Below are 72,089 nucleotides of genomic sequence, written 5' to 3'. Positions count from 1 at the left end.
TTCTCGACCTTTTATTCTTCCATATGAATTTTGTTGTTATTTTTTCTAGGTCATTAAAATAGTTTCTTGGGAGTCTGATTGGTATAGCACTAAATAAATAGATTAGTTTGGGGAGTATTGTCATCTTTATTATATTCGCTCAGCCTATCCAAGAGCACTGAATGTCTTTCCAATTATTTAAATCTGATTTTATTTTTGTGGCAAGTGTTTTGTAATTTTTCTCATATAATTCCTGACTTTTCTTTGGTAGATGGATTCCCAAATATTTTATACTCTCAACATTTGTTTGGAATGGAATTTCTCTTTGTATCTCTTGCTGTTGCATTTTGTTAGTGATATATAAAAATGCCGAGGATTTATGTGGATTTATTTTGTATCCTGCCACTTTGCTGAAATTTTGAATTATTTCTAATAGCTTTTTAGCAGAGTCTTTGGGGTTCTCTAAGTATACCATCATGTCATCTGCAAAAAGTGATAGTTTAATTTCCTCATTTCCTACTCTAATTCCTTGAATCTCTTTCTTGGCTCTTATTGCCGAGGCTAGCGTTTCTAGTACTATATTGAATAGTAATGGTGATAGTGGGCAACCTTGTTTCACTCCTGATCTTACTGGGAAAGGTTGCAGTTTATTTCTATTGCATATTATGCTTACTGAAGGTCTTAAATATATGCTCCTGATTATTCTAAGGAATAGTCCATTTATTCCTATACTCTCAAGAGTTTTTAGTAGGAATGGATGTTGGATTTTGTCAAATGCTTTTTCTGCATCTATTGAGATGATCTTATGGTTCTTATTAATTTGATTATTAATATGGTCAATTATATTAATAGTTTTCCTAATATTAAACCAGCCCTGCATTCCTGGAATAAATCCTACTTGATCATAGTGTATTATCTTGGAGATGATTTTCTGAAGTCTTTTTGCTAATATCTTATTTAAGATTTTAGCATCAATATTCATTAAGGAGATTGGTCTATAATTTTCTTTCTCAGTTTTCGATCTACCTGGTTTAGGTATCAGTACCATGTCTGTGTCATAAAAGGAGTTTGGTAGGACTCCTTCATTCCCTATTTTTTCAAATAGTTTATATAGCATTGGGGCTAATTGGTCTTTAAATGTGTGGTAGAATTCACATGTAAATCCATCTGGTCCAGGGGATTTTTTTCCTGGGGAGTTGATTAATAGCTTGTTCTATTTCTTTTTCTGAAATGGGACTATTTAAGCAATTTATTTCCTCCTCTGTTAATCTAGGAAGCATATATTTTTGGAGGAAGTCATCCATTTCACTTAAGTTATCAAATTTATTTGCATAAAGTTGGGCAAAGTTACTCATTTCTCTAATTTCCTCTTCATTGGTGGAAAGATCCCCCTTTTCATTTGTAAGACTATCAATTTGATTTTCCTCTTTTTTTTTTTCTGATCAGATTTACCAAAGGTTTATCTATTTTATTGGCTTTTTCATAAAACCAACTCTTGGTTTTATTTATTAATTCAATAGTTTTTGTTTTTTTTTTTTTTTACTTTCAATATTATTGATTTATCCTTTTAATTTTTGTATTTCAAGTTTAATTTTTGGTTGGGGGTTTATAATTTTTTCTTTTTCTAGCCTTTTAAGTTGTAAGCCCAATTTGTTAATCTTCTCTTTCTCTATTTTCTTCAAATAAGCCTCTAAAGATATAAAATTTCCCCTTATTACTGCTTTAGCTGCATCCCACAGATTTTCATATGATGTCTCATCATTGTCATTATCTTGGGTGAAATTATTAATTGTTTCTATAATTTGCTCTTTCACCCAGTCATTCTTTAAGATGAGATTATTCAGTTTCCAATTACTTTTTGGTCTATTTATCCCTAACTTTTTACTGAATGTAGCTTTTATTGCATTGTGGTCTGAGAAGAAGGCATTTATTATTTCTGCCTTCCTACATTTAATTTTGAGATCTTTATGTCCTAATATATGGTCAATTTTTGTATAGGATCCATGAACTGCTGAGAAGAAAGTATATTCCTTTCTATTGCCATTCAGTTTTCTCCAAAGGTCTATCATACCTAGTTTTTCTAATATTCTATTTACTTTTTTAATTTCTTTCTTGTTTGTTTTGTGGTTTGATTTGTCTAAATCTGAGAGTGCAAGGTTGAGATCTCCCACTATTATAGTTTTACTGTCTATTTCTTCTTGCAGTTCTCTTAACTTTTCCTTTAGAAAGTTAGAAGCTATACCACTTGGTGCATATATGTTTAGTATTGATATGGCTTCATTATTTATGCTACCTTTCAGCAGGATATAGTTGCCTTCCTTATCTTTTTTAACGAGATCTACTTCTGCTTTTGCTTGATCTGAGATAAGGATAGCTACCCCTGCTTTTTTGGCTTTACCTGAAGCATAATAGGCTCTGTTCCAACCTTTTACCTTTATTCTGTATGTATCTCCCTGCTTTAAGTGTGTTTCCTGTAGGCAACATATTGTAGGGTTCGGCTTTTTGATCCAATCTGCTATCCATCTCCGTTTGATGGGATCGTTCATCCCATTTACATTTACAGTTAAAATTACTAATTCTGTATTTCCTGCCATCATATTATCCCCAGATTATGCTTTTTTCCCTTGACCCCCCTGATCCCCCTCCCCGATATTTAATTTACAGACCCCCCTTGTGACGCGCAACCCTCCCTCTTTTTTTTTTTTTTTTTTTTAAGGATCCCTCCCCCCTCCCTCCAAGTCCCTTCACTTATTCTCCTTTTCCTTTTCCCTTTTCCTCTCCCCCCTTTTAATGAGGTGAGAGAAAATTCTCTGAAAAACAAATATGTTAATTATTTACTCTTTGAGCCTCTCCTGATGAGAGTAAGATTCACACAATAATTCTCCCCCTCACTAAGTTCCCTCAGATATGGTGTATTTTCTATGCCTCTTCCTGGGATGTAGTTTCCCTCTTTTTATCACTCCTTCCCCTTTTTCTGAACCGTCCTCCTTCCCTTTACTACACCCCCCTTTTTTCCTTTTATATCAGTAAAATCAAATTATCCTTGAGTATTTTTTATATACCCACAACAGAGTTACAGTTCTCAAAGGTTCTGTGTACCTTTTTCTGTTTCTCTTCAGTCTTGTGGATGTAGATCAAATTTTTTTTTAAGTCTGGTTTTTTTCTTAGAAACATATAGAATTCCTCTGTTTCATTGAATGACCATCTTCTTCCGTGGAAAAAGATGCTAAACTTAGCTGGGTAGTTCATTCTTGGTTGCAGTCCTTGATCTTTTGCCTTACGGAATATCAGGTTCCAGGCCCTTCTATCTTTTAATGTGGAGGCAGCCAGATCTTGGGTGACCCTTATTGTGGCACCTTGGTATTTAAATTGTTTTTTTCTAGCTGCTTGCAGGATTTTCTCCTTTGTGTGGTAATTCTGCAGCTTAGCCACTATATTCCGTAGTGTTCTTTTTTTAGGGTCTATTTCAGAAGGAGTTCGATGAATTCTTTCCACATCTTCTGTTTCTATTATCTCTGGACAGTTCTCTTTGATAATTTCCTGTAAAATAGAATCTAGGCTCTTTTTTTGGTCATAGTTTTCTGGAAGTCCAATAATCCGCAGATTATCTCTCCTAGATCTATTTTCCAGGTCTATAGATTTTCCCAGTAAGTATTTGACGTTGTTCTCCAGCTTCTCATTTTTTTTGTTTTGTTTGACTGATTCTTGGGTTCTCTGTGAATCATTCATTTCTATTTGTTCCATCCTGACTTTTAAGGAGTTATTTTCTTCTTTCACAGTTTTTAGTTCTTTTTGTAAATGCCCAATTTCGTTTTTAGATGAATTATTTTGCTCTATTGAATTTTTTTCCATTTCCCTAATTTTTTTTTTTGAGAATTATTTTCTTTTTCCAATTCAGAAATCCTACTTTCCTGTGTTTTTTTAACCTTTTCTAATTCACAAATTTTGTTTCCCTGTATCTCCTGTGAATTCTTTATTTTTTCCAACTCCAATTTCAGGATGTTGTTATTCTCTATCATAGCTTCCCTTTTCTTTCCCCATTTTTCTTCAATCTCCCTCAATTTTTTAAGAGTTTCTTCTAGGAGAGAGTTATGTGATGGGGGGCAGGGATCGTTCCCCTTTGGGTTGTTATTTGCTGACTCTCTGCTGTTAACTTCCTCGGGGTTGGATACCCGCTCTTTCTCTGTATAGAAGGAATCTATGGTTTTTCTAGCTTTTTTGCTCATATTTAAAAAAATCTTTTGGGGTCTGTCCCTGGGGTAGGAAATTATTTATTTACTTCTTTACCAGCTTCCTCCCAGACTGGATGGATGCAGTGGCTCCTGCGCCTGAACTAAGATAGAGCTCTGGGAGAGAGTTCCCCACCCCCTCCCTGGAGGTGCCTCAGAGGTGATTAGCACTACTGTGCTTAGAGGGCATAGAATAGTAAAGACAGCACAAAGCCCAGCCTATGCGTCTGGGTGGGGAGTGGATGTCTGCAGCAGGTGACGTGAAAAGCCCCTGTGCTCAAACTGGAAGTGTCTGCCAGAAACTGCGGTTCCTAGTTCAAAGGTTCCGCTTCTCTGGGACTTCCTGGAGCTGAGTTCCACTCCCTCCAGCTAAGCTAGGCAGTGTGTGTTGCCTTGGGCCGTATCCACCCACTTGTCACTCTCTTAACTATTCTCAGGTGGTAGCTGAGGCCACACCCCCTGGTGTCGAGATCTGCTGAGTCACCTCCAGGTTCCAGGGAAAATCTAATCTGAGTTTTAAAATATTTTGGCTTTCTCTTCTTAACTGCTAAATAATTAGCAGAGAAGAGCTAACAGCCTGTGCCAGATTCCTTTACCTCAGTGGCTTCTCTGATCCCAGAGCCCTTCCCAGCTCAATGGGCGCAGTGTGCCACTACCCCACCGTCTGTGCTGGTCTCTCTTATTCCTCCCCTGAGAACTGACCTTTCCTGTTGAAACTCCAGATTCTCTTCAGCTGGTAAGTCGTGCTTCCAGTCCTTGTGGTATCTATCAGTCCTTAGCTAATTCTGAGACTTAATTTATCTAATTGGTTGTGAGGGAGTGAGGACATTCACAGAGACTTGTGTTTCTTCTCCGCCATCTATTCACTGCCATTTTTAATGATACCTAAAAGATTATGGGGGAAAGATTATAGAGAACTAAAGAAGTAAAAAATAATTCTTGTTTATTTTTAAGAGAGATGAAAGACCCTGTAGACCATAGGCAAATGACCTTGACTTTTTTTTTTGAGAATATTATTGCATGGTTTAAAATATATAAAGAAAGTGGTTCTTCAACACATATAAAAGGAACCTGATTATTAAAAAAACAAAAAACAAAACAAACCAAAAAAAACCTAGAATGGCTTCATTAAAAGTGGGTCATAGTAGACTAACCATATTTTCTTTATGGTCAGGATTATTTGATTGACAGATAGGAAATATATTAAAGACCTAATTTACTTAAATTATGCCAAAACTTTAGAATAATATAAATAATTTTCTTCAAATATATTGACCTATAACTTACTTGGAATTTAAAGTAGCTTAATGACTGAAATCAAGAAGAGGTATTTAAATGATTTCATGTTAAAATTAATGCCTCCTTTCTCTGCAAAAGAATAATGTATGAATTTATGGGTTACTCTATGCAATTAATCTTTTGTATTAACATTTTGGAAGAAATCATAAATAGATTATTTTGCAAATTCTCAGATAACAAAATCCAAATTAAAAAAAATGACACCACTGGGTGAGAGTTCAGAAGTAAAAAAATGTTTTAGGAATCTAGACAATAGAGCAGTAGGTTGAATCTCATCAGATAACATTAAGTAAGAATAAATACAAAGGCTTTACTTAGTTCAAAATTTTTCAGCTATAACAACAGTGTTGCCTTTCAGGAAAATAGAGATGATAATTCTTTTATAAATTACATTACATCTAAAGTCTTAGAACACTACAGTTAAAAAGGACCTTTGAGAAAGTATCTTTAGAAGATGACCATCATGACAAGAAAAGATATAATCGCAAATATTGGGAAAACTGACTTAATTCATTGTTGGTAGAGCTGTAAAATGATCCAATCATTCTGGAAAGCAATTTGGAACTATTCTCAAAAGTCTATAAAACTATGCATATGTTTTGATATAGCAGTGTCTCTACTGGGTTTGTATCTAAAAAATTATAAAAAAAGGGGGGAAAAGGGGAAATATTCAAAAATGTTTGCAGCAGCTCTTTTTGAGGTGGCAAGAAATTGCAAATTGAGTTGATGGCCACTAATTGGGGAATGGTGAAATGTCATTATATATGAATGTAAAGAAATATTATTGTTCTGCAAAAAACAGAGCAGACTGATTTCAGAAAAGCCTGAAAAGATTTAAATCAACTGATACTGAGTAAGGTGAGCAGAATCATCAGAACACTATATACAGTAACAGCAAGATTATGTGATGATCAGTTATGATAGACTTAGCTCTCCTTAGCAATATGGTGATCCAGGATAATTTCAAAACACTTAGGATGAAAAAGTATATCCTCAATTCTACAATAGCTCAATACTCTTTAATTTTCTTTTCTTTGGTAATGACCAATGCCAAATATAAGTTAATTCTCTTTAAATAGATTTCACAAAATTATATACATATATTAACATTTTCAACATATTATATGTAAATATTATAATATATATGTATAAGTTGTATAAATGTTATTTATTAATGGGTTATTTTAGTTGGCAAAGTAAAACTTTTATAGATTCTACCAAAAATTGTCTAAATTCAATCTTTTTGCTTTAAATTTATATATCTTAGCAAGTATTAGAATGATATGTATATTGTCATAACATGTGCAGTGCTATAAAATGATAATAGAGGCAGGGTGAGGTGGTGGAAAAGGGCTGGATTTGGGATAAGAAGGGAGGGCTAGGTTAAATTATTCTTCTTCCAATTACAATTATGATTTTTAAAAATATCCTTAAACTCATAATCTCTTTTTCCTTATATATAGAATAAGACAACTAGATGAATGTTGTTTCTAATTCTTAACCTTAAAATCCTAAAAATCCCCCAAAGATCACAAAGATTAACAAAATATTGTAATGAGGTCACAAATGACAATATTCCATTCAAATCCAAAGTGGAAAAGCACAGAGAAGAAGTTTTATTTGTTAAATATATACAGTTTTTGAAGAGAAGGGAAATATATTCTAGTCTTACAAGAAATATTGGGAAGCAGAGGGATTAAATAAATTATTTACCTGTCATATTCTTAAGTTATAAATGAGTAACAAGTAGATGAAAATTCAAAAATGCAAAAACAAGAGAATTAATAAATTAACATTTTATCTACATCTTCCTTTCCTATTCCAATGCCCTAAAATCTTAACTAGTTTTTAGTCACTGGAGATTAGAAAATATATTGATAAGCCAGAAAGCTTTCAGAGGTCATGAACTACTTCTTGAATACATATAAGGGGATACTTGGTCTGAAGGATATGATAGATGTGTACAATTGTTTAACACATGAAAGAGAAGTTCAGTGTGTTACATTTGAACCAACAGGACAGAATAAAAAGACAATAGAATTTCAAGAGATGCAAACATTTTGTTGATATCAGAGGGAGAAGTAAAATAATTAGAGCTAATACAAAGTAAAATGGAATTTCTCTGAATATAGATTTTGACATCACTGGGTAGCTTTAAAGCAGCAGCTGGATGACCACTTGTCATATAAATTAGAGTGAGAATTCCTTTACAAATAAAATTTGGATTAGGTAACTCCTTTAGTTCCTTTCATTTGTATAATTTTGGGATTTCTGCTATTCTTCCAACAAGTTTCCAACAAAAACTATCAATTAAAGCAAAACTGAATTTAGTTCATCAATCACAGAGAGACCAAACAGAAACTAAAAGAGACGGTGAAAAATGGCTCAGTTCATCGCTCATCAAATACAAGACCTGAGTATGGTATCAAGTATTTTCCTATTATTAACTTATGTACAAATCAAAGATAAATCTCTGAGAAGAGAAATAAGTAATAAATTTAAAAGGAGTAATTATATGCTCCAGGCCATCTTTCCAAATGACTGCAAGAACTTCATTAAGTGACTTATGCTTCTTAGAAGCACCCTTTTGTCACCTTTCGGTGAAAAAGGGTCAATACTCAAATAGTCTTAATTTGCAATGGTGTCTGAGATAATAACTTTATGCACACACAGAGAGTATTTTGGAATGAAAATTAATATAAAAAAACTTTTTTCACCTCTTTCTCTTGAGAATTTGTTTTTCAGGATATTTTTCAATTGCTTTAGATAATTTTCAAGAATTGACATTCTATAAAAATAACCCTAATCTAAATATTAAAAAATATATATGCTATTCCAAGAAATATATGCAAGAAATAAAAAGGGTTTCTAAAATCATTTATGCCTGTATTAAGACTTTTTGGACATAATTGTATAATATAGATTCATATGTATAATATGTCCTATATTATAAATGTTATACACATATTATTGCAAATTTATTTTACACACATATAAATATGGATATATCATACATATACTTACCATGGATTCACATATACATATGCACATATCATTATATACAAATGTGTTTCTGTTTATCTTTATAGTATTACAAATTAATAAAATGTATCACTAAAGCAAGTTAGTTTAATAAAAATGTAAAAACTTGGAAACAAGTCTCTATCCTCTAAATATTGACTGAATGGCCCTGGGCACATCTTTTAATAAGTCAACAATTTTTTTTTTACTTTAACTTCATTTATTGATTTAAAATTTGATATAAAATAAATTTAAAAGTATTGCTTTGTGTACAGCACATGAGACAATTAAAATATTAAAAAGTCCATTAAAAAATCTATATAATAAATGGTACACATTGTGTCCCAAGCTGCCCAGTTTCTCTTTGCTCCCTTATAAGTTTTCTTTTGTTTTCTGCTATGTGGTTTTTAATAATTTTATTATTTTTTTCCATTTCCTGCCACTCTCCTACTTCCTCTAAAAAGGCTACAATTAAATATAGATAAAAATTATGTATATATATATATATACATGCACAGATACATACATATATATCTATAATCGCACACAGATGAATTAATAAACATCTTTGTAAGACCATTCTATGCTTGTTCATCCTGTTTTTTTTTTCTTTCTGAATGTAGATAACATCTTTCTTCTTTAATCCAAGTCTTTCCATATATTTTCCGAATCAAACAATTTTTCATTTCTTATGCCAGAGCAATATTCTAACCCTATACTATCTAGAGATTTTTGAATAGTCTAAAACAATATTAATAAGGATGACATATAATGTGATTTTCCTGTTTTTTCTTTTTTGATTGAATCTATCTTAACATTAACTTTTTTTCTGAGATCAATGATTACTATACTTGATTTTTTTTTCTAACAAATTTGACTCCTATCATTAATATTATGTTTGGGTGTATCTCTTATTTCTCATCCCCACTGACTCCTCTGTTTTACTTTTATCATTGACTTTTATTTGACAAAAGCAAAACGAAACAAAGCTCCCCATTAGGAAATGAATTGTGAAATAAAACATCAAATTTCTGCTAAAAAACATGACCTATATCCAAGTATGCCAACTTACTACCCCTAAGAAATTTCTATTATGTTCTACACAACCATACTTAATTTGTTCCTGAAAATGGAACTATAAATGCTCTTTGGGGAGAGATTGAATGGAGAAAAAAAGTTGGTTCTTTCAAAATAATCAAATTCTAAAGAATATATGAGCATACATAACATATTGTTTGCATGGACAAGGGAATAGAAGAATTAAGGAAGAAAAAAAACAGATTTGTTATTTGACCTTGAATTAAAAAAATAAGTGTTTTAAGTTTCAAATCCTATTCTATAGTGATGATTTTTGTTTTGGGAAATTTTTTCTTTACTTGTATATTTTCCCATCCTATATATATACATATATATATATATATATATATATGCATATATATATATATGCATATATATATATATATATAAAACAATAATTTTAGACATACCATATTGACCTATTTTTTACAAATGCTATGAAGATTAAGATTAAATTATTCCCACTTTTGATCAGAGAAATGCAAATTAAGGCAACTTTGAGATACCACTACACATCTGTCAGATTGTCTAATATGACAAGAAAAGAAAATGATGATTGTTGTAGGGAATGTAGGAAAGCTAGGATAGTAATACATTGTTAGTAGAGTTGTGAATAGATACAGCAATTCTGGAGAGCAATTTGGAACTATACTCAAAAAGTTATCAAACTGTTCACACTCTTTGATCCAGTAGTATTTCTATTGGGCTTATCTCCTAGAGAGATCTTAAGTAGGGAAAAGTTAGCCCCCTTTAATGTTTATTGTTTAATCTCCAACTTAACTTCCTTTGGGCTAGTTTTGGTGTTCAGCCCCCATTCTAATGATCTGAAATTCTTTTCTGGGGAGAGACTGAAGGAGATAACAAAAGAGAATGTTTGTCTTATTTACAATAATAAGAAAATTCCTGTCTTATTTACAACAACAGAGAATCCATATATTATTGACAAATATCTCCAGAACCTCTTGATAACATCTCTGTGCAAACATTGTTTTGATGACTCTAGTCATCATGTATGTATATAAGGAAGGCTGAAAAATGAAATCTTTGCATTTGGTATATACCAGCCAAATGCCCATCAACTGACGTCCCCCTTTTCAGGCAGTTTGGGTCTTCCTGAAGGCCAAATGTCTGTCTATCTCTTTACTATCAATAAAGACTTTGTTTCCATACAGCATTAAGTAGCAAATTCCTTTGCTGCTGACCCTGCCCTAGGTTACTTTGGGGAAGGAAGGAGAGAGAGAAAAGGAACTGACCCATCTAGGTGTACTCCTCATCAGACCCACATGTACAAAAATGTTTGCGGCAGCCCTTTTTGTTATGGCAAGAAAGTAGAAACTGAGAGGATGCCCAGCAATTGGAGAATTGATGAATAAGTTATGATATATGAATGTGATATAATATTATTTTTATATAAGAAATGATCAGCAGGATGATTTAAAGTGGCCTGGGGAGGCTTACATGAACTGATGCTAAGTGAAATGAGCAGAATTAGGAAATCATTCTATGATGAAAGATTATATGATGATCAATTCTAATGGATGTGGCTCTTTCCAATAATGAAATGATTCAAATCAGTTTCAATAATCTTGAGATGAGGAGAGCCATCTACACTCAGAGAGAGAATTGTGGAAACTAAGGATAGACCACAACATAGCATTTTCACTCTTTCTGTTGCATTTGCTTGCATTTTGTTTTCTTTCTCAGTTTTTTCTTTTCTTCTTGATCCGATTTTTCTTATGCAGCAAGATAACTGTATAAATATGTATACATATATTGGATTTACCATATATTTTAACATATTTAGCATGTATGGGATGATCTTCCATCTAGGAGATTGGGTGGGGGGAAGAAGGGGAAAATTTGGAACACAAAGTTTTGTAAGTGTCAATATTGAAAAATTATCATGCATATGTTTTTATAAATAAAAAGCTTTAACAAAAAATAAAGTGAAATGGGCAATATGCTAAAGGCAAAAAAGTCACATAGTATCATAGGCATCTATTGATATTAAACCTTATGCTAAACACTTTGCAAAATGACTTGCTCTTAGGTTAAAAAAAAAAAAAAAAAACAAGTTTGCATTTAAATTAAGGCATTGTTTCCCATTAGTAGACCTTTCACCACAGAAACTGTTTGAAAAACCATTTTTCTCCTCCCATAGGATGATCACTTCCTAGAGAAACCTTGAATAATAAATTTAATTTTGTATTTAAATATTACTACTTATATTGATTCAAACTTGCTACTCTAATGATTTTTGCTAATCTTAAAAGGCTTTCCAGTGTTTTTTTTTGTTTGTTTTAATTTAAATTTTTTTTAATTCAAAAATCCTAGTTCCTTTCAGTTCTTAAGGCCATCTCTCTACACCCATTGAACTCCTGCCCTAGACCTGCAACAACACATTGCTTTTCTGATTTGAGTCAGTGCATTTGAAGTTATACAAAATCTCCTGCTGAGATCCTGATACAAGTACTTGGGGAGGGGAAAAATGCCTCCTAAAAGAAATTAACAGCCCTCTTATTGCTAATTAAAAGCTCTTTGCTTTCTATCCACATGGCCAGTACAGCTGCTTCACATCCTCTTACCACTAAGGAAACACATAAATTCAAAGACAATATTGTGAGCAGCACCTGGTCCTTTCTGCACCTGCCATGATGAGAGTGTATTTCATACTATCAGTAAATTAACATTCTCTGGGGCCCAAAAGAATTATTTTTCCCCTCATTCAACTTCTTCCATTTTCCCCAATGGTAAAGAGACAGTAGTTTTGCTTCCATTTTCAATTCTAAATATATCATATTGATGTTTGCTTCACTGGTGCGGACACCTGCCTCCTGCTGTAAATGCTATATTCCAGTTCTGAAAGATTTCCCCAGGGTTCCACATTCAAGTATTGACTTGTAACTATGGCTTAATATCATGTCAAAATCTCTTAAGGAAGATACAGCTTGTCAAGTCATTTCAAGATTGGACCTTCATCTAGTGAAAATCTGAAAATGTCCTTTGAGTGTTTGAAGCATGAGCAAACAAATAAAAGGCTAACAAGTCATTTGTAAAGATAATAGCTAACAGCATGCACTTCCAGTTCTCCCCTTTCCATTAAATGTTGATAAGAGAAAGACAGAAGACTGTAGAATTCTAGGACTTGGTATTTATAAACAGGTCAGCAATCCCCCAAAGTTCAGTATTTCAGACATAAAAGGGATTTGGAGGTGCAGGGATGATACTGTTTTTTCAAATACCACTGGCCACCTAATATTAAAGCTTGCTGATGGAGATGATTGTATAAGTTCATGTACAAAGAACAGAAATGCTTTTACAAAAGTGTGTTTATGAATTTTTAAAAAAAAACAAAACTATATTAGGATCCACTGAATTTTTCTGTCCATTGATGGATTCCAGAGGGATTTTTCTATAAAGTACCTAAGATAATTTGTGGTTGTGAAAACAGAAGGAAGATTTAGAAGTTTCTTTTTTATTTTTTTTAATAATAATAGTTTTTATTTACCAGATATTTGCATGGATAATTTTACAACGTTGACAATTGCCAAAACTTTTTTTTTCAATTTTTTGCTCCTCTCCTCCCCCAGATGGCAGGTTAACCAATACATGTTAAATATGTTAGAGTATAAATTAAATACAATATATGTATACATGACCAAACAGTTGTTTTGCTGTACAAAAAGAATTGGATTTTGAAATTGTGTACATTTAGTCTGTGAAGAAAATCCAAAATGCAGGCGGACAAAATTAGAGGGATTGGAAATTCTATGTAGTGGTTCATAGTCATCTCCCATAGTTCTTTCGCTGGGTGTAGTTGGTTCAGTTCATTACTGCTCTATTGGAACTGATTTGGTTCATCTCATTGTTGGAGAGAAGTTTCTTTAAAAAAAAAAAAAATCTAGTGATAATGTATATAGAAAAAAAGGAAAATAATCCAGTCAGTTAATTCATTATATATATACATATTAGAAAAAATAATGTTTTGCATTGTTGGGTAATTGTTTTTTAAACACATACATATATATGTATATTTTAATTATTTGAAATAAAAAGAAACTGAGGACAAAGTTCTTCATAATATTCTTTAATATTTATTGTGTAAACTATTGTGCATATAACTAAAATAATTGAAAATTTTATTAACAGTAAAACTACTTCAGTATAAGATTATTCTCTTTTCTCTTAGAGAATACACCTCATAAAAACTAGAAGCAATTAAAAATAGATCATATTCTCTTCCCATATGACTTAAATTTTTCTAGTACATATGACTACTTGGTATGATGATATCTATTAAGTGACTTTCATTAATTTTATAAATTAATTCAGTATCTAGGCAATCATCATTGTCAGTTCTAAATTTTATAATAGTCCATTTCCAATATATTGTATTTATTGAATTCACAAAGATATATCAAAGATTATAGACATATAATAGGATTCATAATCTTATGTTTTAATGATAAGCACTGAGTTTTTGGTGTATAACTTTAGTCTACATGATCATGAATTACTAATTGCATAAGTAATTTCTAATTACACAAGTAACACTTATGAATACTATTACTTTATATTCAGTCAGTAATGATATGGTACAATTCTTATGATTTCATGAAAGATTTCCATTGTTCTGTAGGTCTGGATTATTGCAATATAAACTGTATAATTTCTGTTAGGTATGACCATTAAACCATTAGTCTATTAGTTATTATTTTGGGTTGTAACTACTGTCATTTTTATTGCTATTTGTTAGTTTTACTTTTGTGTCTGTTTGTGTATATGTTATACCCCTCTACTACATATTATTTTGTTTACATTAATTAAAAAATACCTTAATACTTTGTACAAAATATGCAGTTAAATATTGATTGAATGAGGAAAGAGTTATAATCAAGATATTATTTGTTATAACAAATTGAAAATATTATTTGAGTAGTTAGATTCCTTTTTTAAATTATAATTATTCAGAAAGTGGATAAATAAGTTTAATAAGAATGAGAATATAAGCTAAAATCATCAATAGGCAACTATTATCTAAATAATGATTTATGAGTTTTAAGTAACAGTGTCTCCTTTTTATATAGACTCTGTTTAAGTTTAAAATGCATGTCAACTAAAGCTGACTTCTGCATGTGTCTATTTGCTTGTTATTATGTTCAGAACATAAAAGATAGGTTACAAGGAAAGGGAAATATGTGGGACAGATAATGGGTGTCTGGTCAAGGTTTAACAACAGGCAGCATTGCACAGTAATTTATAGTACAATAAATATTAAAGTGCAACTAAATAAATAAAATAAATATTAAAGGACTTTGTCTTCTGCTTTCTTTTATTTCAGACAATTTAAAAGACAAACATATATACATGTGTTAAAAATGATTACTTTTATAGTTTTGAACTCAACAATGCATAGCATTAACATTTTTAATTGATATCTATATTAACTACTTGGATTATTTCTCTTTTTCTATATAAATTATCACTAATTTTTAAAAAAAGAAACTTCTAAATTTTCATTTTATTATCATTATTATCATTTTCTCTTTCACTGTCTCAAATCTAAATAAATGAGAAAACAACAAAATATGTTGCTTTGTAGATTTGCCAGTTAAGGTGTATATCCACAATGAATGAGTCATAGGGTGGCTTGTGATAAATTCAGTATAACCCTGGTGGCAAAGGAAGAATCTTGATAAACATATGAAAAACAATTTTAATTATAAAAATAGTGAAAAGTGGATAGGAGTGTAAAATAACAGAAATGGATATAATTTATATCCTATCTCTCTTTGCTATAAATGTCATTCATATACAGGAAGTATCATCTTTAGCAGTAATTGTTTTTACTATATGAGAACTTTTTAACAATTCCAGAAATATGAGAGCCCAGGAATAGACTCTCATATGGATTATGGCTTGTACCCATTTTCATTAAAATAGACTTCCATATCCACCATTATGCTTTCTATCTATTGTGACTATGTTCTAAAAAGTGTGAAAGACGAAAGGGAGACATTGCTCTAAGTCCTTTAAACATATCTCATTTGATATCATTTGATGCTGGGGAGCATTTATATCACTTTCCAACTTAAATATTTAATATTTAATTCATGTGATATAAAGATAATTTTATCTGAGAAATTCAGTTAGTACTATTGAATAATAATAATAATAATAATAATAATAATAATAATAATAATAATAATAATAAAAGATAGTGGGAAATTCTAGACTCCAAAAGTGGTATGAGTAATATTTCAATTTGTACTTCTTGTTTTACTCAATTAAGATTTAATTTTCTTCCCCAGCTGTAATGTCCTGTTGTCTCTTGAAGTTCTGCTGTCTTAATTCAATCCCAGACTCCACCCTTCTTCTTTCTCCAGAGCTTAGCCCCAACTCTGTCTCAGAGTAGACACCTCCTCCTCCAGAGTGCCGCTCTCTTTTATCCTCCCAGAGAATGGGAGTGGGATAACACAAGAGCTTGTGGGAAAATTACTTTTACCAATGAACTTGCTCCTTTTAAACATTAAGCTCCTCCCCAGAAGTTCAAAGGGGTAAAACTCCCCTTAAAGGCTGGAACTAGAGAATTGTTAAGTACTGATTTAGCACTTAGTAAGAACCCATCATCTTATTATCTCATTGGCACTTAGGAAGAACCTAATACCTAGCAATTAATTTAGAGAGATTTAAACAATTAAAAGACTGAATGTGTAGAATAATCTTAAATATTTCCTAAAAAAAATAAGGATAAAATTTCCAAATTCAGTAGATGAACACATTATTTAAGTCAACTTTGCATTTATTTTACTCTTTAATATTGACTGTTACTTGGAAGATATTTACTGTGACATATTTAGACATAAATCCAATGGTAATTGTGTATATATTGTATCTAAAATTATTAATCTATTTAATTCTACTTTAAACATACATACTGGTATTAATTTTGCCATATCTCTCATTCTTTCCGTATAATAGAATATCTTTAACTTTCACATTTCTTACATTTTAATTACAATTTTTTTCAACTCTTTTTAGTCATCTCTCCAACTGCTAACAATTGAATCTATAAACAAAATCTATAAAAAAAATTTCAATCAATAAAGAAATAAAAATCCAATTGCCTTTGTCCCCCAATTGTATGGGGGAGAGGGGAAGGTGACAAGGATACATAAAGAAAAATAACACACACACACACACACACACACACGCACACACACATAGTGAAATAAAAAGAATGAAAGAACAACTCTGACATAAAGATATAAAATACTCTTATGAAACTCTTATCTCTCCCCTTGGTTTCTTAAACATCTTAGTGTTAATACTTATTGGTATTTGGAATTATTTACTATGTTCATGTCAATATTCAGATAACAAAATAATTAACCACCATAAATAAATATATTTAATAAAGATTTAATAAAGTATATAAATTCCTATTATGAGATAGATATGGGAAGTGTGTATTTTTCTTTTTCTTTTCTTTTCTTTTCTTTTCTTTCTTTCCCCCCCCCCCTGAGTCTGGGGTTAAGTGACTTGCCCAGGGTCACACAGCTAGGAAGTGTTAAGTGTCTGAGACCAGATTTGAACTCTGGTCCTCCTGAATTCAAGGCTGGTGCTCTATCCATTGTATCACCTAGCTGCCCCTATTTTTCTAATTTCCATGTCTTTACAATAAATTTATTATTTCAATGACTTTATTGATTTTAAATACTATGTGTACTGATATCATAAAATGATATTTTTAGCAGTACCTAGTTTAAAATAATTTGAATATGTGTGTTGCTTATTTAAGCTTTGACATTAATTGTATGTCTAATTCTATCATTATTCCCAGCATCTATACTACTTTTTTGAGTGTAAGTAGGGTGCTATTGAAAACTTCTAAATCATATCAGTTTTCACCAACTTTATATACAATCTTTGTTATTGTTCTTCCTTACTTGCAGAAGAGATTTTGATGACTAAAACTGTTTCTCTTTCTTTCTCTATCGCATATGAATATTTACCGTTAAATGTTGTTAGCATGCATTAGCTCAGTTCCACCACCTACATAGGTTTATATAAACTTGATTTTTCTCTATTACTTATCATGGTTTTGTTTATTAATGTTGCTTATCATGTTTTATCATATTCTTCCATGAGTTTCTACAAATAATTTTATGTTTTAAAATTTATTCTTGGTTGCCATATTTATCTCTTTAGCACAACTCAATATTTCTCTCTGGTTTATATGCCTGGGGTATATTTTAGTAAAATCATAGGATAATGGAATCATAAAAGTGCAGGGTTTTTGAAAGGACCTTATTGAAAATGTAGTCCAACCTGTTCTGTAAAAAGAATTCTCCTTTTCACTTGCCAGTGCACTTGCAATATGTATTGAATGAGAAGTGATCACCCTTTAATGTGGTGTAGCTCCTAGAAAGGATGAAGCAATTATGCTAAGGCTATCTCCCATTAGCCCTGAGGCCACCTTACCTTGGGAGTGCTATAGTTCCAAAAACATCTAGGCTGTCAGATAAAAATCTGCTGCCCAGTGATAATAAAGTTACTGAGTAGACCATTCTTCAGTTACACCTCTAAGCCATAAAATTCAAGTATGAGGTCCAGACCAGACCACTCCTCAACACTACCTTAGAGGTAGAGTCTTAGAGGTGTTAGAGGTCTTCCCCAACTCTACTTCTAAGCCATAAAATTGGAATATCAGTGACATGGAGCAGCTGATCTATTTAACTTTTTCCTGTAAATTTATCTTCTTACTCCTGATTCTTTGCTAAATTGTTTTCCAACTTTAATTGACATTATAATTATAATAAACTTTGCCTCTTTACTTGGAGATGGGTCCAAGTCTGCAACTTCTTTTGAGATGTCTCATGACATCTGGCAGGGATGCCAACATTTTTGGGGTCCTCCTTGAACCCTGACACCTTCTTCCAATGCTGCTGTCATTTTTATTTATTTGCAATTGCGATATAATTTTTCCTTACATCAAGCAAAAAAAAAAAAAAAAAAGCCTCTTACCAACATTTCCAATGGAAAAAAGTACTCTGTCTTCCACATGACAATTTTGTTTGTGTGTGCATATAGATATGCACACACACATACATACATACACACACAATTTCTTTAGCTGATCTTTCCCTTCTATGAGCTAAATAATTCTCATTTCCTTATTAAACTTAATGGTATGAATTTAAAATCCTTGACTATTTTATTCAATTTATCCAGGACAATTTTATCATTAACCTCAGAAAACTCAAAATAGCATTCAAAATTTTAAATGACCAAGGCAGAATCTAGAAGGAAAATGACCTCTTTATTTATGGAAGTTAAACATCTCTTTCTGTAATCCAAGGTCATGTCATAGAGAACAAGTTGAATTTGACAATGGTGCTGACATTTACATGAACTTTTATCACTCAATCCATTCAATTTCATGCCATTTTTTTTTCCATTTTCCATTCAATAGACAGATCAACACAGGTAAACTCAAGAGTCCTTTATAATTCAATACAGATTACTTGCATGATTTGTGAAAAATATAATACTTGCTCCTGATTCACTTAGTCCTTGTGGGGAAAGCACATAAAAATAAAATTAAATTATAAGAAACATGTATTAAACCTTCATTTACACATATACTTTAAAACTTCAAGAATTTATCAAATGAAGGCTATTTATAGCTTTCTAAATGATGTGCCTGAATTTCAGTGATAAAAATTTATTTTATTTATAATTAACATTCACATACTTTTATTTTTTACCTGACCTGAGACCTGAATTAAAATTTGGCCTTTGATTTTGCTTGGTTACAGAAACTTTTTCATATTTTCCCCCACAACCTGAATATAAGGAAATATGTTTTATGTGATTGTACAAATATAATCTATTTAAAATTCTTACCATTTTAAGGAGTGGGAAGCAGAGGAAGAAGCAAGGAAGAAGGGAGGAGAAAATTTAGAGTATAAAATTTATAAAATAACTATCTTTACATGTAATTGGACAAAATACTGTTAGAAAACATGCAGTGATTGGCCTCTAATAACATGTAACTTTGTAAATTCCAGCTTCAAGAAACATTCTGGTGATTTCTTATGACTTAATTGGCCAATTTCTTATATACAAGATACATTAAACATGTGCAATTTTTCTACACATATTTCTACATTTATCATACTGAAAAAGAAAAATCAAATCAAAAAGGAAGAGAAATGAGAAAGAAAACAAAAGCAAGAAAACAATAACAAAAAGATGGAAATACTTTGCTGTGATCCACATTCACTCCCGGTAGTCCTCTTTCTGGATGAAGATGGCTCTCTCCATTAAAAATGTTTTGGAATTGGCCTGAGTCACCTCATTGCTGAAAAGAGCCAGATTCATCAGAATTGATCATCATATAATCTTGTTTTTGCTGTGTGCAATGTTCTCCTGGTTCTAATCGCTTCACTTAATATCTGTTCATATAAGACCCTGCAGGCCTTTCTGAAATCATCCTGCTGATCTATGGTACCATTCCATTTAGCAAAGTGTAGTTTCTTTCCTTATTTATTTTAATTGTTTTCCAACTTTAATTGACATTATAATTATAATAAACTTTGCTTCTTTACTTGGAGATGGGTCCAAGCCTGCAACTTCTTTTGAGATGTCTCATGACATCTGGCAGGGATGCCAACATTTTTGGGGTCCTCCTTAAACCTTCTTCCAATGCTGTCATTTTTATTTATTTGCAATTGCTATATAATTTTTCCTTACATCAAGCAAAAAAAAAAAACCTCTGGTGTTTTTGTTTTTGTTGTTGTTGTAATTATTGTTTTCGCTTGATCTGAGATCAGGATCACTATCCCTGCTTTTTTTTTTTTTTTTTTTTTTTTTTATTCTGCTCCAGCCTTTTACCTTTACATTGTATATATTACTCTGCTTTAAATGTGTTTCTTGTAAACTGCATATTATAAAATTCTGGCTTTTAATATTCTGTTATCCACTTCTGTTTTATAGGAGAGTAATCCCATTATCATTCACAGTTAAAATGACTAATTATTTCCTACCATTTTATTTTCCCCAAGTTGTACTTCTCTTTCCTTTTCACCTTTTACTCTTCACCAGTATTTTGCTTCTGACTACCACTTACCTCAATCTGTCTTCCCCTTTTATAGCCTCTCCCCTTTTTCTTATCTGTTTCACCCTTCTACTTCTATTTTTCCTTTTATTATTCTCACTCTTTCTTTTCTTCCTTTTCCTCCTACTTAGCTGTAGAATGACACAAGCTTATATATCAAATTAAATATGTCTGATATTCTCTCTGAGCCAAATCCAATGAGATTAAGGCTCACAAAATGCTCATTCTCTTCCCTTCTTTCCCTCAAGTATAATAAGTCTTTTTTGCCTCTTTATGTGATGTATTTTACCCCATATTACCTTCCCTTTCTTCTTCTTCCAGTACAATATCTTGTCCAAATCTATTTTATTTTTATATCATCATAGTAAAGTGAAATTATACTGACATCCTCTAAATATTCCCCTAACAAAGATATAGTTCTCAAGAATTAAAAATGTAATCTTTCTATATAGGGTTGAAAACATTTTAACCTTTAAAAATGTAGGGTATTTTCTTTTCTCTTTAAGTTTTTATACTTCTATAGAATTCTATTTGAAAAAAATTTGAAGTTCAAATTTTCTTTTCAACTCTGGTGTTTTCATCAAAATAAATGAAAATCCCCTATTTCACTGAATGTCCCTCTTTTTTCCTATAGAAGGCAATGCTTAAATTTGATGGATAGTCTATTTGTGGCTGCAGTCCAACTTCCTTTGCTCTTGGGAACATCATGTTTGAGGCTCTTCTATTCTTTAAAGTCCAAGCTGCTATGTCCTGGAGAATACTTATTATGGTTCTTTGATGTTTGAATTGTTTCTTGGCTTGAATTAATTGCTTGCCAGACATATGGGTGTCTGCCTTAATCTTTGGCCAATGACTGGGCCAACTGGCACCTCTAATTACTGTATGATCTGCACTTGTGTCTACCAATCCATTCAATGGCATGCCATTTACAGAGATAGTAAGCACAGGATGGTTAGATATAACAGCTTACAGTCCAGAATATTCCTGGATTTTGTTGTTGGAAATCAAAATCTGGATAAATATCACCAAATTGCCTATCAAGAATGTGTATCAGTAAACCTGATGCTACTATTTCTGTTGGTTGATAGATCACTCATACAGTTGCTTTCCACATTTTCTCTTTGATGTGATAGATCTGGAATTTAGCTACAATATTCCTGGGAGTTTTATTTTGGGGTCTCTTTCAGGAGGTAACCAGTGGATTTAATGACTATTTTATCCTCTAGTTCTAGGAAATCAGAGTAGTTTTCCTTTATGATTTCTTGAAAAATGTTGTCAAGGCTTTTTTTTTTTTTCCCCTCATCATTTCTAGGTAGTAAAATAGTACAATTACCTCTCCTAATTCTATTGTTTTTTTTTTTTTTCTGATGAGATATTTTATAATTTCTTCTATTATTTCACCTTTTATTTTATTTGACTGATTTTTCATACCTCATTGAGGTAGTCACTTCAATTTGTCCAATTCTAGTTTTTACTGAATTATTTTTTTGTTAGATTTTTTTTTTCCGTTCTTTACATCTGGCAAATTTAATTTTTAAATGAGTTGTTTTGTTCCTTGGATTCCTGCCCTCCCCCCATTTCACAAATTCTAATATTTAGGGAGTTGTTCTCTTTTTCCATTTCATCATATTTTTCAAGTAGTTGCTTACTTTTTCCCATTTTGCCAAATCAATTTTTAAGGAATGTTTTTTTTTTTTTTTTTTTTTTTTTTTTTTTTCTGCAGGCACTTACTGTGTTTCCTTTTCCAAACTCTCCTGCAAAGCTCTTATTTCCTTTGCCCATTTTTCTTCTAATTCTCTTTTAAGATACTTTTGAATGCTTATAAGAGAGCCTTTTGAGTTGGCAATCAACTCATAAAATCCTTTGAGGCTTTATCAGAAGATGTTTTGCCTTTAGTGTTCTCAGTATTTGAAGTCTATTTTTCCCTGTCTCCATGCTTGCCATTTATAGTCAGGGCTCTTTTTACATTTTTCCTCATTTTCAAAGGTCAATGTCTGCTCTTTGAGCAAGGGGAAGATTGTCCCAAGTGTCCTCTATAGGTAACAGTGTCTTCACTTTGTGCCCTAGGGCACTTTGGGATAATGGTGTCCATTTCCTTCCTGTGCTAGGTGGTCTCACAGCTAGTCTGCTCATCCACTGGTTTTGGGATCAGGACAAAATAGCCAACTCTGTTGTATTTTAGGTAAGAGCCTCTCACTACTTTCCTCTGGAACTCAGAGGTCTCTCCACTCTGGGTCTCCTGAACTATACCTGTTCTACACCTGTGCTGGGCTGAGTCTCCCTCTGTCTGATTGAGACAGACTTTTCTGAAGTTTTTTCTAAAACATCATGTGCTGAAAATTTGTTACACTCCAAATGTTGGTGGTTTTTGTCACTCCAAAATTTGTTCAGAAGTTTTATCTGGTATTAATTCTGAGGGAAGGCAGGAAGAGTTCACACCAAGACCTATCTATTCTCTGCCATCTTAGCATAACCCCCCCTTGAAAATTTCAATATCTTATAAAATATCAACTGGTAAAATATTTTTTCTGAACTATGAGAAACAGAAAAATAGTTTTAAAAGAGTCATATTCAAATCAGCTATCTTATTCTATTAGTAAAACCATTGAGAACCCAAAGCATACTCTTTCAGCTAAAACTAGTTAATAATCATTGAACATTTACTTAATGATGACATCATTATTCAAACATAGTATAACACAATGAAGTGAACTTTTGACCTAATTGGCATCAATGTTAAAATGTATGACAAAGAAAATGAGAAGAAAGCAAGAATTAGTTTGATACACCTAGATTTTTGGAGGCCAGATTTCAAGTCTAAAGAAGATGGTGTTTGATTCATCAATAGTCTGTTTAGAATCAACCAAAAATCAGCATGAGAAACTCTCAAGATTAACATTCTAAAAGTATAAAGAATTTAGATGAGAATGAAATAGAAAATCTTGAATAAAGGAGATAGATTAAGGTGAACAAGATGCAGATGAGTTTTTCAGAATAGACAATATAGAGAGAAGAAAAAAGAATTGAACAAAGCCATCAGGGATTCATAAACCCAAGGGTTGATAAAGAGGATTCAATATATTTCCCTACATAGTGACATCATTCTAGTCTAAATTACTCCTTTTTTCTCTTTGTGGTACACCAGTCTGCAGCTGCTTTTTATTCTCAAATGTCATTGTTCTAATTACTTCTACTTAGACTATTGTATATTGAATATTTTCTTCCTGACTGTTAACAGGATAATACTATTGTTTCTTACAAATGTCTCCTAACAACTTGCCTTTCACAGTAATTGCTTGATAATATTATAATAGTAATACTTAGAATCTCATGATAATTTCAAAGGAAATGCTAGGGACACTGTACTATAACCATTCAAATACCCTTTTAGTTAATTTGTTGTATGGCTGAATAGTTTTAATGCCAATTTACTGTATCAATCTTTAGTATAAAGATCAAATCATCTTTCCTGTCTCTGAGACAACTTTGGAAACATTCAACAAATGAATAATAATAATAAATACGATGATACCTTTCTCAGGGAAGGATAGTGAAGAATAATGAGTACAAAGTATCTTTTATATAAACCATATTGTGTACTATGCCTACTTTGGATTAGAAAGACTATTTTCAATTTGCCTAATCCTTTTATATTATTTGCTTTATTGGTTTCAAACATGGAGCACTAAAAATTATGTCAGCATCCTAACTCTTAACACTTTGTTTAAGATTATACCCCACCAAAATAAACAAACAAAACCTCACACAATCTTAGCATTGAAGCTGAAGCTTATGTTTAGAAAAATCTAGTCTAATAATCTCATTTTACAGATAAGAATATCAGAAAACCATGTGGTACTGCAATATCTTCAATTGGGGAATAGCTCTTATGTTTATTTCTGTGTGTGTGTGTGTGTGTGTGTGTGTGTGTGTGTGATGACAATTAGTAATTGAGGTGATGTCCATCAATTAAAGCACAGATGACCAAGTTGTGGTATGTGATTGTCATGTAATTCTATTGTCCTCTAAGAAATGATTAACAAAGTAAAGTGAACAGAACTTGGAAAATATTTTACAAAGTAATAGCAATCCTTTCATGATGATCAACTGTGAAAAACTTAGAAACTTGATTAGACCATTATCAGAGATTTTTCTCCAGATAACCCATGATGGAAAATACTATCCATCTCCAGAGAAAGAAATGATGAACTCTTAAGAGCAAAATGAACATATTTTTTCCACTGTTGTTCTTTCCTTGGTGTATCTGATTTTTATTTTTTTATTTTATTTATTTTTTATTTTTATGACTAAGAAGAAAATGTTTTTCATTGATACAGGGGTAGACCAAGGCAGAGGCAGAATCATAGTGCTGAGAGTAGAAATGGAAATATCAATCCAGTTCTGACAGGGTGGGGGAGCAGGGGACACTCTCATAAATTGGGATTACAGAATGCGGAGATGGGGAGAGTCACCTGATATTCCAATTAATTGGGAAAGGGAAAGGTACCTGATATTCTAAGATATAATACCTTTATCCTGTCAAACATTCTGATGATTAAGAGAGAAGGGTGGTGTTAAAGCCTGAGGATTGAACAAAACAAGTAGGAACTGAGACAGAACAATTCAGGAAACTGAGTTAGGACAATTAGAGAAACTGTCAGGACAATAAAAGGCAACTGTGACCCAACATATCTATTTTTTAGATTAGTTGTTTTTCCAATGAAATATTTCTTTTTTTTTTTTTAATTCTTCTCTTGGTTTTGTTTTCTTGCTTCTTAATTACTTATAAAGTCATTAGCTTCCATTTATTCAATTCTAGTGTTTTAGGAATTGTTTTCCTCATTAAACTTTTGTGTCTCTACAAAAATTTTTTGTATCTCTAAGAGAGACACTGCAATGTCCCAAGCATCAAGAGGTTTGTGCAGCTTGCAAATGTTTTCAAAAGTTCTTTTAGGGACTTTTAAGCTTTTAATTCTTCCAAGTTGGTATGATCAAAGAAGTGTGTTTATTACTCTCTTGGCTCCCCCTAGCTCTGGACTAAGTCCTGGATATGCATATTGATAAAACAACAAAGACCTACCTGAGCTCTCTTTCAGTGCTCTGTGCTGTAATCTCTTTTTGAACAAATGTCCAACTTCCTTATCATCCATGGGCTGAGAATTCTGGAAACAACAGCCCTCTCCTAAAGCCCTCTCCTGGTTTGCTGGTTTCCCAAGGACCTCTCACGCTAATAAACAAACCTTTCCTGTCAACTTCTCAAGTTGTTTTTGTCATCTGTGAGCTGAGATGTCTGCATACCACTATTGATTCAGGGGCCACAAGGCCTGCTCCTTGTTCATTGTGGCTGGAGCTGTGCTGGTATAACTTGGACCAGTGAAACAGACCATTCCTGATAATCTTCTAATTTGTCTTTGGCTGGAAAATTGCTTCAACCCATCTTTTGTGGATCCTGATGTTCTAAAATGTGTTTAGAATCATGATTTAAAGGTATTTGAAGGCTTCTAGGAGAAAGCATGGCCTTTACTTCACTATCTTGTCTCCATCCCATTTGCAAATTTCTTGCAAATTTCTGTACACATCCCATTATGAAACTCACCATATTTTTCTACACACATTTCTAAGAGTTTTAGTAGATTGACAATTCACTGATAAAAGGGATTGGCACTGTATCACTTATATTTGTCTCTCTTTCTGCTCTAAAAATTGTATTGTCAAGCTTAATAGTCACTTATTAAATTTTGTCTGTGGAAATTAGTGAAAGTGAATCAATTATTCTCTAATTTCAATTTTTAAAATAATTACAAGGTTATTTTATTTTTTTCAGCAATGTATACTGTAATTTTCTTAAAAAAAAAAAACTTAGAATGTACTGAAGATAGCAAAAGACAAAAGGAGGGACTCCTTTAAATTTGACATTTTCTTTCCATTTAAGAGCTAACAAGTGACTTGGATTTGTTGCCTCAGGCAGCTGAAAAATACAGATATATGTAAACATAGTCAGTGCTTATAATGCACATTAACACAATAGTTGACAAGCACATATACAAAAACTTTTAATTATGAAAATAAGGGATAATTGAGGAGAAGTAGAATCTAAACCTCAGAGGCCCATAAGGATTCACATATGTCTATGGTCTGAGTCTAGCACAGGCATTGGGAACACTGCAAAAAACTCCTTGAGCAGCTTTTGGGAACAGCAGTTGCAATGTAACAAAAGACATACTGGCCACTGAAAAGTTGTTCTTACTTTGGGGATAAGAATGGAGCAGAAAATGTAGCCCCTTTTTCTTTGGCATAGATCCCAATATCATTAAACTCTTAGTATCTCCAGGTAGTTATAACAGATGGTTATCCATTCAGGTTGAGTTGATGCCCACTGCATATTGTTGATTTTACTTCTGTTTTGTAGGTTAAGATATCATCCTCATTGGCTTGGGACATTTGATGGATATTACAGATGAGAGACTGATAGTTATCAACTGCAGTACAGATGCCCCAAGATGAATATGGGACCCATGTAATACCAATGACACATGATCATGTATAAGGGGTACAAGGAACTTTTACATAAAAATTATCACTTTTATTTTATCCTAGATAGTTAAGAGTCCTGATTGTTTTCAGCAGAGATGTAGGAGGGAATAACATTGTGATTCTTCATAAATAATGATTCTGTGTTCTAGGTACTGTTGCACCCACTGAGATAAACATGAACACTTGGGCCTAGCCAAATGCAATTCCATAGACCTCTTTATCATGTACTATTAGCTGAATCTTCATATGGCCATCTGTACTTCCCCTAAAATCTGATCAGTCTTCTGACTCCAGAGAGCGTGGTTGTATCAATGCTTGAGGTGGTTAAGAGACATAGATTTACCTCATTGCAGTCAAAGATTATGGGAGTACAGAAATCAGGATTCTTGTTTTACTCTTCTATAAATCTGCCCGGTATCAAGAAGAAGAACTTGTTGAGCTGCCCTCTCACAGTGTCTCATGTACCTCATATTTGTAGATCTCCTTCTATTTTCTGTGCAGGGATGGTGGAGGCAGCAGGATGGCTGTCCAGGCTGAAAAGCCTGAGTAGAGGACAAAGATCTGGCCTGACTTATGTAATGCAGCCCAGATATTTGGTCTGGGGTGGAAGACTGGATGGGAATAGGGTAGGGAGATAGGATGCCAAAGAGGAGGATGGAGTTAGCAAGGATAGGTGGCAGGGGAGAGGATGTTTAGAGCCTTGAAACCACAGACAAAAGCATTGTTGCCAGACCCCTCATTGGTAATTTTCTTAATACATTTGAGTTACCTATCAATAGAGATGATATTTCACATTGATTGGGAAATAATAACAATTATTGATGATGATAAACTATTGAATTAAGTAAAATTCATAAATTACTCATAGTGTGTAATATTTGTTAATTTAGTCTTTGTAAATAATAAAATAAAATGAATGAGAAACAAATTACCTCTTCCAGAAATTTAATAATATGGTTGCTTGTCAGAAACCAAACCTCAGTCATATTTATTGCCTTTCAAAAGGACAGATTTATCAATTTTGCTGTCTTGTTGCCATCTACAGAGAGTGATTAAAGAAAATGATGTTTCGTGGATATAATTTAAAAATTTATTCCCAAGAATAAATAGTAAAACCAAAGACATAAAAAAAAATCCTTAAGGAGAACTCAAACTAAACTGGGCAATATAACTAGAGAATGGTTTTATTCTAAATTTTATTATTTTTTAGATTAATGATAGGATTTCTTGATTCATAATGTTTTTTAGAATAATTTCTCTAACATGACAAGGTCACTAATAAAAGCAAATGTATCCTAATAGCTAATTTCCTTGTTGTCCATTAATTAAGAACTCTTATGTATAAACCTCAATATAATATGCATCTGTCCCCAAAGAATAAACTTAGAAATAAGTTTCATCCTTAAAAATACAAATTTTTCACTCTCTAGATCCACCCTATTTTTTTTTTCCTTTCTCCAAAGTGGGCACAGTAGTGCATTCATTTCTATTTTGTTAACAGCCTTGTTTTCCAAAATAAGCTTGTAATTCATTTATTTCACTCTTTTTTCATCATCAGGAACATATACCTGATTCATTTTAGAGAATATATACTGCTTATTTGTACACAAATAAAACAAATTGCTCTGAAAAATTCATTAGTTTCTACTTTCATGTTAAATACTTTATCTTTTACTCATTTCCTTCATTTATTTTCATCTTCTTGTATTCCTCTTCCCTCCCTCCATTCTTTAGTGCCTGTACAAATAAAAGTATATGACATTTAGCCTCTAATTTGCACTTGCTTATTATTCAACATGTTCTCTTTATCTCTCCAAATTATTTCTTCATCCTCATTTCACCCTTGATTCCATGGAATTCAGAGGTTTTTTATTCCAGAAATTGAAAGTAACATATATGATACTGGCAAGTTCCTTTCTTTTTTAAAAGTTCATTGCTAAAACTTTCTACTCAAATGATACCATAAGCTTTCCAAGGTTTGTTAATTATAGCAGAGAAGTTTACTGGACTTTGTTTAAGAAGTACTTTTCAAAATGTAATTTAGTATTTCAAATTATAGCATTTTTACTTCTATTTTAAGGAATTGAAAACAACACATTTTTAAAATAAGTAGAAATTTATGTAATTTTATAATACTTTATTCTGTTTCTATGATAAAGATTTAAACATTTGAAATTCAAATTGTCAAATGTAATTTTGATTCAAATATTTATTTGAGAAGTATATCCATTTGAACATAAAAATATTTTGAAACAGATTAACTATCGATCTACCTACATTTAAAAGAGAATAGAAATATATTCAAATACATGAGAAATTGATTATAAAAATATTATGATTATTAAAAGATTGATTATAAAAAATAAAATATTTTAAACAAGGAAAATGATAGTGACATGTGCCATTATCAGATGCTTGTAAAACTTCTGATTATTAAAAGAAACAAATAAATGGTGAATGAATAGAAAAGTAAATAGATGAATGATGGAATTTATACCTAAGGGGTTTTAAGATATTTTTAAACCAAGTGTCAGTAATCATATCTATCTATCTATCTATCTGCTTATATATACCCAACTAACTATTCATGCAACTAAAATTATTCATTATCTATAATTCTATGTGTGTATATATGAACACACACATTATATATATATATATATATATGCACAGATATGTGAATAATAAATGTCAGTATGTTAGAAAACACATAGTATAGTAAAAAAGAGGAAAAGTTCTATCCTTGATATAAAATAACATTATTATAAAAATAAGAAGAGTGTTGAGGGGCATGTAACAGGAACAATGTAAAACTTCTTACTTTAGGAAGAGATGATAATTTATTTTATGATCACCTCACAATTGATTTGGATAGAACACTTCAAAAGTGTATATTTCTAAATATTTATGGCTATAATGAAGAATGCACTAACATTTAAAATGATAAATTATATCTTTAAATTTTAAAAATTAGCAAGAACAGATAGGTAATTTCCTCACAGATAAATGTCAGATAAATTAACTATAGGTTAATTGTCCTTTTTGCTTATTTATCTTTCCCTAACATATAATTAAATTATGTTTGGGGTATTTGTTATAAACATTTCAAAAATATCTTATTTTCAAGTCCCAGCAGGGTCTTAATCATCTCTTTCCCAGACTTTCTTCTGAGTAATGCCTAAAAGTTATACAACTTGTGATGCTCAAAGAGATTTTTAAAAATCCTTAACTCATCCTATCTCTGAAAGACATCTGAATTTTATACATACAGAGACAAGGTTCACTAAGCCTGTAAATTTATGTGTTTTTGGAATAAATCAAACTTACCAAAGACAAATATTAGAAATATTTAAGGCTTAATCAAATGAAGATCATTCCAGGCAAATTCAAGCTGTTTTTTTTTTTGTTGTTGTTGTTTTGTTTGTTTGTTTGTTTTTTCCTCCCTTCTCAAATGGAGGAAGGGAGAGAGAGAGCAAGGGAGGGAGTCTTGTTTTCAAAGATTTCCAGATTTCTTTTTTAAGGAAAAAGCCTTAAACCAAAATCACTCTAGCTCTCCTGGATTGCACAAGCCTATAAGGTCTTTATTTTGTCCTCAGGGTTTCATACAGTCTTCCTCTTCCTTATTGATTCTTTTTGGTTTTGTTTTGTTTTAAATAGGTAAGGAAGACTATTCATTGCCTTATTTCTTTTTTACTTAATCATTGAATGGATGGTTTCTCCATTCAAATTAGACTTGTTAAAAACCTTAGCTTCAAATGGCCAACCAAGGTCTCCCATTATATACTTGGCCATCTCCAGTCATCTAGATCTATATATACCCACTGGATCCTGATAGTTCTGGAGAAGTTAGTGAGACTGCACAGCTCCTATTGTCATTCCCACCCCTACTCAAATCCAGTTCTCTTGTATGACATTTTCATCACCTTCCTGATGTCATTATTTTCTTCAAAGAGGAAAGATAAACAAGCGTTCTAAATAGGACCTGCCCTATCGAGGACCAGGTGACACAGATTGTTTCCTTCCTTCCTTCCTCAATATCCTGGATTTACAAGCAAATTTACACATATATTATATGCATGTGATACAAATGATGTAGCAAATGAGGCAGCACCAGCAAATATTCAGTCATGTGAAGAATTCATAATGGCCATTCTCTTTGGCAAAAGATAGGTTTATTTATGAAAAAAGGTTACCAACAAAATAGTAGATATCAGGACTGTGAAATATGAAAGAGTGGGAGCTTATAGTTAACAAGAAAGGAGTTTTAATAATGACTGAAAAGACAAGTTCCTTAAAGGAACTCACAATTATTTAATAGAAAGAGAATATCCCAGGAGGTTTGGGGCATGTCCCTTAATTGACAGGCTAAATCCTACAAGGGACTTACCATCTAAAAGGATTATTCAGCTATAAGTTAGGAAGAAGTAGGGTCTGAGAGGCCTTTTGATGGAGAGACATCATTATACATGGTGGGGTTAGGAAAAACATTATGTAGCATTTGGAAGGGGGAAGAGGAAAGACACAATGAGAAAGAATGTCCTGGTGGATTACTCAAAAGAAGTGCAATAGAGATAGCATATGCTATAAACTGATTTAAAGGGAAAATTAAACTTCAGGAACATGATTGAGATTTCTGACAGGACATAGCAAATTGAGCCTGCCCAAGACCCCCACAGAAGGAATGTATCAGGGTTTGATATAATTTGGATTTCTGCCTGGACAGCCTCCATATAGAATGGTTCTATGGAGTTAAACTAGTTTCTATTAGAGCTTTCCCCTCCTTGGCCAGGCGAACAATTCCATCAATTCTACAGAGTTTTTTTTTTTTTTTTGTTGTTGTTGTTTTTTGTTTTTTGTTTTCTACCAACTACATTTAGCCATTTGGAATTTTATCACATATACACACATATCTATATCATTTATCTGTTAAGGTATCCTGATATACCTATGGGCATTTACATATACTGCCACACATGTAAATGTACAGAGAGAAACAAAAAGAGAGAAAAGGAGAAAAACCATTTTTTTCCTAGACTGTATGTCATCTCCTTTTACCTAATGAACTGAATTAGCACTTTCACTATGTATAACCACGTACAATATATTTACTGGAATAGAACTGAATTTAAATATACAAAAATTAGAATTATGTTTACAAAAATGTGATAGGAATTAAAATGAGACAAGAAGGTATATTATAAAAACCTTTTTTTTTTTTTTTCCTGAACTATTGTGACACTTTTCCTTATCTTTGAATATGAAGCAGATGCCAAGCTGTGAATAAAAATGTTCTGACAGACTCTTTGGAAATTCCACCAAGAGTAAAATGGGAAAATTTGGATTTGCCCTTGCGTCTGAAACATGTGCAATGTATTATCAGGTTCCTTTATTCTTCCAGGAACCCTTAATTTGGTGGCTTCTTTTATTTAAGGAGATATGTGTGCTTCTTTTTGCAAATAAATCATTTTCATTTCCTTGCTATATATTGCTACCCCAAAATTAAAGATACAAAAGAGAAAGGGGGGATATCATTACAATAATTCTTTGTTTTTTTTTAATTAAATTTATTTATTCTATTACACAAAACATGCTTTAATCTAATGACATTGTATAAGAAATTGTGTGTACATGAATTTATACTAAATTTCATTTTATAAATAAATAACCCTGAGTTTATTGGAATCATTAAAAATAGACATTATTTAATCTCTACTAGTCACTCATTATTGTGTATCAATCTATTTTTAAATAAACTCCCCACCAAAGTTTCTACAATCTATTTTCTAAAACCTTTCTTCTCTCCTAAAACTATACATGCCCATAGTCTCTCTTATCTTCTAATACTTTACCTTAAATCCTCTTGTATACAATTTGCTATTTTTCCTTTATTTTCCTTCATCCTCTGAGAAGGCCATATTCTTTGTACTTGCCAAAAACTACTCCTCCATTTATGTCTTTGATGAAAATTCTGTCCTCTACAATAATTTGTGTGTTCCATCACCCGATCTCTTTCTCTAATATGTAATCCTTTATTTACTACCTCTTTCTCTCCTACATATATATATATATATATATATATATATATATATATATATATATATATATATATATATATATATATATATATATATATATATATATATGCTTCAGATTGCAAATACCCTTTAAAAAGTCAATTTGTATGCCAGCTCCTCAAATTGTAATGCTAAATCTGTTTTACTTTGAAGTGCAACTTCCAGAAAGATATTATTTTTGCTTTTACTTTCTCACATACCATTCACCTTAGTACCTTCCAATCTAGCTTCTGATTTCACCATTTGACATAAATGTGTTTTTTTTCCCAGTTACAAAGAATCTGTTAATTACTAAATTTAATGATTGTTTTGTTTGTGCTTATGATTCTTACTTCTGAGTTTTTCTTCATTGATAATATCCTTCTTGTGGATAAGCTCTCTATCCCCAGTTTTTATGACATTATATAACATTGTAATCTCCTCATAATTCTCCTTATATTCCCAATCCTCATTTTTTTTTGTTGGGTTATCATCTATGCTAAACCTCTATGTCATGTAACTTCCAGAAAGATATTATTTTTGCTTTTACTTTCTCACATACCATTCACCTTAGTACCTTCCAATCTAGCTTCTGATTTCACCATTTGACATAAATGTGTTTTTTTCCAGTTACAAAGAATCTGTTAATTACTAAATTTAATGATTGTTTTGTTTGTGCTTATGATTCTTACTTCTGAGTTTTTCTTCATTGATAATATCCTTCTTGTGGATAAGCTCTCTATCCCCAGTTTTTATGACATTATATAACATTGTAATCTCCTCATAATTCTCCTTATATTCCCAATCCTCATTTTTCTTTGTTGGGTTATCATCTATGCTAAACCTCTATGTCATGTATGCCCATGAATTTTTACTGAGTCCCCTTTTTCTATTCTTTTTATTGTTTGGACATCTTGCTCATATTAGTTCAGTTATCTTGCCTATCTATATATCATATATATCCTTGGACTTCTTAGTAAATACCACTCCCATATTAGCAATGGTTTGCTATATCTCTTCAGTTAGTTCTTATAGGAAAACAAGCAAATGCAAAACAAAACAAGAAATAAATAAATTTGCTAAAATGATCACAAATAGAATTTATGGTTTTCCTCCTAAATCTTCTCATCTTCCAAAATTTCTGATTTTTATTGAGAAAACCACCATCCTTCCAGTTACAAGCAGTTTAACAACCTACTTCAATATCCTCTATTACTTTTACTTCTTCCCTACCATTCAATCCAAAAGGTTGAACAATTTCTTTTGATTCTATCTTCACATCTCTCCTCCCTAATTCTATTTGCATAGCTAATCATTCTAGTCCATGTAGTAATCACTTCTTATGGAGCATAATTGGTCTACCTGCACCTAATATTACTCTTCTATAACCCATCCTCCACATGCTTCCTAAATCAACATTCTCAAATCATAGATCTTATCATTTCATTGAATTATCTTGAATGTTGGATTATTGAATTGAATATCAAATTATATTAACATACAGATTGATTAATAATACATTACCATTCCCCACAGAATCTAATGTTTAGAGAAAAACAAATATTACATTTGCTTTGTACATTTTCATATTCTATGACCTATCTTCATAGTACACAGTTAGAAAACACCTGCTAAATATCACACATATCGTGGTATGTTTACCATAATAGCATATATAATTGGAACTTAAATATTTATCCCTTCATTAGGAAAAGGAAAATGTCACTCTCTTTGAAATAAAATAATATTTTTAGGAAGAAGAAATTAAGATGACATAATAATAAAGAAATCAAAGGAGAAACAAATTCAAACTACATGTGAAAGTCAAGGTCAAGAACCCCAGTACAGTGCTGGTCTAACAAAGTAAGAACCCTCAATTTGCATACAGTTCAGAAGTGCAAAAAAAAAAAAAAAAAAAAAAAAAGACCTAGCTAAATCTGAGAGGACATGGAATGACCACCATCATGCTCAGACCAATAGAAAATAATCTCCTAAAGCAGTTGGCTTTGTGACTCATTAAGTACCCAGAATACTAACCTTATCATAGTCCAGAGCAAATCCCTGTTCAGGTCAAATGTTTAGGGTCTACTAATGAGACGGAAAAACCAGAGTCAGTTTCAGGATCATAAGCTTCAAACAAGTCTAACAATAGAGGGGTTCTTAGGGCCATACATCTTTTGCCATACATACCAAAATGGTGCAATGGGATTTTCAGAGAATCTAGGAATATAGACTCAGTGACTAGAACCCTAAGCATGTTTTGACTCAGCTAATTTTGTCAAAGGTTCCAGAAGAACAAGGATCAAAGATTAAATTTTGAAAGAATTAATCATTGGTCTCACTAAAACAATAAGCAGATCAGCATACTTTATAACCACATCATCAGATTACCACATGGTAGTTACCCCAAAACCTAATAAAGAAATCAACCAATAAGAAAGTTTTGGTGCTGGGAAAATTGGGAATTAATATGGCAGAAACTAGGCATTGACCTACACTTAACACCATACACCAAGGTCAGGTCAAAATGGGCTCATGACCTAGGCATAAAGAATGAGATTATAAATAAATTAGAGGGACATAGGATAGTTTGCCTCTCAGACCTGTGGAAGAGAAATGAATTTATGCCCTAAGAAGAACTAGAGATCCATATTGATCACAAAGTAGAAAATTTTGATTATATCAAATTGAAAAGTTTTTGTACAAACAAAACTAATGAAGAAAAGATTAGAAGAGAAACAATAAAATGGAAAAACATTTTTACAGTCAAAGGTTCTGATAAAGGCCTCATATGTGGAGAATTGACTCTAATTTATAAGAAATCAAGCCATTCTCCAATTGATAAATGGTCAAAGGATATGAACAGACAATTCTCAGATGAAGAAATTGAAACTATTTCTAGCCATATGAAAAGATGCTCCAAGTCATTATTAATCAGAGAAATGCAAATTAAAACAACTCTGAGATACCACTGCATACCTGTCAGATTGGCTAGAATGACAGGGAAAGATAATGCAGAATATTGGAGGGAATGTGGGAAAACAGGGACACTGATATATTGTTGGTGGAATTGTGAATACATCCAGCTATTCTGGAGAGCAATTTGGAACTATTCTCAAAAAGTTATTAAACTGTGCATACCCTTTGACCCAGCAATGTTACTATTGGGCTTATATCCCAAAGAGATCTTAAAGAAGAGAAAGTGACCTGTATATGCAAAAATGTTTGTGGCAGCCCTTTTTATAGTTGCCAGAAACTGGAAAGTACATAGATGCCCATCAATTGGAGAATGGCTGAATAAATTGTGATATATGAATATTATGGAATATTATTATTTTGTAAGAAATGACCAACAGGATGATTTCAGAAAGACCTGGAGAGACTTACATGAACTGATTCTGAGTGAAATGAGTAGAACCAGGAGATCATATTTTACTTCAACAACAATACTATATGATGATCAATTCTGATGGATGTGGCCATTTTCAACAATGAGATGAACCAAATTAGTTCCAATAGAGCAGTAATAAACTGAACCAGGTATACCCAGCAAAACAACTCTGGGATATTACTATGAACCACTACATAGAATTCCCATTGCCTCTAATTTTCCCTGCCTGCATTTTGGATTTCCTTCACAGGCTAATTGTACACAATTTCAAAGTCTGATTCTTTTTGTACAGCAAAACAACTGTTTGGACATGGATAAATATATTGTATTTCATTTATATTTTAATATATTTAACATGTATTGGTCAACCTGCCATCTGGGTGGGGAGAGGAAGGAGGGGAAAAAGTAGAACAAAAGGTTTGAGAATTGTCAATGTTGTAAAATTGCCCATGCATATATCTGGAAAATAGAAACTATTAAAATTTAAAAAAAAAGTCTAAGTGAATCTGTGTTAGTTATAATATCATTACCAAAAAAAAATATGCATTTTGTGAATCTGCATAAGCAGTTCTACCAAGATTTTAGGACTTCCCCATTTAATCAAACTCTTAAAATCTCAAAATTTACATATTTTTGCAATGTGATCAGCACCATTTTCTCAATAAAAATGCTTGGCTGCTGACTGCTTCACAGAGCTTAGCCCACTGAGTCCAGAAATCTCATTAAACTAGGTCTGCTTGAGTTGGATATCACCTGAGGCTGAAAATCTTTTAGAAGTAACACATATCTAATACTTCAACATGAAGATTACTCAGAAGGTTTTTTTTTTTTTGAAAATGAGATATTATTAATAGAGATGGCTATACTACTAGATGAGTGATTCTAAAATATCTAACAACAAAGCTTCAAAGAAAAACATAGCTAGTCCAAAAGATAATTGACAATCCCTAGAAGAAACTGTGAGAAAGATTAAGAAAATATTATATAATAATGAATTACAAATAAAATGAGGCTGATAGAAGAAGTTATATGAAAATAAATTATAAATATGGAGCAGACTTTTAGAAATTGGATTATAATATTAATAAAATGGGATAAACAAAATAAATCAAAATACAATAGAAAATTGATAATTTAATGAATCCATGGGACACCCAGAAATGTGAAAACAAAAGTTAAAGAATTTAAAAATTGAAAAAAAATAAGGTATATAATATATCAAAATCAAATAAATTGGAAAAAAAATTGTCAAACAGAGTTAACTGAAGAATCATTTAGATTTCTTGAATGTTATAATAAAAACACTGAGCCTAGAAATCAAATTATAAGAAAGCATGAAAAAAAAAAAAACTATGCCATTTTCCTAGAACCAGAAAAGGCAGAATTTATCTAGAAAGAATAGTTATATACTTCCTGAAAGAACTCCCCAAATAAATTCACAAGAATATTATACTTAAAACCAAGAGTTTACAATTCTGATTCCCCAAGTTTCCTTTGGAAACAATTTTATAAGCTGAGTCCAGTCCCTAAAGATATTCTGAATTTATAGGGGAGAACAAGAGATCATTATTGATCACAAAATAGAAGATTTTGATTACATCAAATTAAACAAAATTAGAAGGGAAGTAACAAATTGGGAAAATATTTTTACAGTTAAAGGTTCTGATAAAAGCCTCATTTCCAAAATGTATAGAGAACTGACTCCAATTTATAAGAAATCAAACCATTCTCCAATTGATAAATGGTCAAAGGATATGAACAGACAGTTTTCAGATGATGAAATTGAAACTATTTCCACTCATAGGAAAGAGTGTTCCAAATCACTACTGATCAGAGAAATGCAAATTAAGACAACTCTGAGATACCACTACACACCTGTCAGATTGGCTAAGATGACAGGAACAAATAATAATGAATGTTGGAGGGGATGTGGGAAAACTGGGACACTAATGCATTGTTGGTGGAGTTGTGAAAGAATCCAGCCATTCTGGAGTGCAATTTGGAACTATGCCCAAAAAAGTTATCAAACTGTGCATACCCTTTGATCCGGCAGTGCTACTACTGGGCTTATATCCCAAAGAAATATTAAAGAAGGGAAAGGGACCTGTATGTGCCAAAATGTTTGTGGCAGTTCTTTTTATAGTGGCTAGAAACTGGAAAATGAATGGATGCCCATCAATTGGAGAATGGTTGGGTAAATTATGTTATATGAATGCTATGGAATATTATTGCTCTGTAAGAAATGACCAGCAGGATGAATATAGAGAGGCTTAGAGAGACTTACATGAACTGATGCTGAGTGAAATGAGCAGAATCAGGAAATCACTATACACTTCAACAACAAAACTGTATGAGGATGTATTATGATTGAAGTGGATATCTTCAACATAAAGAAGATCTAATTCAGTCCCAATTGATCAATGATGGACAGAAACAGCTACACCCAGCAAAGGAACACTGGGAATTGAGTGTAAAATATTTGCACTATTGTCTTGATACTCAGGTTACTTATACCTTCAGAATCCAATTCTTACTGTGCAACAAGAAATTTGGTTTTTTACACATATATTTATCTAGGATATATTGTAACACATTTAATATATATGGGATTGCCTGTCATCTAGGGGAGGGAGTAAAAGAAGGGAGGGAAAAATTTGGAAAAGTGAATACAAGGAATAATGTTGTAAAAATATTACCCATACATATGTACTGTCAAAAATTATAATTATAAAATTAATAAAAATAAAATAAAAAAAGAGAAAAAAAGGATTGCCTTGGATCAATGAATGAATTATTGAGAAAAACTAAATCTTTCACATCTGATCATTACATATTATTGCTATTACTAGGTACAATGTATTCCTTGTACTTCTTGTTTTGCTCATGGGAAAAGCATCTGAAATGCTGATAATGTATATGGATTTTTCCCCCCTGAGGCTGGGGTTAAGTGACTTGCCCAGGGTTACACAGCTAGGAAGTGTTAAGTGTTTGAGACCAGATTTCAACTCGGGTCCTCCTGTATTCAGGGCTGGGTATATGGATATTTAAAGGAATAGAGACTTTCAAATTTTCTTGATGAGAAGAACAGAGAATGAACAGAAAAGAAGAAAAAAAAAAGATTTAATTAATGCTCCATTTTGGGAAAAGAAACATAGAGAATCAACTAAAATATTGCTGTGGAGAGCAATTTGGAACTATGTTTAACAAGTTATCAAACTTTGCATACCTTTTGACCGAGCAGTGTTTCTATTGAGTCTGTATCCCAAAGAAATCTTGAAGGAAGGAAAGGCACCACATGTTCAAAAATGTTTTGGGCAACCCTTTTCATAGTGACAAGAAATTAGAAACTAAGTGAATTCCCATCAGTTGCAGAATGGTTGAATAAGTTATGGTGTATGAATGTTATGGAATATTACTGTTCTAGAAGAAATGATCAGGAGGATGATTTTAGAAAAGCTGGAACTGATGCAGAAGCAGGAAATCATTATAGCCGACAACATCAATTTTATGTAACGATCAATTCTGATGAACATGACTCTTTCCAACAATGAGATGATTGATGTCATCTCTAATGATCTTGTGATGAAGAGAGCTATTTATACCCAGTGAGAAGACTAGGGGAACTGAATGTGAATCACAACATAATATTCTCACTCTTTTTGTTGGTTTTTTTTCCTTGCACTTTGTTTTCTTATTCATCTACTTCTTTTTTTTTTATCTGATTTATCTTGTGCAGCAAGAGAATTATATAAATGTTTATACAAAAAAAGAAAGTGAAGGAATCTTAATAAGCAATGAAGAAAAAACTATCACTTTTGCAGATGATATAATTGTATATATTTATTTATTTTTTTATTTTTTATATATATATATATATATATATATATATATATATATATTTTATAATATTATCCCTTGTATTCATTTTTCCAAATTACCCCCCCTCCCTCTATTCCCTCCCCCCGACGACAGGCAATACCATACATTTTACATGTGTTACAATATAATCTAGGTACAATACATGTGTGTGAATATCATTTTCTTGTTGCACAATAAACATTAGAATCCGAAGGTACATGCAACCTGGGCAGACAGATATTAGTGCTAACAATTTACATTCCCCTCCCAGTGTTTCTTCTCTGGGTGTAACTACCTCTGTCCATCATTGATCAACTGGAAGTGAGTTGGATCTTCTTTATGTTGAAGATTTCCACTTCCATCAGAATACATCCTCATACAGTATTGTTGTTGAAGTGTACAGTGATCTTCTGGTTCTGCTCATTTCACTCAGCATCAGTAGATTTAAGTCTCTCCAGGCCTCTCTATATTCCTCCTGCTGGTCATTTCTTACCGAGCAATAATATTCCATAACCTTCATATACCACAATTTACCCAACCATTCTCCAACTGATGGACATCCATTCATCTTCCAGTTTCTAGCTACAACAAAAAGAGCTGCCACAAACATTTTGGCACATATATGTTTCTTTCCGCTCTTTAGTATTTCTTTGGGATATAATCCCAGTAGTAGCGCTGCTGGGTCAAAGGGTATGCACAGTTTGATAACTTTTTGGGCATAATTCCAGATTGCTCTCCAGAATGGCTGGATTCTTTCACAACTCCACCAGCAATGTATTAGTGTCCCAATTTCCCCACATCCCCTCCAACATTTGTCATTATTTGTTCCTGTCATCTGAGCCAATCTGACAGGTGTGTAGTGGTATCTCAGAGTGGTCCCAATTTGCATTTCTCTGATCAGTAGTGATTTGGAACACTCTTTCATGTGAGTGGATATAGTTTCAATTTCTTCCTCTGAGAATTGTCTGTTCATATCCTTTGACCATTTATCAATTGGAGAATGGTTCGGTTTCTTATAAATTAGGGTCAGTTCTCTATATATTTTGGAAATGAGACCTTTGTCAGAACCTTTGTTTTTAAAAATATTTTCCCAATTTGTTACTTCCCTTCTAATCTTATTTGCATTAGTATTATTTGTACAGAAACTTTTTAGTTTCCTGTAATCAAAATCTTCTATTTTGTGATCAATAATGATCTCTAGTTCTCCTCTGGTCATAAATTCCTTCCTCCTCCACAAGTCTGAGAGGTAGATTATCCTCTGTTCCTCTAATCTATTTATTATCTCCCTCTTTATGCCTAAATCATGGACCCATTTTGATCTTATCTTGGTATATGGTGTTAAGTGTGGATCCATATCTAATTTCTGCCATACTAATTTCCAGTTTTCCCAACAGTTTTTTCCGAATAATGAATTTTTATCCCTAATGTTGGAATCTTTGGGTTTGTCAAAGATTAGATTGCTATAGATGTACCCTTTTTTGTCCTTTGTATCTAATCTGTTCCACTGATCTACCGGTCTATTTCTTAGCCAATACCAAATGGTTTTGGTGACTGCTGCTATATAATATAGCTTTAGATCAGGTACACTTAGACCACCTTCCTCTGAGTTTTTTTTCATTAGTTCCCTTGCAATTCTTGACCTTTTATTCTTCCATATGAATTTTGTTGTTATTTTTTCTAGGTCATTAAAATAGTTTCTTGGGAGTCTGATTGGTATAGCACTAAATAAATAGATTAGTTTGGGGAGTATTGTCATCTTTATTATATTCGCTCGGCCTATCCAAGAGCACTGAATGTCTTTCCAATTATTTAAATCTGATTTTATTTTTGTGGCAAGTGTTTTGTAATTTTTCTCATATAATTCCTGACTTTTATTTGGTAGATGGATTCCCAAATATTTTATACTCTCAACATTTGTTTGGAATGGAATTTCTCTTTGTATCTCTTGCTGTTGCATTTTGTTAGTGATATATAAAAATGCCGAGGATTTATGTGGATTTATTTTGTTTCCTGCCACTTTGCTGAAATTTTGAATTATTTCTAGTAGCTTTTTAGCAGAGTCTTTGGGGTCCTCTAAGTATACCATCATGTCATCTGCAAAAAGTGATAGTTTAATTTCCTCATTTCCTACTCTAATTCCTTGAATCTCTTTCTCGGCTCTTATTGCCGAGGCTAGCGTTTCTAGTACTATATTGAATAGTAATGGTGATAGTGGGCAACCTTGTTTCACTCCTGATCTTACTGGGAAAGGTTGCAGTTTATTTCTATTGCATATTATGCTTACTGACGGTCTTAAATATATACTCCTGATTATTCTAAGGAATAATCCATTTATTCCTATACTCTCAAGAGTTTTTAGTAGGAATGGATGTTGGATTTTGTCAAATGCTTTTTCTGCATCTATTGAGATGATCATATGGTTCTTATTAATTTGATTATTAATATGGTCAATTATATTAATAGTTTTCCTAATATTAAACCAGCCCTGCATTCCTGGAATAAATCCTACTTGATCATAGTGTATTATCTTGGAGATGATTTTCTGAAGTCTTTTTGCTAATATCTTATTTAAGATTTTAGCATCAATATTCATTAAGGAGATTGGTCTATAATTTTCTTTCTCAGTTTTCGATCTACCAGGTTTAGGTATCAGTACCATGTCTGTGTCATAAAAGGAATTTGGTAGGACTCCTTCATCCCCTATTTTTTCAAATAATTTATATAACATTGGGGCTAATTGTTCTTTAAATGTTTGGTAGAATTCACATGTGAATCCATCTGGCCCTGGGGATTTTTTCCTGGGGAGTTGATTAATAGCTTGTTCTATTTCTTTTTCTGAAATGGGACTATTTAAGCAATTTATCTCCTCCTCTGTTAATCTAGGGAGCCTATATTTTTGGAGGAAGTCATCCATTTCACTTAAGTTATCAAGTTTATTGGCATAAAGTTGGGCAAAGTAACTCCTTATTATTTCTCTAATTTCCTCTTCATTGGTGGAAAGATCCCCCTTTTCATTTGTAAGACTATCAATTTGATTTTCCTCTTTCTTTTTTTTGATCAAATTTACCAAAGGTTTATCTATTTTATTGGCTTTTTCATAAAACCAACTCTTGGTTTTATTTATTAATTCAATAGTTATTTTACTTTCAATTTTATTGATTTCTCCTTTTAATTTTTGTATTTCGAGTTTAATTTTTGGTTGGGGGTTTATAATTTGGTCTTTTTCTAGCCTTTAAGTTGTAAGCCCAATTCGTTAATCTTCTCTTTCTCAATTTTCTTCAAATAAGCCTCTAAAGATATAAAATTTCCCCTTATTACTGCTTTAGCTGCATCCCAAAGATTTTGATATGATGTCTCATCATTATCATTATCTTGGGTGAAATTGTTAATTGTTTCTATAATTTGCTCTTTCACCCAGTCATTCTTTAAGATGAGATTATTCAGTTTCCAATTACTTTTTGGTCTATTTACCCCTAACTTTTTACTGAATGTAGCTTTTATTGCATTGTGATCTGAGAAGAAGGCATTTATTATTTCTGCCTTCCTACATTTAATTTTGAGATCTTTATGTCCTAGTATATGGTCAATTTTTGTATAGGATCCATGAACTGCTGAGAAGAAAGTATATTCCTTTCTATTGCCATTCAGTTTTCTCCAAAGGTCTATCATACCTAGTTTTTCTAATGTTCTATTTACTTTTTTAATTTCTTTCTTGTTTGTTTTGTGGTTTGATTTGTCTAAATCTGAGAGTGCAAGGTTGAGATCTCCCACTATTATAGTTGTACTGTCTATTTCTTCTTGCAGTTCTCTTAACTTTTCCTTTAGAAAGTTAGAAGCTATACCACTTGGTGCATATATGTTTAGTATCGATATGGCTTCATTATTTATGCTACCTTTCAGCCGGATATAGTTTCCTTCCTTATCTTTTTTAACGAGATCTACTTCTGCTTTTGCTTGATCTGAGATAAGGATAGCTACCCCTGCTTTTTTGGCTTTACCTGAAGCATAATAGGCTCGGTTCCAACCTTTTACCTTTACTCTGTATGTATCTCCCTGCTTTAAGTGTGTTTCCTGTAGGCAACATATTGTAGGGTTCTGCTTTTTGATCCAATCTGCTATCCGTCTCCGTTTGATGGGATCGTTCATCCCATTTATATTTACAGTTAAAATTACTAATTCTGTATTTCCTGCCATCATATTATCCCCAGATTATGCTTTTTTCCCTTGACCCCCCTGATCCCCCTCCCCGATATTTAATTTACAGACCCCCCTTGTGACGCGCAACCCTCCCTCTTTTTTTTTTTTTTTTTTTTAGTATCCCTCCCCCCTCCCTCCAAGTCCCTTCACTTATTCTCCTTTTCCTTTTCCCTTTTCCTCTCCCCCCTTTTAATGAGGTGAGAGAAAATTCTCTGAAAAACAAATATGTTAATTATTTACTCTGTGAGCCTCTTCTGATGAGAGTAAGATTCACACAATGATTCTCCCCCTCACTAAGTTCCCTCAGATATGGTGTATTTTCTATGTCTCTTCCTGGGATGTAGTTTCCCTCTTTTTATCACTCCTTCCCCTTTTTCTGAACTGACCTCCTTCCCTTTACTACACCCCCCTTTTTTTCTTTTATATCAGTAAAATCAAATTATCCTTGAGTATTTTTTATATACCCACAACAGAGTTACAGTTCTCAAGGGTTCTGTGTACCTTTTTCTGTTTCTCTTCAGTCTTGTGGATGTAGATCAAATTTTTTGTTTAAGTCTGGTTTTTTTCTTAGAAACATATAGAATTCCTCTGTTTCATTGAATGACCATCTTCTTCCATGGAAAAAGATGCTAAACTTAGCTGGGTAGTTCATTCTTGGTTGCAGTCCTTGATCTTTTGCCTTACGGAATATCAGGTTCCAGGCCCTTCTATCTTTTAATGTGGAGGCAGCCAGATCTTGGGTGACCCTTATTGTGGCACCTTGGTATTTAAATTGTTTTTTTTCTAGCTGCTTGCAGGATTTTCTCCTCTGTGTGGTAATTCTGCAGCTTAGCCACAATATTCCGTGGTGTTCTTTTTTTAGGGTCTATTTCAGAAGGAGTTCGATGAATTCTTTCCACATCTACTTTCCCTTCTGTTTCTATTATCTCTGGACAGTTCTCTTTGATAATTTCCTGTAAAATAGAATCTAGGCTCTTTTTTTGGTCATAGTTTTCTGGAAGTCCAATAATCCGCAGATTATCTCTCCTAGATCTATTTTCCTTCCAGGTCTATAGATTTTCCCAGTAAGTATTTGACGTTGTTCTCCAGCTTCTCATTTTTTTTTTTTTTTTTTTGTTTTGTTTGACTGATTCTTGGGTTCTCTGTGAATCATTCATTTCTATTTGTTCCATCCTGACTTTTAAGGAGTTATTTTCTTCTTTCACAGTTTTTAGTTCTTTTTGTAAATGCCCAATTTCGTTTTTAAATGAATTATTTTGCTCTATTGAATTTTTTCCATTTCCCTAATTTTTTTTTTGAGAATTATTTTCTTTTTCCAATTCAGAAATTCTATTTTCTTGAGACTTTTTTATCTTTTCCAATTCAGAAATCCTACTTTCCTGTGTTTTTTTTAACCTTTTCTAATTCACAAATTTTGTTTCCCTGCATCTCCTGTGAATTCTTTATTTTTTCCAACTCCAATTTCAGGACGTTGTTATTCTCTATCATAGTTTCCCTTTCCTTTCCCCATTTTTCTTCGATCTCCCTCAATTTTTTAAGAGCTTCTTCTAGGAGAGAGTTATGTGATGGGGGGCAGGAATCATTCCCCTTTAGGTTGTTATCTGCTGATTCTCTGTTGTCAACTTCCTCGGGGTTGGATACCCGCTCTTTCTCTGTATAGAAGGAATCTATAGTTTTTTCTAGCCTTTTTGCTCATATTTAAAAAAATGTTTTGGGGTCTGTCCCTGGGGTAGGAAATTATTTACTTCTTTACCAGCTTCCTCCCAGACTGGATGGATGCAGCGGCCCCTGCGCCTGAGCTAAGAGAGAGCTCTGGGAGAGAGTTCCCCACCCCCTCCCTGGAGGTGCCTCAGAGGTGATTAGCACTACTGTGCTTCGAGGGCGTAGAATAGTGAAGACAGCACGAAGCTCAGCCTATGTGTCTGGGTGGGGAGTGGATGTCTGCAGCAGGTGACGTGAGAAGCCCCTGTGCTCAAACTGGAAGTGTCTGCCAGAAACCGTGGTCCCTAGTTCAAAGGTTCTGCTTCTCTGGGACTTCCTGGAGCTGAGTTCCACTCCCTCCAGCTAAGCTAGGCAGGGTGTGTTGCCTTGGGCCGTATCCACCCACTTGTCAATCTCTTAACTATTCTCAGGTGGTAGCTGAGGCCACACCCCCTGGTGTTGAGATCTGCTGAGTCACCCCCAGGAATGGGGAAAATCTAATTTGAGTTTTAAAACATTTTGGCTTTCTCTTCTGAACTGCTAAATAATTAGCAGAGAAGAGCTAACAGCCTGTGCCAGATTCCTTTACCTCAGTGGCTTCTCTGATCCCAGAGCCCTTCCCAGCGCAATGGGCGCAGTGTGCCCCTACCCCACCGTCTGTGCTGGTCTTTCTTCTTCCTCCCCTGAGAACTGACCTTTCCTGTTGAAACTCCAGATTCTCTTCAGCTGGTAAGTCGTGCTTCCAGTCCTTGTGGTATCTATCATTCCTGAGCTAATTCTGAGACTTAATTTATCTAATTGGTTGTGAGGGTGTGAGGACGTTCACTGAGTCGTGTGTTTCTTCTCCGCCATCTTGGCTCCGCCCCTAATTGTGTATATTTAAAGAAACAGAGAACCAACTAAAAACTGCTTGAAATAATTAACAATATTAACAAAAATACAGGTTATAATTCCATATAATATCAGCATTTCTCTATAATGAATAAAAAAGCCCAGCAATAAAAGACTGATAAATTTCATAAATAATAAGAATAGATAATATAGAATATTTTTGAGTCTAACAGGAACTATGTGAACACAATTATTTTGAGCTAATATAATAAAAATAACAATTCTATTTAATTTTTTTTCATTCATTCAATGGTAGATAAATGAAAATTTATTTTTCTTATACCATCTAAAATCATCCTTGTGATAATTTCTTATGCCTTATGCCAAAAAAATTATTTGAAAGAGCCAGAAAAATAATAATAAAATTCATCCAGGAAAAAAATGTTGAAAAATATCAAGAGAATGTATGAAAAAAAATTCTGAGGAAGAAAACCTAGCAATATCAAATCTAAAAGTATAATATGAAGTGCTAATTCTCAAAATTGTGTGGTATTATATAATTAAAGGAATGGTAGATCAGTAAAAGAGTTTAGTAACCCAATAAACAATAGTTATTTAATATAGTAATCTACTACTTGATTCATCACAGCACTTCAGCTTGTAATATAAGAAATAAAATACAAAATGACCAAAGTAATATTAAGTTTGTTAGAGGCAAAAATCCATGTTTTGGGGGGTAAAAACAACAATTGACAAAAATTACTAAGAAAAGTGGAAAGTAGTTTGGCAGAAATTGCACATAGTCTAGTAACTCACATAACATTCTAAGATAAAGTCAAAATTATTCAGACATGAAAGATAATGCCATAAGTAAATTAGAGCATCATGAAAAAAATGTAACTTTCAAATCTATAGATAAGGGAACAGTATATGCACAAAAATAGAAGGGAATCATGGAAAATATATGAAAAATGTTGTTCACATGAAATGACAATGTATTTGCACAAACAAAACTAATTCAAGCCAAAAAAATAGGAAATTGAGGAAAATTTTATGAAAATTATCCATATACAGGCCTCAAGGGTCAAATAAATATGTAATTGAAACAAATTATAAAAATAAGAGCTATTCCTTAGTTGATAAATCATCAAAGAAAGTGAAAAGATAATTATCAAGAGAAAAAAAAAATCAAAAATGATGCAAAAATACTCTATCTCATATCAGTTTAGAGATATTCAAATTAAAAAAAAAGTGTCATCATTTCATGGCTATCAGATTGGCTAATTATTAGAAAATTAAAATGGCAAATGATACAGGGCACATCAAAAAATTGAAATAACAAAACATGGTTGGTTGATTTATGAATTTTGAACATGACTGATATGAAAACATTTTTCAGGATCTCATCAGTATAATTTATATATTGCTTGTGTTTTCAATATTTTGGGAAAGGGTTAATGAGAGAAATATTGGAAGTCAATTTTTCAAAGAATATTAAAAATAAACATAAAAATCCCAGAAATATAAACATTCACATTATTATATATAATGAATATATTCACTGCCATCAAATAGAATGACTTGTTAGAAAAGGAACAAAAAAGATCAATGTTGTTAGTGACAAATCAGTAGGCACAAGTGAAGGCAAATTGCAAAAACTGCAAAGAGCACCTTTGAAAAATGAAATCCCAATTTTCAATATTTTTCTAAATTACATTGCTTTCCTCTCCATTTATTGAAGGGGAACACTATCATCTAAAAATTCCTATTATAGCGATTTAAAAGCAAGTAGAAGGGAATTACTTCAATCAATAATTGGAGAATTTAGTCAAGTTATTTAAACACTAAATTTTCTCATTTTTTCACTGATTCTCATCAGATTCTTAATTTTTGTTCTTTTTAGAGAGTTTTTTTTGTTTTTTAGCTCTATAAAATGATTAAATCTTTGAAAATATGATTGGTATGTCATAGAATAAACATATTAATTTAGATAGAATTGTCATTTTTATTATAATAGTTTGGCCTTCTCATGACAATTATTTTTCTCTAATTTTTTAGACAAGTTTTTATAACTGTGAATAGTGTTATGTAATTGTTTTTACATTTCCCTGGTTTTTTCATGGTAGGTAGACTGCCAAATATTTTATATTGTTTACAGTTATTGAAATAGAATTTGTTTTTCTCTCTTTTCCTGATGTGTTTTATTGGCAGACCATAGAAATGCAGATAAATTATATGGTATTACTTATACTGAAATTTTGTTAGAATTGCCAATATTTTAATTATGTTTTTAGTTGATCCTTTAGGGTTATCCAACTACAATATCCCATCATCTGCAATATGATAGCTTTATTTCATTATTCTTTGAATAATACTAGTCATAATGGGCATAGTTATTTTACTCCTAATCATATTGATATGGCTTCCAGTTGATTTATATTACAGATAATGCTTACTCTTCTTTTGTGATATACTACTTATCATTTTGAAAAAAAAAACTTCACTGATTTTAGTTATCTAGTTTTTTTATTAATTTTATAATTATACATTTTTTGACAGTATATATGCATGAGTAATTTTTTTATAACATTATCCCTTGTATTCATTTTTCCAGATTTTCCCCTCCCTCCCTCTACTCCCTCACATAGATAACAGGAAATCTCATACATTTTACATATATATAATATATGTGTATAAATCCAATTTTCTTGTTGCACATTAAGTATTGGATTCTGAAGATATAAGTAACCTGGGTAGATAGACAGTAGTGCTAATATTTTACATTCAATTCCCAGTGTTCCTTCTCTGGGTATAGTTGTTTCTGTCCATCATTGATCGACTGGAAGTGGGTTGGATCTTCTTTATGTTGAAGATATCCACTTCCATCAGAATACATCTTCATACAGTATTGTTGTTGCAGTGTATAGTGATCTTCTGGTTCTGCTCATTTCACTCAGCATCAGTTCATGCAAGTCTCTCCAAGCCTTTCTGAATTCATCCCGCTGGTCATTTCTTACAGAGCAATAATATTCCATAGCCTTCATATATCATAATTTATCCAACCATTCTCCAATTGAGGGACATCCATTCATTTTCCAGTTTCTAGCCACTATGAAAAGAGCTGCTACAGACATTTTGGAACACACAGGTCCCTTTCCCCTCTTTAGTATCTCTTTGGAATATAAGCCCAGTAGTAGCACAGCTGGATCAAAGGGTATGCACAGTCTGATAACTTTTTGGGCATAGTTCCAGATTGCTTTTGCAGAATGGCCGGATTCTTTCACAACTCCACCATCAATGTATTAGTGCCCCAGTTTTCCCACATCCCCTCCAAATTTCATCATTATTTGTTCCTGTCATCTAAGCCACTCTGACAGGAGTGTAGTGATATCTCAGAGTTGTCTTAATTTGCATTTCTCTGATCAGTAGTGATTTTGAACACTCTTTCATATGAGGGGATATAGTTTCAATTTCATTATCTGAGAATTGTCTGTTCATATCTTTGAACGTTTATCAATTGGAGAATGGTTTGATTTCTTATAAATTAGGATCAATTCTCTATATATTTTGGAAATGAGATCTTTATAAGAAACTTTAAGTATAAAAATATATTCCCAATTTGTTACTTCCCTTCTAATCTTTTTTTGTATTAGTATTGTTTGTATAGAAACTTTTTAGTTTGATGTAGTCAAAATCTTCTATTTTGTGATCAATAATGATCTCTAGTTCTTCTCTAGTTAGACATTCCTTCATCTTCCACAGGTCTGAGAGGTAGACTATCCTCTGTTCCTCTAATCTATTTATGATCTCATTCTTTATGCCTAAACCATGGACCCATTTTAATCTTATCTTGGTATAAGGTGTTAAGTGTGGATCCATATCTAATTTCTGCCATACTAATTTCCAGTTTTCCCAACAGGTTTTTCAAATAATGAATTTTTATCCCAAATGTTGGTATCTTTGGCATTATCAAAAACTAGATTGCTATAAGTGTACCCTTTTTTGTCCTTTGTATCTAATCTGTTCCACTAATAGAACGGTCTATTTCTTTTTATATTTTATTTTATTTATGAGGTTTTTTTGACAGTATATATGCATGAATAATTTTTATAACATTATCCCTTATATTCATTTTTCCAAATTATCCCCTCACTCACTCTATTCCCTCCCCTAGATGAGAGGCAATCCCATACATTTTACATGTGTTACAATATAACCTAGATACAATATATGACTGTAAATCACATTTTCTTGTTGTACATTAAGTATTAGATTCCGAAGTTGTAAGTAATCTGGGTAGATAGAGAGTAGTGCTAATTTTTAACATTCAATTCTCAGTGTTCCTTCTATGGGTGTAGTTGTTTCTGTCCATCATTGATCAACTGGAAGTGAGTTGGATCTTCTTTATGTTGAAGATATCCACTTCCATCAGAATACATCTTCATACAGCATTGAAGGGTACAGCGATTTTCTGGTTCTATTCATTTCACGCAGCATCAGTTGATGTAAGTCTTTCCAAACCTCTCTGTATTCATCCTGCTGGTCATTTCTTACAGAGCAGTAATATTCCATAACCCTCATATACCATAATTAATCCAACCATTCTCCAATTGATGGACATCCATTCATCTTCCAGTTTCTAGCCACTATGAAAAGAGCTGCCATAAACATTTTGGCACATACATGTCCCTTTCCCCTCCTCAGTATTTCTTTGGGATATAAGCCCAATAGAAGCAATGCTGGATCAAAGGGTATGCACAGTTTGATAACTTTTTGGGCATAGTTCCAAATTGCTCTCCAGAATGGTTGGATTCTTTCACAACTCCATCAACAATATATTAGTGTCCCAATTTTCCCACATCCCCTCCAAATTTCATCATTATTTGTTCCTGTCATCTTAGCCAATCTGACAGGTGTGTAGTGGTATCTCAGCGTTGTCATCATTTGCATTTCTCTGATCAGTAGGGATTTGGAACACTTTCACATGAGTGGATATAATTTCAATTTCATCATCTGAGAATTGTCTGTTCATACCCTTTGCCCATTTATTAAGTGGAAAATGGTTTGATTTCTTATAAATTAGGGTCAGTTCTCTATATATTTTAGAAATGAGACCTTTATCAGAACCTTTAACTGCAAAAATATTTTCCCAATTTGTTACTTCCCTTCAAATTTTGTTTGCATTAATATTGTTTGTACAGAAACTTTTTCGTTTGATGTAATCAAAATCTTCTATTTTGTGATCAATAATGATCTCTAGTTCTCCTCTGGTCATAAATTCCTTCCTCCTCCACAGGTTTGAAAGGTGGACTATTCTCTGTCCCTCTAATCTATTTATGATCCCATACTTTGTTCCTAAATCATGGACACATTTTGATCTTATCTTGGTATATGGTGTTAAGTATGGATCCAAATCTGATTTCTGCCATACTAATTTCCAGTTTTCCCAACAGGTTTTTTCAAATAATGAATTTTTATACCAAATCTTGGTATCTTTGGGTTTGTCAAACACTAGATTGCTATAGATGTACCCTATTTTGTCCTTTGTACCTAATCTGTTCCACTGATCAACTGGTCTATTTCTTTGCCAATACCAAATGGTTTTGGTGACTGCTGCTATATAATATAGCTTTAGGTCAGGTACACCTAGACCACCTTCATCTGACTTTTTTTTCCATTAGTTCCCTTGCAATTCTTGACCTTTTATTCTTCCATATGAATTTTGTTGTTATTTTTTCTAGGTCACTAAAATAGTTTCTTGGGAGTCTTGGTATAGCACTAAATAAATTGATTAGTTTGGGGAGTATTGTCATCTTTATTATATTTGCTTGGCTTATCCAAGAGCACTGAATGTTTTTCCAATTATTTAAATGTTACTTTATTTAATTAGAATTATTTAATTTGATCAACTTCTGTTTTTGCTTGATCTGTGATAAGGATGGCTACCTCTGCTTTTTTGGTTTTACCTGAAGCATAATAGATTCTGCTCCAACTTTTTACCTTTTTTCTGTATGTATCTCCGTGCTTTAACGGTGTTTCCTATAAACAACTTATTCTGACTTTTGATCCAGTCTGCTATTTGTCTCCATTTGATGGGAGAGTTCATCCCATTCACATTTACAGTTAAAATTACTAATTCTTTATTTCCTGCCATCATATTATCCCCAGATTGTGCTTTTTACCTTGACCCCCCTGAACCCCTTCCCCAATATTTAATTTATAGACCCCACTTGTGATGTGCAGCCCTCCCTTTTTTATTATCCCTCCTCCCCTCTTTCCAAGTCCCTTCTCTTATTGCCCTTTTACTTTTCCATTTTCTTCTTCCCCCTTTTAATGAAGTGAGAGATAATTCTCTGAAAAACAAATATGTGAATTATTTACTTTTTGAGCCTATTATGATGAGAGTAGGATTCACACAATGTTTCACCCCCTCTCTAAATTCCCTCAGATTTGGTATATTTTCTATGCCTCTTCCTGGGATGCAGTTTCCCTCTTTTTAACACTCCTTCCTCTTTTTTCTGATACTACCACCTTCCATTTAATACTCCCCCCTTTTTTATATCAGTAAAATCAAATTATCCATGTGGACTTTCTATATATCTACACCAGAGATACAGTTCTCAAGAGTTCTTTTTACCTTTTTCTGTTTCTCTTCAGTCTTGTGGATGTAGAACAATTTTTTGTTTAAGTCTGGTTTTTTTCTTAGAAACAAATGGAATTCCTCTGTTTCATTAAATGACCATCTTCTTCCATGGAAGAAAATGCTAAACTTAGCTGGGTAGTTTATTCTTGGTTGTAATCCTTGATCTTTTGCCTTTTGGAATATCAGGTTCTAGGCCCTTCCATCTTTCAATGTGGAGGCAGCCAGATCTTGAGTGACCCTTATTGTGGCCCCTTGATATTTGAAATGCTTTTTTCTAGCTGGTTGCAGCATATTTTTCCTTTGTTTGTTAGTTCTGCAGCTTAGCCACAATATTCTGTGGAGTTCTTTTTTTAGGGTCTTTTTCAGAAGGTATTCAATGAATTCTTTCAATGCCTATTTTCCCTTCTGTTTCTATTATCTCTGGACAGTTCTCTTGGATGATTTCCTGTAAAATAGAATCTAGGCTCTTTTTTTGGTCATAGTTTTTGGGAAGTCCAATGATCCTCAGATTATCTCTCCTACATCTATTTTCCAGGTCTATAGATTTTCCTAGTAAGTATTTGACGTTATTCTCCAGCTCTTTATTTCTTTTTTGTTTGTTTGTTTGTTTGTTTTGTTTGACTGATTCTTAGGTTCTAAATGAATCATATATTTCTATTTGTTCCGTCCTGATTTTTAATGAGTTATCTTCTTCATTCACATTTTTTAGTTCTTTTTGTATATGCCCAATTGAGTTTTTAAATGAATTATTTTGTTCTATTGAATTTTTTTCTATTTCCCTATTTTTTAAGAGTTATTTTCTTTTTCCGATTCAGAAATCCTACTTTCTTGAGACTTTTTTATCTTTTCCAATTCAGAAATCCTACTTTCCTGTGATTTTTTTTTACCTTTTCTAATTCACAAATTTTGTTTCCCTGCATCTCTTGTGAAGTCTTTATTTTTTCCAACTCAAAGTTCAGGACATTATTCTCTATCATAGCTTCTCTTTCCTTTTCCCATTTTTCTTCTAACTCTCTTAACTTTTTAATAGTCCCTTCTAGGAGAGAGTTATGTGATGGGATGCTGGTATCATTCCCCTTTAGAGTGTTATCTGCTGACTCTCTGCTGTTAACTTCCTCAGGGTTGGATACCTGCTCTTTCTCTTTGTAGAAGGAATCAATTGTTTTCTTCAGCTTTTTACTCATTGTTAAAAATATTTTGGGGTCTGACCTTGGGGTAAGAAGTTTATTTATTTATTTTTTTGTTTGTTTATTTATTTATTTATTCACCATCTTCCTCCCAGACCAGATGGATGCAGTGGCTCCTGTGCCTGATCCAGTTATTTGCCAATTTTTCTATCTCATTTCTTGATTTTGAACATTATGTTTAATTAGACTTTGCACAAGTTATAGGTTTTGTGAGGACCTGTCTAAAACTTAAAGCTTTTTCACATTGCTCTTTTCAGAGCTTGTACTGATTATTCTGGAAAGAAGTGTGATCATTGCTTTCCTAATTTATATTCTTTCTCTTATCTATAAAGCACACTGATCCCCTTGGATTACAATCTGTTCTGCTTCTCAGGCCACCAGACTCTCTGATTTTTTGGTGCCCAGAATATTCCTTGGGAATCTTACTCCATCCTGACTAAAAGTCCTTCTCTCTGCCCTTGAACAATGATTCAGAAGTGGTTATAGATAATGGAGTTGCCAAATAGCATTTGGTATTATATCCAGTGCCAGCAAAGAAAGGAGTCTCTTATAATCTCTCTGAAGGTCCTCTAGTAGAAATCAATAAAGTCCTGCCAGATATGATGTTTAATATATCATATATTTTCCATGATTCCCTTCTATTTTTGTGCATATACTGTTCCCTTATCTATATATTTGAAAGTTACATTTTTTTAATATATGTTTAATGATACATTTTTATTGATTTTATGCAAATTTTACATATATAATGAAAAAAAAAGACATCAACAATCAAATGGCAAATGACTCACTGTTTATTTCTCCAATATTTTTGCAGTCACTTGCTTAAGTAATATAAAAGCAATGCAACTATCAGTAATTGTTGTATGATGCATGATTCAGTTGCTGCCAGAAATCCAAATAAGTAGGCAGCTTCTCCCTCAGGAAATAATCTTTTCATGGACCAGAGTCCTAAATTTCTATGTCTATTGAAACATCTTCTCTAAACTTGTTTTTGTTTAATATCTGGCTTTGCACCACTTAGTATTTGTCTTTCAAAAGCAAATGTGTTCTCATTTGACAGGTGATAAAAAAAAAAAATAAAATAAAATAAATGCTTCATTCACTGCCCCATCAAACTAAGTTGACAAAAGTTCTTTATTACCATCCTCAGTTATAGTTTCTTCATCATGTTTTGTTCTATTTTATAGTGTACTATATGTAGGAAAGCCAATATGTTTTGTGGCTCTATGGCTTTCCCATTAACCTGTTTGCATTAAGATTCTCCATAGTTTTGTACATATTAGAATAATATAGAACAGAAAAGGGACATAGAAAGGAATATTAGTGTAAAGTGATGAACAGTGAGGGCATTTGTGCAAATATGTAAAGATCCTCCATAAATTGTACATAAATACACACACATGTATTCACTCAATGTACCCATTTCCTAGTTTTGAAAACTACCAATTTGAAAACTACCAAGCTTTTAGAAAGATGATCAAGAAGTATATTTCAAACAGATTATTTATAAAAACAAACAATATTTTACTCTACAGAATAAAATTATATTTTTATAATATTTTATAGCATTACATTCATCAGGTCATTAACACCCTCAAAGTGATGAAACTTGACAGTATGAATTGTAAATTCTTCATCCTGACATTTTTACTTTGCAATACATCCAACATACCCACTGAAATTTATCCCCAACACTTCCCTAATATTAAGCTTTCATACATACAAGCAGAAATCTTACTACCCCCTGCTTAGCCTGTAAGATATCAAAGTCGCTCTTTGGTTCATGTTTTCTCCACAAATACAGACACTTTTTCTTCCCTTCTTTTCTTTGTTTCATCAAAGCTTAGATTTGATTCAAGACCATTCCAACTTTAATTATATTTAACTACCAAAATAGGCTGAGTGAATATCACTCATTCCACAATTGCTTATGATGTTATTCTTTCTAAAGATAATCAAATATATTTTTATATATCTCTGCTGGGTTTAATAAGAAGACTGGGGTAATAATAGAGCCCTTGAAGTGATCAGAGATCAATTGGAAGAATTGAAAAATGGTGGAATTGAATTTTGGAGAAAACACAACCAATTTACAAAGTTTACCCTTTCATAAAGACAATCAACAAAGTTGCTCTATTTTAAAAATGTTTCATCTTTTTTAGGGGATGGCTAGGTGTTCTGTTTTCTTTTGTTTATGGGGAAGTTGCCAAAAGGAAAAATTGTGGGTTGAACATTATGGTTAAGTAGAATTACTGCTGACTGAAAGACCAAAACCAAAGGCTTATAACTTATAAATAAATATCACTCGAAGGAAACCTTTAGTAGGCTGTCAGATTTGATCAAAGATAAATTATTCTAACTTTGTAATAACTATATATGTTCAAAATTCACATATGAAATGAACACTCATATCCATGTAAATAAAATAAAGGCATATATTACATGGCAGTTATGGGTGGTTTGTATATGCTTAGTTTTTGGACTTAAGCTTTGATTTACCTTTTTAGAGGATTCCTTTCAAGTTAATCAAACAAATTTAGATTACCTACTTTCTTTGCTATTTGTATGTATGGATGGATTTGTGTACTCATATGCACATATACATATATGTAAAATAATTTAAGCAATATGCACATATGTATAGGTTCATATTTCTTTAATACATAATAAATATTCTACATGCATTAAAAATGATAAAGCAAAATATTGAGGTTGTATGGTAGAAGGAGATCATTATTAATATGAAGATCAAGGAAGGCCTTATAAAAAAGGGCTAATTTTAAGATTGAAGTTTAAATAATATTTCATCTTTGCTGACAACTATAGTTATTCATTAAATAATGTCTTGTTTTCCTTTTTCTTTTAGTTTTTCATCAATAGTAATGAAGAGTTACAAACTAATGCTTCATTAATTTCCCTATTTTAACCACTACATAATTGTAAACCATTTTCACATTAAAATGTTACATAAATGTAAATATATAAACTATGATAATAAATATTTTTTGTAAAAATAAAATGCAATATATTACTCCTGTATCCTGTTTTATTCAATTCTAACAAGTTATTTCTTTTATAATTATAAAGGTGGTTTGTATTTGACGGACTTACAAGTATGGATATTTTAGATGAGCTCAATAATATATAGACACAAAGTTACTAAATAGGACTTACAGCATATTCAGCTACAGAGTTAGTAACATGGGAACACAATAAAGGTGTTGTTGTTTGTATTTTTTTTTTGTAACAAAGCATCTCTCTTCTTTCTTCTTTTAATTTTTAATTTAGTTGGTTTCTTTATTTGGTACTGAGAATATTTAACCCCATTTTCCAAAAGTTTCAAATAGATAGTTCTTTGACAGCTATATTCCCAACAAGTTTTAGGTTGATAGAATGGGTTACATCAAGAGATAGTATGAGCTGAAATAGATCAGAAAGATTTTAAATTGTTTTAAAAGATAATAAAGAAAGCTGAAGGTCTTTTGAATACATCTAATGATTTTTGGTTGACATCATGGAAAAGAAACATGCTATTCACTAAGGTTTCTCAGTGATATTATCAGAATCCGAATAGCATCACTTATAATATTCTTTCCTATATCTGATAATATATCCTATTAGTGACACATATAGTAGCAAAAACTCTAACCCCAAAGTAAAGTATTATGGAACTTAAGTAAGAACTAGTAATGCTAAAAAAAAAAAAAAAAAAAAAGAAGAAAAAAAAATAAAATCAATCATTTGATTCTTCAAAGAGAATTTATTTGTAAGGACCAAACAAATGATTATGATATATTTTTAAAAGTTTGTGTATTTATCTTGTACATTCCTTAAAGAATTTTCCCTTAATGATAAGGTAAAATAAGGACAAATTTCAAGAAGAAGGAAAAATTATGCTTATTGCTATTTATTTTTCAGAGAATGTTCATCTCATATGAACATAATAAACTTTAAGAAAATAATTCCTGTTTGAGTATGCTGTAAAGATATGATGTATTTTTTCATTCATTGTAGTTTAGATACCAAACACGTAAGCAGTAAGTACACAAATGTTACTAAATCACTAGAACTAAGACCTGATTTTTTTATTTTAGTAGTATTTTTTTCCAATTAGATGTAGACAATTTTTAATATTTCTTTTTTAAAGTGAGTTTTAAATTATCACCCTGCCTTTCTCACCATTACCTTCCTAATACAGGAAGCAATTTGAAAGAAATAATCTATAATTATCTCTTTCATGTAACGTTTATGTCATGTAAATATATATATATAAATATATATACATATATATATGTTTTAAGCATGTAAAATTTATTTTCATATTAGTTATGTTGTAAATGAAGAAAAAGAAAAAAAAAAGAATTACAAAAAATAAGTGAAAATAATGTACTTTGATTTACATTATACTCCATCCTTTCTTTATCTGGATATGGATATCATTTTTCATTTTACGTTCTTTGGAATTGTCCTGCATTACTGCATTGCTGAGAAGTCATTCAAAGCTGATCATTGCACAATATTACTATAAAATTCTCCTGGGTCTGTTCACTTTATTTTGCCTAAGTTCATGTAGCCTTTCCAATCTTTTATGTTGTTTCATATAGAACAACAGTATTCCACTATATTTATATACCACAATTTGTTCAGTCATTCCCCAGTTTATGGGCATCCTCCAGATTTCCAATTCTTTGCCACCACAACAAAAGCTGCTATAAACTTTTTGTACATATAAGTCTCTGTCTCTGATTTCTTTCTGTCTATCTAAATGTCTGTCTCTCTTAATTCTCTCTCTCTTTCTCTGTTTCAGTCTCTTTGGGATGCAGGCCTAGTAGGGGTATCACTAGATTAAAGATACACAGAGTGTTATAGCCCTTTTGAGATAGTTTCATATTGTTCTTCAAAAAATTTAGATAAGTCCACAACTTCACCAACAGTTCATTAGTGTCCCAGTTTTCCCCAATCTCATCCAATATTTATCATTTTTCTTTCATATCATCTAATCCTATATATGTCATGTGGTATTTCAGAGTTGATTTAATTTCATTTTCATAATCAAAAGTGATTTAGTGGACTTTTTCATATGCTCAGAGATACCTATTCTTATCATTTGATCACTATCAATTCAGGAATAATATGTATTCTATAAATTTGACTCTGTTTTCTATGTTTGAGAAATTTGGCCTTTATCACAGATATTTGCTGCAAAATCATTTCTAATCTGTAAATCCATTCCTAATATGGGATGCATTGGTTTTGGGTAAAAACTTAAAAAAATAATATGATCAAAATGATAATTTGATACTTTTATTTTTTAGTTTGTTGTTTATATTTTTAGTTTTTTAGCTATTTTTAGTTTGGTCATAAATTCTTCTCTATAGACCTTACAGGTAAAATATGCTTCACTCTACTAACTTGTTTATGGTATCACTCTGTGGATCACTCTATATCTAAATAATGTACCCATTTTCATTTCATTTTAGTATAGCTATGTTTGTCCATACCTAATTGTTGCCATATTGTTTTCCAGTTATCAGAGTAGTATTTGTCAAACTGAGTTCTAATCCCATAAACTAAAGTTATTGGATTTTTAAAACACTAGATTATTATAAATGTGACAAACATTGCTGAAAAAACTGTAAAATCATACTCAGAAACTTGGAATTAAACCTATATCTCAGAACCCATACCAAAATAAGGTCAATGCAACACATGATTTGGAAGTAAAGGATGAGCTCATAAACCAATTAGGATCTTTGGAGAATAGAGGAATTTATGACCAAAGAAGAACTAGAAAACATTATGAAAGGCAAAATGAACAACTTTTGATTTACATTAAATTAAGAAGGTTTTGCACAAACAAAACCAACAGAAACAAGATTAAAAGGTAAGTACAAAGCTGGGGAAATTCTTTACAACCAGTGTTTCTGATAAAAGTCTCATTTCTAAAATATATAAAGAACTGTGTCAAATTTATATAGAATATAAGGCATCCCCCCATTGATAAATGGTTAAAGGACATGAACAATTTTCAGATGAAGAAATTAAAGCCATTTAAATTTATATGAAAAAATGCTCTAAATCATTATTGATCATAGAAATGCAAATTAAGACAATTTTGTGGCATCTCCTCATGTCCCTAAGATTGGCCCAAATGGCAGGAAAAGTTATGCTTCTTGGGAGTAAGGGGATTTGGGAAAGCTAGAACACTAATACATTGTTGGTGGAGTTATGAAATGATCCAACCATTCTGGGGAGCAATTTGGAACTATTCCCAAAGGGTTATAAAATTGTGCTTACCTTTTTATCTAGGAGTGCCATTACTACGTCCATATCCCACAGAAATCCAAAGGAGGGAGAAGGTCACACATGTTAAAAAATGTTTATAGCAGCTCTTTTTGTGGTAGCAAAGAATTAGAAAATGATTAGACGTTCATCAATTTGGGAATGACTGAACAAGAAAAACTTGTGAATTGGAAAATGTGTAGATGCTCATCAATTGGGGAATGTCTGAACAAGCTATTGTACATGAAGATAGTGAAATATTATTGTTCATAAACATGATGAACAAGCTGATTTTAGATAGTCCTGGAAAGATTTACAAGAATTAATGCTGAGTGAACAAAAGTACAGCCAAGAATACATTGTACATAATAAATACAAGAATATAGGATGATCAACAATGAAAGACTTGGTTCTTTGCAGTGATTCATGGACCCAAAACAATCCCAATGGACTTTGGATAGAAAATGCCATCTTTATGTAGAAAAAGAACTATGAAGACTGAATGTAAATCAAGACAGGCTATGTTCACTTTTTTTTTTCTGTTTTCTGATTATTTTTTTTCTTCTCTCCCATCATTTTTCACTTTTGCTTTAATTTTTCTCTCCTAATATGATTCATAAAGCAATACACATTAAAATAAATAATTTTATTTAAAATATTTTAAAATTAAAAATCAATTTCAATACTATATAAACCATTTGAAGAAATAGGCAAAGAAGGAGTCCTAACAAATACTTTCTTTGACACAAATATCATGTTGATAACTCAACCAGGAATAGTCAAAATAAAGAATTAAATTACAAATCTATCTTCCTAATGAATATTGATACAGAAATTTTACATAAATCATTAGCAAAGATATTACAACTTGACAGGAAGATAAAACACTATGACTAAGTTGGATGTATACCAAAAATGTAGGGTTGGTTCAATATCAGGAAAACAATTTGCATAATTGACCATAACAATCAGAAAACTAACAGAAAACATGATAATCTCAAAAGATACTGAAAAAAAATTCTTAAAATAATAAGCAGTATCTATCTAAAACCATTAGGAACCATTAATTGTAATGAGGAGAAGCTGGATACATTTTCAGGAAAATCAGGGGTGAAACAAGGATGGCTATTGTCACCACTATTATTCAGTATTGTAATAGAAATGTTAGCTTTCGCAATGAGAAAAGAAAAAGAAATTAAAAGAATTAGAGTATCCAATGAGGAGATAAAACTATATCTCTTAGCAGGATATAAGGGTATACTTATGGAATTCTAGAGAATCATCAAAAAACTTACTTGAAACAATTAACAACATTAATAATTTGTAGGATATTAAAAAAACATACAAATCATCACCATCTTCATATGTTACTAGCAAAGCCCAGCAGCAAGAGATAAAAAGAGAAATTCCATTTAAAATAACTGTAGACAAAATAAAATAGTTGGGTGTCTACTACCTACCAAGAAAACTCAGGAATTATACAAACACTTTTCACACAAAGAAATTCAAATCTAAACAATTATAAAATATCAATTGCAAATGGGAAGAACAACCTAATATAACTAAAAATTATTTCTACCTAAATTGTTCTACTTGTTCAGTGCCATACCAATTAAACTGCCAAAAAGATTATTTTATAGAGTTAGAAAAATAATTGAATTATTCTAAAAGGACAAAAGAATTAATAATAATAAATCAAAGGGCATGCTATAAAACTGTTTTAAAACAGTAGTCATAAAAACCATGTGACATTGACTAAGAAATAGAGTAAAATGGGTTAGATACACAGGACATAATAATGAATGACTATAATAATCTAGTGTTTGATAAACCCCCAACTCCTGCTTCTGGGATAAGGAATTACTGTTTCACAAAAATTGCTGGGAAAACCAGAAATTAATATGTCAGAAACTTGCTATACACCTATATCTCCATCCCATATCAAAATAAGGTAAATATGAGTACATGATTGGATGAAAAGGGTGATACTATAAGAAAATTAGGAGAGCAAGTGATAATTTATCTATTATATCTTTGAAGAAGGGAGGAATTTCTGACTAACCAAGAACTAGAGAATATAATGGAATACAAAATGGTTAACTTTAATTATATAAAATTTTAAAAGGTTTTGCACAAACAAAATCAACATAGCCAAGATTGGAAGGGAAGCACAAAGCTGGGATTTTTAAATTTTATTTATTTATTTTCTTTACAGCAAATATTTCTAACAATCATCTCATTTCTAAAATATATAAAGAACTGGGTCAAATTTATAAAACTATAAGTCATTCACCAATTGATAAACAGTCCTTTGTCATATAATAACAAATTGCTCTAAATGACTATCTATAGAAATGCAAATTAAAAGAACTCTGAGGTATCACCTCACATCTCTTAGACTGGGCAAGATGACAGGAAAAGGAAACAATAAATATTGAAGGGGATGTAGGAAAACTGGGACACTAATATATTGTTGGTGTATTTGTGAAATGATACAACCATTCTGTAGAGTGATTTGGAACTATGCCCAAAGAACTATAAAACTGTTCATACTCTTTGATCCAAAAGTGCCACTACTGAGTCTGTATCCCAAAGAAATCAGGAAAGAAGGAAAAGAAGCTACATGTACAAAAGTTTTTTTTTAGTCACTATTTTTGTAATGGCAAAGAAGTAGAAGTAGAAAATAATTAGATGCTTATCAATTAGGGAATAGCTGGCTAAGTTATATTATATGGATTTTTTTAAAATATCAATGTTCTATAAAAAATAATGAACAGCTTGATTTTAGAAAGACTTAGAAATATATAAATATAGAACTGATCCTGAGGGAAACAAGCAGAACCGGGAAAACACTGTATAGTAACAGGAAGTTTGTGTGATGATCAATGATTGTAATGTTTAGGCTAGTTCTCTGGTAATCTCAAAAGACACTGAAAAAACATTCTTAAAATGCTTATTAAGCAGGAGGGTCTCATGATTATTCGGAGTCAGGATCAGTCAAAGTCCTTGGTCTTTAGGAGAAGAAGTAAAGGAGGCAGGCAAGCTGCCACATGGCTTGTCAAAGATGCATCTTAGACTTTGGTGTCTTGATCCTGAAGTCTTCCCTGCTGAGTACCTAGTGGCAGAGCAACTCTGGCTCTTTTCCTCATCCTTTCCATCCTTCCCTCTGATTACCTCACCACAACACATTCAGCAGGTGCCAATCCTGAGGAGAGCCATCATATCACCATATCATCTAAGTATATGTTTATAGAACCATTATCTAATATATAGTAGGTTTTTAGCCTTAAGTACTTTGCTGTCTTAGATTCAAATACACCTTTTCAGCGTTCCAGCCCTCTTCAATCATTCCAGCTCTCTACAAACTATGACAGATTTTAATCTTCTAAGAGCTTTAGTTATCCAGGAAATCCCAATAAACTTTGGATGGAAAACACCATCTGCATCCAGAGAGAATTATGGAAAGTGAATGTAAAACAAAATCTATTTAATTCTGAACAACTCTTTTTTTTTTTTCTTTTTGTGGTCTTTCACTTTTGTTCTGTTTTTTTTTTTTTTTAATCTCACAACATGATGCATAAGGAAACATGTTGAAAAATGAATACATATATATAACAAAAAACAGTTGTTTTACATGTAAATGAGGAAAAAGAAAATTGAAAAAAAAAGATTCTATCATTAATATGATGCTGTACTGAGGCACATGGAGATAGAGCTAGTTGCTTCATAAGGCTGCTGGGCCTTTGTCACTGACTTACATGGGATTCAAGACCACTCCCAAACTTGCTAAAGCAAGGATTGCTGTTGGTTGCTCAGCTCCTGCTTGTCCCGACTACCATCTACTATTCCCCAAGTGTCTTTTCTATTGACATTCAAAATTGACTTAATCTAGAATTTTTTTCCTCATCTTTTTTTTTTTTTTTTTTTTTGGAGGGGGGACTGTTTGATTTTGTTTAGAGGAAACTATGGGACAGTTCAGGCAATCTTCTGTTTATCTTGCTGTCTTTCCTCTCCTAAGTCTAAAAACTGGATTTTTAATGTTAAAAATGTTCTATTAATTTAATGACATTGAAAAGTGAAAATTAATATTTTGCTGTTCTCATGATTCCTAATTTTTCAGTTACTTATTTAACTATATCTTTATTGAATATTTGGATACATTCCCCTTACTGATGACTCCATTTACATTTTTAGAAGGAACTTTCTGATCATTGCTAATAATGACCCCTATACAATTACAGTAGAAATAGGAGTCCTAGCACTAAAGGCCTTTAATAATGATTTTCTTTGGACAGGTTTATGATACCATACATTCACTAAGCTGGCAGGTTTAACACATAATGATAATAATTCTATCATTATAGATAGAAAGGGCTTAAATTATTTTTTCTATTACTTTCATATTAATCATTGCCAGAATACTTCTATTTGGATATTAAAATTCTTTCAATTGACAGCTTTGTTTTAAAAACACAAACAGCATACACACACACACACACACACACACACACACACATACACACACACACATATATATGTAAAATGTCTATAAAATGTCTGTGTATTTCTATGTGTATATATTCTGGTTAATATATATTAATGGATTATCTGTCAAATTTTTGTACCATATTGGAATATCAACAGCCAAGGTCCTCCTTAGCCTTTCCCTATTCTTCAAAAATGATTTTATTACTTAGTAAAAAGACTGAGATGAGTAACCTTTCAGTGTTCCAGGGAAATATAGTAAATATAGAAAACCCTAAATAGGTGTACAGAGTAAGATGAATGACTAGAATAATAAGAATTGTTGAAAATAACCTCAATTTTTCTCAATAGCTGACCATTGCATTTTATGAACATTTATAACTCAGTAAACCACCAAATATTTCAGACTTTGTTCTTAACTCTGTAGAATTTAGAAAATGATGTAGATTTATTTGGTAATCGATATTAAATGGAAAAGTGCATCATAAGTACAATTTCCCCCAGAGAACCAGTTGTTAACTATATTACTAGCATACACTTGAAGCATTTTTTTTTAGTCCTGAACTGTCAGGTTCTAGTTAATCAAGATATATTCAGAATATACAGACTTGCCTACCATGGCCTACCAAATTCCAATTGTTTATTACAACTGGTATTACAGCTGCTTCTCCTCTCCCCATCTTCTTCTTCCTTCTTCCAATGTACTTCTATTTCACATGAAATTAAAATGTTCCCAACTAAAGCTTCTTGTATATAATCTTTCAATATTCAAGTATTAATTTAAAATCTAAATGTTCAATTGTAATTGCTCTTTTTAAGGGGAGAGACAAGGAAGAAACTGGCTGAATAGCATAGGTACTTCATTAAATGAGGAAACTTTTTGGAAGCAACTGTTCCTTAATATTAAGGACAATTCCCTTTGATACTTCTTCAGTTTAATGCATATAGAAATATATCTGAGTTCAAATTTGTCTCAGAAATTAAATAGCTATGAAACTATGTAAAGATTACTTAACCAAGTTCAGCTTGTGGCACCTCATATTTAAAATGGTCTACTAACTTTTACTTCACTGATACTATAACAAAATGACAAAATTAAAGGTTTTTGGAAAACTTAAAATGCTTTATAAATGTTGATTATTTATAATGTGATTTATTGGGTAGAGCATTAGAATTGTAATGAGAAACTTGGATTTGAATCAAAGCTCATATACTGCATTTTATGAACAAAACCTCAAATTTATGAGTTATTGATTTCTATTTCTTTTTTCTTCCATATTTAACACACATAAACACACACACACACACACACACACATATATATACAGAGAGAGAGAGAGAGAGATGATTTGCCTTATCCACCCTATAGTGTTTTTTGAGGTAAATGCTTATGAAAGTTACAGTTGTGTTGGAATTGAAGAACATAATTTTATAAATCATAAATCGCCTCTAATTCTTATTCTCTCTGTAATCTAAGATAAGTCATTTACCTTGCTTGGACGTCAATTTCCTCATTCATGAAATGAAGTTTTACTAGATGGTTTCTGAGACAATTTTTTTAGTTCTAAACATTTTTTCTTATAAAACTTATGTAAAAAAAAATGTGTAAATGAAATATTGTTTTATATTAGCATTAAAAATACTAAAAAAATCTTCCCTACATGTACAATTTCCTATAAATCCAGAATATAAGTATGCTACTTCTCTCTCTACCTAGTTAAGGTAAAGTATACAAACTTGCCCCTTCAGAGTTCATTTATCTATTTTTAAATTAAGAAAATACTCCATTATTAATATATGTTCTACTCTTCAGGGTCACATCTGAGAGATTCATTTAAGCTCATGTCTTACATCTGGTTTCAAAAAAAAACTAAAGTTCATTTTAAGAACCACTGCCAAATAACCATAATAATTGAAGTCACTTAAAACATACTGCAATCTGTAAGCCAGCATGATGGCTTAGAAGATTATTGCTCCAGTCTGTCTGACAATCTGTTCATGAAGACTTTGGTTTAAGTGCTGGCACCACTTATTTGTTTGTACTTTGTTCTTGATATTGAGCCATGAGTTCTTGATAGTTAATCTGGAATAGAATGATAATAATTGATGAAGTCTTTGACAAAAAAGAGTCAGAGAAATATCAAATATCAAAGGCACATAGCAGAAAACAAGTGGAAGCCTTAATTCCAACTGGATACCATTTTGTAGGAAAAAGGAAAATAGGCACTGTAATCATTAAAAAGGGGTCACTCAAAAACAAGGAAATGAGTCTAATTTAGTTTTGTATGGGCTTTTTTGAAATATTAAGAGACCAATTACTTCGTATTGCTTAATTTTTTTGAAATTATTGAAATTTCACTATTTCATTTCAAAGTCATCTTCAATTCTGATGAGTTTTAGAAGCATAAAATTCATACTGGCATGATTAAGGAAATAAGACAAGAAAATGAAACTGATACCTTATCTCATCCCTTTAATTTTCCAAGTATCTTTTGAATATGTCCTGGAACAGTCAGTAACTCCATGTACAAAGTAATATTTCAAGCTACATGCAGTAATTTAGATGCCTAAAAAGTTTTTTTACATGAATTTTCTTTTATTATAATAGGATTACTGATTTAAAAAACAAAAGGGAATGCACTGAAATCCAGAACACTAAGTTGTATTCAATACAATTTAGTACTGCTCTCACTATTTGAGATATTTCAGCAAGTGTAGAGGCCAATGGCACACAAAAGCTAAGAATTTCTGTTCAAAAACATTGATTATTAGGCATATAATAATTATTGTTTGAACTACTTATAAGTGAAATTTATCAGAACCATAGTTAAACTCTTTAATCAAATATTCTTCTGGCAACTTGTTTGATCACTAAGACATTAATCTAAAAAGAAAAAAAAATCACCAAAGAAGAAAATGATGTGATTGTACTAGAGCAAATTTTAAGTTTTAAAGCAAAAATTAGAAGAACAATAAAACACACACAAAACACTTTAAAAAAAAATTTATACCTTTCATTAAATCTATTAAGAGTTTGCTAGAACATTTGCTATATTAGTGAGTATTTATTACATTAAAAAGGAATGTGGAGTTTTTAGAGTATTAGACTTGAAGACTAGATGATCTAGGTTAAATTTTTGTCTCACATCTACTTAATTTAATATATTTTGAAAACTTTAACATGCTATTTACATGTATATGTATATGCTAATTGTTAAACTAAAATTTTGCCTTTGCTATTCAATTATTGTCAATGCCTTAGAATTCATAAGTTGATATTTAATAAACAAGTATTCCTGATTTTACATTTGATCTCAGGGAAAATGAAAAGTAGTGCATGATATTTACTTTCATGATGCAGTGCTAAGTTAGTGTCTTGCCAAAAAAGTATGACTGGATCCAGAGTCAATTGTCTGGGTTAAAATCTGGAATATGGCAGATATGAATTAAGTATCCTTGGAGAAGTCATTTAAATTATTTATTTCTAAAATGATATTGCTGTACTAGAAGAACTTAAAGGAATGGTACCTTATGAACGGTAAAAGTCCCTTCTAATTTGAGGGCCCCTGAGTGTCAATTCTTTGTTGAGCTGCTGTTAGCAAACGATTTCATTAACTTGAATATGCCAAATCAGAAACACTGGGAGAATATTATTAATTCTACCACTCAAACATAAACAAGTCATGTGGTCTTTCTGTATTTTTTTTTTAAATTATTTCCGCAAGTAAGAATAGGCACTATCTTCACATACAAGTGTGCTTAATCTCAAAAATATATACGCCTAAAATGTTCTCCAAGTGTGACTCAAACAATAAAAGTACAGAAAATGATGTTAGAGGTTTTTCTCTCCCCTTTGCTGTCCCTCATCTCTACGCTCCCTCTCCTCTCTCTGCCTTGGAGATATTTGTGCTTTAAAGATTCTTTTTTTTTTTTTTTTTTTTTTTTTTTAAAACAAAGTCATTTTATTATAACTTTTTTTGACAGTATATATGCATGAGTAATTTTTTAATAACATTATCCCTTGTAATCATTTTTCCAAATTATCCCCTCCTCCCTCCCTCTACTACCTCCCCTAGCTGACAGGCAATCCCATATATTTTACATGTGTTATAATATAACCTAGATACAATATATGTGTGTAAATCCAATTTTCTTGTTACACATTAAATATTAGATTCCGAAGGTATAAGTAAACTAGGTAGATAGACAGTAGTGCTAACAATTTACATTCACTTCCCAGTGTTCCTTTTCTGGGTGTAGTTGTCTCTATCCATCATTGGTCAACTGGAAGTGAGTTGGATCTTCTTTATGTTGAAAATATCCACTTCCATCAGAATATATCTTCATACAGCACTGAAGTGTACAGCAACCTTCTGGTTCTATTCATTACACTCAGCATCAGTTGATGTAAGTCGCATCAAGCCTCTCTGTATTCCTCCTGCTGGTCATTTCTTATAGAGCAATAATATTCCATAACCTTCATATTCCATAATTTACCCAACCATTCTCCAATGGATGGACATCCATTCATCTTCCAGTTTCTAGCTACAACAAAAAGAGCTGCCACAAACATTTTGGCACATACATGTCCCTTTCCCCTCCACAGTATTTCTTTGGGATATAAGCCCAATAGCAGCAATGCTGGATCAAAGGGTATGCACAGTTTGATAACTTTTTGGGAATAGTTCCAAATTGCTCTCCAGAATGGTTGGATTCTTTCACAACTCCACCAACAATGTATTAGTGTCCCAGTTTTCCCACATCCCCTCCAACATTCATCATTATTTGTTCCTGTCATCTTAGCCAATCTGACAGGTGTGTAGTGGTATCTCAGAGTTGTCATCATTTGCATTTCTCTGATCAGTAGGGATTTGGAACACTCTTAAATATGAGTGGATATAATTTCCATTTCATCATCTCAGAATTGTCTGTTCATATCCTTTGACCATTTATCAATAGGAGAATGGTTGAATTTCTTATAAATTAGGGTCAGTTCTCTATATATTTTTGAAATGAGACCTTTATCAGAACCTTTAAATGTAAAAAATATTTTCCCAATTTGTTTCTTCCCTTCTAATCTTGTTTGCATTAATATTGTTTGTACAGAAACTTTTTCGTTTGATGTAATCAAAATCTTCTATTTTGTGATCAATAATGATCTCTAGTTCTCCTCTGGTCATAAATTCCTTCCTCCTCCACAGGTCTGAGAGGTAGACTATTCTCTGTCCCTCTAATCTATTTATGATCTCATTCTTTATGCCTAAATCATGGACCCATTTTGATCTCATCTTTGTATATAGTGTTAAGTGTTAATTTCTGCCATACTAATTTCCAGTTTTCCCCAACAGTTTTATTCAAATAATGAATTTTTATCCCTAATATTGGTATCTTTGGTTTTGTCAAAGACTAGATTGCTATAGATGTACCCTTTTTTTTGTCCTTTTTCCTAATCTGTTCCACTGATCAACTGGTCTATTTCTTAGCCAATACCAAATGGTTTTGGTGACTACTGCTATATAATATAGCTTTAGATCAGGTACACCTAGACCACCTTCAACTGACTTTTATTTCATTAGTTCTCTTGCAATTCTCAAATTTTTTTATTCTTCCATATGAATTTTGTTATTTTTTTCTAGGTCATTAAAATAGTTTCTTGACAGTCTGATTGGTATAGCAGCAAACAAATAGATTAGTTTGGGGAGTATTGTCATCTTTATTATATTCATTTAGCCTATCTAAGAGCACTGAATGTCTTTCCAATTATTTAAATCAGACTTTATTTTTGTGACAAGTGTTTTGTAATTTTGCTCATATAATTTCTGACTATAATTTGGTAGATGGATTCCCAAATATTTTACACTGTCAACATTTGTTTGGAATGGAATTTCTCTTTGTATCTCTTGCTGTTGAATTATGTTGGTGATATATAAAAAAGCTGAGGATTTATATGGATTTAGTTTGTATCCTTCAACTTTGCTAAAATTCTGAATTATTTCTAATAGCTTTTTAGCAGAGTCTTTGGGGTTCTCTAAGTATTCTGTCATGTCATCTGCAAAGATTGATAGTTTGATTTCCTCATTTCCTACTCTAATTCCTTGAATCTCTTTCTCAGGTCTTATTGCCGAGGCTTTCGTATCTAGTACTATATTGAATAGTAATGGTGATAGTGGGCAACCTTGTTTCACTCCTGATCTTAC

Source organism: Sminthopsis crassicaudata, chromosome 3 (genome assembly GCF_048593235.1).
Source record: "Sminthopsis crassicaudata isolate SCR6 chromosome 3, ASM4859323v1, whole genome shotgun sequence".
In the NCBI taxonomy this organism is placed as follows: Eukaryota; Metazoa; Chordata; class Mammalia; order Dasyuromorphia; family Dasyuridae; genus Sminthopsis; species Sminthopsis crassicaudata.
The sequence above is the reverse complement of the archived record's forward strand: the minus strand, read 5'-3'. Positions refer to the sequence as shown.